This window comes from Bubalus bubalis, chromosome 11, assembly GCF_019923935.1.
Source record: "Bubalus bubalis isolate 160015118507 breed Murrah chromosome 11, NDDB_SH_1, whole genome shotgun sequence".
NCBI lineage: Eukaryota > Metazoa > Chordata > Mammalia > Artiodactyla > Bovidae > Bubalus > Bubalus bubalis.
In genome coordinates this window covers 67,207,890-67,276,679 of record NC_059167.1, presented here as the reverse complement: position 1 = coordinate 67,276,679, position 68,790 = coordinate 67,207,890, and the positions used below count along the sequence as shown (strand labels likewise).

The window sequence follows — 68,790 nt, the reverse complement described above, 5'->3', positions numbered from 1 at the left end:
AAAGTAATACTTGGAGAGGCTAGCTAGAGGGTTGAGAACCTCCCAGGTTGACGAATGTGTGGAGATTAGGGGAGAGGAGCGCACACAGGACCCTGAAGCTTCATGCCTTTCCCCCTGCCTTGCCCCGTGTGTCTCTCCCATCTGGTTGTTCCTGAGTTATATCCTTTTATAATAAACCAGATCTGAGTCTGTGAGCATTCTAGCGAGTCAAACCCAAGGAAGGAATAATTGGAACTTCCAAGGAGAAAAAACTATGAGAGATAGGAAAAAAAAAAAAAAACTTGAGGGAATATCCAGATGAGTCTTGAAGAACTGAGTAAGAACACTGATTGGGCTTGGTCAGAGGGTTGAATTTAAGAGATTAGTTCTGATGCTTAAGGGAACACTTGTAATATACTATACGTGATGTTTATGTGTACATGTTTATGGGTACATGGTGTTACTAGAAGTTTTGAAGAACCTTAAGTGCCAAGGCAGGAGGTATAGATTTTTACCACTCAGGCCAGAGGTTTCCAAACTGTCTTAGTTCAGTGTTCCTAGTATCTCAATATTTTATGACATGCCAAAATAAACATGTAAAAGTTCTATTTTTTAATATCCAAACAATAAGCACTTAATGTCTGAACAACTTAATAGATATTTGAAAAAAGAATACACAAAAATCTAAAGGTATTTTTATTTTTAAATAACTGCAGTTATTACTAACAGGATGTTGGGCACCTTAGCTTCTCAGACCTTGGAATCAAACTGGACACTACCACCTTTCTTTCCTGTTTGGAACTGAGAGGAATATTGCATGATCTAATCTTGAAATTGGCCTTCTTCAAGCTAGTAGTTCACACGTTGTCTAATATGTATCACTATGATTTCCCCTAAAGTTTATTCTGTAGCATCCCAGGGAGCTTGCTGCCCAGTGGTGTTGTGGATCACAGTCTGGGAACCATGAATCTAGGTAATAATGACTCACACATTTTGATCAGGTAATCATCATAATGAATGTTTAGAAAAATTAATCTAGCACTGTATGAAAGATGGATGGCAGGATTAAGAGAATAGGGTCAAAGACATCGGGAAAACAGGAATCAAATGTATTAGGACCATGACAGCAAAGGTATAAAGAAAGATTTGACCACTATGGGGAACAGCATGGAGGCTCCTTTAAAAACTAAAAATAGAGCTACCACATGATCCAGCAATCCCACTCCTGGGCATATATCTGGAGAAAACCATAATTCAAAAAGATATATGGACCCAAATGTTCATTGCAGCACTATTTACAATAACCAGGATGTGGATGCTAAGTGTCCATCATTGATGGAGAAATGGATAAAGAGGATGTGGTACATATCTACAATAGAATATTACTCAGCCATAAAAAAGAATGAAATAATGCCATTTGCAGTGACGTAGACGGACCTAAACATTGTTATACAGAGTGAACTAAACCAGAGAAAGACAAATATATTGCTTATATGTGGAATCTTAAAAAAAAAACAGGTATGAATGGATCTATTTACAAAACAGAAATAGAGTCACAGATGTAGAAAACAAAATGATGGATACCAAGGGGGAGAAAGTGTGGGGAGAGAGGTAAATTGGGGGATTGGGATGGATATATACACACTGCTGTATATAAAATAAATAACTAATAACCTACTATTTAGCACAGAGAACTCTGCTCAGTACTCTGTAATGACCTACATGGGAATAGAATCTAAAGGGTGAATATATGTATACACATATATAACTGATGTACTTTTCTTATAGCAGAAACTAACAACACTGTATATCAATTATACTCCAATAAAAATTAATTTAAAAAATTTGAAACACAAGAAAACTACAGGTATTAGTTGATGGCATATGGGTGTGGGGGGAAAGAATCTACATACATAAAGGTTTTGAGCGAGGGTGACAGAATGAGAATTGGTTATAAAATTAGGATGTAAAAACCAGCTTGCAGCCCATTCCCAGCCTACTCACTAAAAACTGGTCTTTTGCAAATTCTCTCAGTCTAATTTCTTACCTGTTAAGTAGAGATAATGTCTGTCCTAATGGATTGCTGTAAAAGTGAACTATGGCCAGCACCAAAGTCTGGCTGCTGCTGCTGCTGCTGCTGCTGCTAAGTCGCTTCAGTCGTGTCCAACTCTGTGCGACTCCATAGACCGCAGCCCATCAGGCTTCCCCATGCCTGGGATTGCCATTTCCTTCTCCAATGCATGAAAGTGAAAAGTCAAAGTCTCTCAGTCGTGTCTGACTCTTAGCGACCTCATGGACTGCAGCCTACCAGGCTCCTCCACCCATGGGATTTTCTAGGCAAGAGTACTGGAGTGGGGTGCCATTGCCTTCTCCGCAGAGTCTGGCAGAGGTACTTAAATCCTGATGATTATTGATAAAGCTCAAAATGTACGTTGGCAAATGATAATCTTAATTTTGCCCTTTAACTTTCACTACTGTACACTATATCCTTCTTACTCTCTTCTCTCTTCTCTGTCTCTGGCTCTCTCTCCTTAGTTCCCTGATTTTGCCTTGTATTGGCAAGCCTCCAGTACTCAATATCCCTCTCAACTGGGAACTCTCAACTTTAACTGGGGCTCAAATTACAACCACCTTAAAAAACAAAGCACCCACTGCCATTCCCTCCAAGTTACTACCTACCCTCGATTAACAGTCAAAAGTCTCAAAATAAATAAATGAATATTTTTTAATTAAATAAATTGTTTTATCATTCCAGGACTTTCTTGGCAGTCCAGTGCAAGACTTTGCCTTCCGATGCAGTGGATTTGGGTTCCATCCCACATGCTTCGAGGCCAAAAAAACCTAAATAGAAAATAGAAACAGTATTATAACAATTTCAATAAAGACTTAAAAAAAATATTCCACATTAAAAATGAATAAAGGGAATTCCCTGGCGGTCCAGTGTTTAAGACTCTGCTCTTCCACTGCAGGAGGCCCAGGTTCCATCCCTGATTAGCAAACTAGGATCCCACAAGCTGTGCCACACAGCCAAAACAAACAAACAAACAATCTCAAGAACTCACTGTTCTCTTGCCTTCCAATTTGGCTTAAAGGCAAAAACGATTTTATAAGGTACCTAGAGTTGGCCAATTCAGAGGGACAGAAAGTATACAGGTTACAGGTTACCAGGGACAGAGAGGAAAAGTGAAGGGGGAGTTGCTTTTAACATATGCAGTTTTTGTTTGGCATGATGAAAAGTTCTGGGAATGGATAGTGGCGATGGCTGCACTGTATTGTGAATGTACTTAATGCCACTGAACCGTACACTTACATACGGCAAATTTTATGTATATTTTACCCTGGCTCAGATGGTAAAGAATCTGCCTGCAGTGCAGATGACCCAGGTTTGATCCCTGGAGCAGGAAGATCCTCAGGAGAAAGGAATGGCTACCCACTCCAGTATTTTTGCCTGGAGAATCCCATCAGCTATAGATCAAAGAGTCAGACATACTAAGCACCACCACCACTAGAGTTTTAAAATAAAATGTAATGAGGCTCAACAAAGTATACCAGCTTTAAGCATACAGGTCGATAAATTACTGCCCCCTCCAGAGATGAGCACTAATCTGACAGGAAATCACCCTCTATGAATACTGTCTCTTCTCGAACTTCCCATAAACTGATGTGTCCATTTCATCATTGTTAAATAGAACAGAACGAATTGCTCAACATATTGCTTTTTGAATCTATAAAGGATCTGAAGTCTGCCCTTTTATTCTCAATATTAGTAAATTGCAATTTATCATTTTTCTTGATCTGTCTTGTTAGGGCTTATAATTTTTATGTTGATTTTCTTGGTTATCTATTTCATAATTCTATTGTTTATTATTCATTTCCATCTATATTTGGGGTTATAATTTACTATTCTTTTTCTAGATTCTTAAAATAGAAGGATAGATAAATCCATTTCAACTCTTACCTTTTACAGTATATGCATTGACAACTATAAACTTCCCTCTAAGGGCCAGGTAGTTGAATCTCGCAAGTTTTGCTAAGTCCTATTTTCATTATTTGTCTTTCCTTTAAAAGCATATTCTAATTTCCATTGTGATTTCATCTTTCACCTATGGGTAATCTGGCTTCATGTCTCATTACTCTATCAAAGCAGTTTTTGATAAGGTTGTATGAAAGAAAATTTTATGGCAAGACAAGAAAAATTGTATATTTGGCCGAATCACATAGGATGTGGGATCTTAGTTCCCTGGGGCCAGGGCAACCTGGCATTGGAAGCTCAAGCATCAACCACTGGACTGCCAGAGAAGTCCCAAGATAAGAATAAACAATATAAAAAAAAAATGTTCTCTGCCCTTTAGCTTCCTGTCTCCCCTCTATTGTGCATTGTGTATTTGCATTTTGCATCAGCAAAACCTTCCCCATTGGCAGGAATGGGGCACCACAGAGGCTGATAACTTAGCACTCCAAGCATGCAAGACAGTCTAAAGAACGTCACCGGGAGAAACTGAGACACGCAACAGAGACACACTGATGCAAGGGTAACTCCTGCTCGACCGCAAACAGCAACATTCCAGCATCAACAAGACAATGCCTTAAAATCAGATTGCTATAACAGTGCACTGATGTGGATTATGTAAACTGCATAAACTGGATTGTGTAAACACATCATCTAATGATAATGATCTCCAAAGTTTTTGGCACCAGGGTCCAGTTTTGTGGAAGACCACTTTTCACAAGAGTAGGGCAGGGCGGGTGTGGTTTTTGGATGATTCAAGTGCATTACATTTATCATGTACTTTATTTCTATTGTAATTACATCAACTCCACCTCAGATCATCAGGCATTAGATCCCGGAGGTTGGGGACCCCAGATCTAATGTATGGCCCTCTGTCTCAGAAAGTTTATGTAACTGACTTCTCACAGGTAGAACAGTTCTCAGAACCCAAATTTGAGGGTTACAGTCCTCAAATTTGGCTCAAATTTCTTTCATAGATTGACTTGATTAATTTTTCATTGATATACGCTTGGTGTAGTGGGCAGAATACCAGAGACACCCACCAGAAGATACCTGGAAGACACCTCAAATTGGTACTCAGTGCCAGCATGGGTATTTTGAGCCTCACTAGCTTCTCAGCATCTCTCACCAGGTGTTCTGGTGAGTTCTCCTCATACATCCAGAGCTCATGTATGCATCGTGATGATCCTGAAAGTTTTATTTGGACTAGTTTTTATTCATCTTAAGGGGCATCCATGCATTTCCTAGGCAGAGTCCCAAGGGGATCTGCAGAGTAAGTCCAGGGAAAACATATGTGGCTGATTTTTGTTAAGTTCAACTTAAACTAAAGAAAAAGGGTAAATTGATACATGGTCTGAACAAAATGTTTTGTTAGTGAAATGAGAGAGAGTTCTTCAGCTCTGAAGAATAAAGGGACATTTTGCTCCTATCGGCCACAGGCTACTCTCAGATGTGTCAATCCTTACCACATGCAGTGGTCCTACAAGGGAACCTGCTAGGAACCTGCTATGACCATTAAGTAAATACTGCTCCTCTGGGGGGCACCACAGAGGCTGATAACTTAGCGCTCCAAGCACGCATGACAGTCTAAAGACTGTCACCAGGAGAAACTGAGACACGTGACGGAGACGCACTGACCAAAGGGTAACTCCTGGGGAAACTCGTGCACACCCAGTCCACCACACTGTCCTCAGAAAATTGTTCAGATGGTATCTCACGCCTGAACCAGACTACCAAATCAATAATGGGAACCTGTGCCTCAAGGGCCCAGCAACTCTTGGATGAACAACTCTTGGATGAACCTATAGGAACTTCAGCTGGGTTTAAGAAACTGACACTTGCAAGTATGTAACTTAACGGCAAGGTCTGACGAAAAATCATTTGTTCCTGAGATGGCTAAAATGGGGCACTTTTGGTTTACCTAAGTTGGTTTATTTGCACACTAACTTAGAAAAAGCAGGCTTAGGATCAAACAGCTAGAATGGAGACATTTTAATTGGCACCTGGAAGTCTCAAAGTAAGGGAAAGATAAAATGGTTTCACTGCAAGAGACAAATCAGAAATTATCAGAAACAGTGACTAGATTAGAAAAGACCTCATAAATCATCACTGCTTCTCCTCCTTTCTCTTCTCCTTCTTTGGCTCTTTTGTATCTTCTTTTTTCTGAGCATCCCTATCCTGATCTCTCTGCTCTTCCACCTGTAATCCCAAAGGAAGAACTTGTGGAATCTAAGGGAAAGGACAAAGATACCCCTAAGGTAATAGTCACCCTCTTTAAGGAGAAACCTACACGTAGAGGGGAGCCTACTCTTACCTTTACACCCTTGGACTAGGACAGAATTTTAAGACCTTAACTAAGGAATTTCCAGATTGTTCACAGGATCCCTTGGGTTTTGCTAAATAATTTCATTTTATAGTAAGAATTTATAAGCCTGGATATTCAAACTTACACCAGCTTGTACTTACTAGTTCTTGACAGTGCAAGTAAAGCCAGGGAATGGCTCCAAGAGGTAAACTGGAAGGCACCCATAGAAGATTATCACAGTCATGAGTCTGCAGATCACCAGAAATGTAGAGAACTTGACCACAATCTATATCAGGTTATTCTGAAAATCTTCCCCACCTGCGGGGTAAGGGACGGGGCTTGATATGAAAGGTAGTGAGCTGAAGAAGAAAGCATTTTAGTCTAGACAAGCTTACAGAGCCTGGCTTCTGTCTTAGCTGTGTTTGAAACCTTGGACTAATGGGGTACTGTAAGAAGGATCAAAAAGCATTGCTATTAAATACGTAATTTCCTTTATTCCTCTTTGCATTAGGTGGTATTATTTTCATTTAAAAATGATGAAAGGAGACACTTGCCTGGCAGTCCAGTGGTTAACATATTGGGCTTCCACTGCAGGGGGCACAGGTTCCTTCCCCGGACGGGGAACTAAAAGTTGCATGCTGCATTGCAGCCAAAAAATAGGGGAAAAATAAAAAATAAATAAATTTTAAAAATAAAGACAATGAAAGGGAATTCCCTGGCAGTCCATTGGTTAGGATTCTGCACTCCCACTGCCAAGGGCATAGGTTCAACCTCTAAACTGTGAACTAAGATTCCACAAGCCATGTGGCATAGCCAAAAAATATATACATATGTATATAATGAAGTAAAGTCTGAAAAGATCCAAGAAACTTGTCTAAATTGCATATCTAGATAGCAGGATTGCAACACTGTTCCTGAACTCAGGGCACTAAACTATCTGAGATGAATTGTTCAAGAGCATTGACATCATCCCCTACCCCTAAACACACACACACACACACACACACACACACACATGCACACGCTCACACACGCACTCACAACAGAAGTGGAAAACTGCAAAGCAGGGAAAGGGACAGAAGCTGAATTCTATCTGCTCTCCTCTTTCCCCTCATACCTGATTCTTCCTTTCTGCCTCCCTGAAATGGAGTGGTGTTGCAGCAAAAACAGAGGTGAGTGAACAGCCTTTGGCACATAACAGCAAAACAGGCCTACGAGAGTTAAACAATCTCCATTATTCTTTATCTGTTACTACTAGCAAACACTTGTAGCTGGACTTGTACTTCACAAAGCTAATGACTCTCTGACTCTCTATAGATTGCCCTCTGGACTTGGCATTCTTTCCCCCTACACTGTCTTGTAGCATTCTGCATTTCAGAAAGAAGGTCATGGACTGATAACCTCAGGGACACAAGATCGGTTGCTAAGTTGTCTGATACCAGCTGTGGCCATCAGAAACTCTGCCAGAGAAAAAAAATAAAGCAAGACCTCCAAGAGGATATAAAACCTCTCCCTATTCCCCAGAAGGGGAGCATAGTTCTTGAGGCACTAGTTTGCTGTTTCCCTTTTGCCTGGCAAAAATAATAAAGCTACTCTCTTCTGTTTCCTCCAAACCCTGTCTCTAGATACCTATTTGGCATTGGTGGACAGGGAGCCAAGATTAGGACCCTGTGATGGGTACAAATCCTTTCTATGTCCCTGTTTCTTATTTGTAGTAAAGAGGCTTCAGCCTCCTAGACCTTCCCTGAGTGCCAAAGGGCAGGTTTAAACAGTTGCTAAACAGAAAAATCACAATAAACTGTGGAAAATTCTGAAAGAGAGGAGAATACCAGACCACCTGATGTGACTTTTGAGAAACCTATATGCAGGTCAGGAAGCAACTGTTAGAACTGGACATGGAACAACAGACTGGTTCCAAATAGGACAAGGAGTACATCAAGGCTGTATATTATCACCCTGTTTATTTAACTTCTTTGCAGAGTTCATCATGAGAAACGCTGGGCTGGAAGAAACACAAGCTGGAATCAAGATTGCTGGGAGAAATATCAATAACCTCAGATATGCAGATGACACCACCCTTATGGCAGAAAGTGAAGAGGGACTAAAAAGCCTCGTGATGAAAGTGAAAGAGGAGAGTGAAAAAGTTGGCTTAAAGCTCGACATTCAGAAAACAAAGATCATGGCATCTGGTCCCATCAACTTCATGGGAAATAGATGGGGAAACAGTGGAAACAGTGTCAGACTTTATTTTTTTGGGCTCCAAAATCACTGCAGATGGTGACTGCAGCCATGAAATTAAAAGACGCTTACTTCTTGGAAGGAAAGTTATGACCAACCTAGATAGCATATTCAAAAGCAGAGACATTACTTTGCCAACAAAGGTCAGTCTAGTCAAGGGTATGGTTTTTCCAGTGGTCATGTATGGATGTGAGAGTTGGACTGTGAAGAAAGCTGAGCGCCAAAGAATTGATGCTTTTGAACTGTGGTGTTGGAGAAGACTCTTAAGAGTCCCTTGAACTGTAAGGAGATCCAACCAGTCCATCCTAAAGGAGATCAGTCCTGGGTGTTCTTTGGAAGGAATGATATTAAAGCTGAAACTCCAGTACTTTGGCCACCTGATGCAAAGAGTTGACTCATTGGAAAAGACTCTGATGTTGTAGGGATTGGGGGCAGAAGGAGAAGGGGACAACAGAGGATGAGATGGCTGGATGGCATCACCGACTTGATGGACGTGAGTTTGAGTGAACTCCAGGAGTTGGTGATGGACAGGGAGGCCTGGTGTGCTGCAATTCATGGGGTCGCAAAGAGTCGGACACGACTGAGCGACTGAACTGAACTGAAACAGAAAAATGAGGGACGGCAGAAACAAAGGAGCAGTCAAGAAATTATAGTACAATAACAAATCAGGGGACTGGTTCCTCCTCAAGGAATATACCTAACAATATTTTTGAGTTCTTCTGCTGGAACTAAGGCCACCCCTGTGGAGAACAGTAACTTTAGGCTGAGCACCAGATTTCTGGAATAACCCTGTTACCTCACCACCAACCGTTGAGAAGAAAGTCTGCACATAGTGGAAGATCAGGAAGACTCTGACCCCCATCCCCTTACCCACTGCCCCAAATGGCTAACTGCAGTTAGCTTCCCCTCTCTCTCCCTTTAAAAACATTCAGTTAGTGCAGAATCTTCACAGAGTTGGTTCTTGGACAAGAATCTGCCTTCAACCCATGTTGCCCTCTGAATAAAGCAATCCTTTCTATCCAACCAACACAAGTCTTTCCAGTGGGGAGCAGCCCAACCTGAGTTGGGTCCACCTCTACCCCACTCCTGTTAAAAATAAGCCCTGACTTCTGTTCTTAGGTACATTAATTTGGAAAACAGCAACTCCTTAACAACTCCCTTCCCATAAAATTCTATCAAAGTCAAACTCTGCTACATAATAAAGCAAATTTCCTGAGTTATAACCAGCGTGCACCCTAGAGCAAGGGTTCTTCTCCTAGATTTACTCTGACAATGTATTGCCAAGCACGGGGCATTCCATGTTTTTCCGTTTGCAGGTTTGTTGTGGTTGTTAGGGCAGAAAGGGAAGAACTAAAGAGCCTCTTGATGAAAGTGAAAGAGGAGAGTGAAAAAGTTGGCTTAAAGCTCAACATTCAGAAAACTAAGATCATGGCATCCGATCCCATCACTTACTTCATGGCAAACAGATGGGGAAACAGTGGCTGACTTTATTTTTCTGGGCTCCAAAATCACTGCAGATGGTGATTGCAGCCATGAAATTAAAAGACACTTACTCCTTGGAAGGAAAGTTATGACCAACCTGCTGCTGCTGCTGCTGCTAAGTCGCTTCAGTTGTGTCTGACTCTGTGAGACCCCATAGATGGCAGCCCACAAGGCTCCCCCGTCCCTGGGATTCTCCAGGCAAGAACACTGGAGTGGGTTGCCATTTCCTTCTCCAATGCATGAAAGTGAAAAGTGAAAGTGAAGTCGCTGAGTCGTGTCCGACTCTTAGCGACCCCATGGACTGCAGCCTACCAGGCTCCTCCGTCCATGGGATTTTCCAGGCAAGAGTACTGGAGTAGGGTGCCATTGCCTTCTCCCTATGACCAACCTAGATAGCATATTAAAAAGCAGAGACATTACTTTGTCAACAGGGGTCCATTTAGTCAAGGCTTTGGTTTTTCCAGTAGTCATGTATGGATGTGAGAGTTGGACTATAAAGAAAGCTGAGCAGCCAAGAATTGATGCTTTTGAACTGTGGTGTTGGAGAAGACCCTTGAGAGTCCCTTGGACTGCAAGGTGATCCAACCAGTCCATCCTAAAGGAGATCAGTCCTGGGTGTTCATTAGTAGGACTGATGTTGAAGCTGAAACTCCAGTACTTTGGCCACCTGATGCTAAGAGCTAACTCATTTGAAAAGACCCTGATGCTGGGAAAGATTGAGGGCAGGAGAAGGGGACGACAAGATGGATAAGGACGTGTTTTTCCTTGGATAAGGACGACAGGAGAGGATAAGATGGTTGGATGGAATCACCGACTCAATGGACATGGGTTTGGGTGGACTTCGGGAGTTGGTGATGGACAGGGAGGCCTGGCGTGCTGCAATTCATGGGGTCGCAAAGAGTCGGACACGACTGAGGACTGAGCGACTGAACTGTGGTTGTTAACTATTTTGGCCCCGCCAGCGTCAAAAGTGAAAAAGTGAGTGTTAGTCGCTCAGTCTTCTCCGACTCTTTGCGACCCTATGAACTGTAGCCCGCCAGGCTCCTCTGTCCGTGGAATTCTCCAGGCAAGAATACTGGAGAGTGTTGCCATTCCCTTCTCCAGGGGACCTGCCCCACCCAGGGATCAAACCCGGGTCTCTGGCGGGAGAGATCCTATTTCTCCCACCAGGAATCGAACCTTCCTCGGTGAGTGGAAGCGTTGAGGGACGTTCAGCGAATTTCCTGATTATGGTTTTAACAGTTGTTTTCCCACAGATGTCTGCAGTTAGGTACTGCTATTTTTAACGCCGCGGAGATACTGCATCCTGTACTCAAAAAGACTTTCTGCTCTTCCACTTTAAAAAAAAAACGCAACCCGGACAAGTCCCTGGCAGATCCAGCTTACCCACCGAGTACACCCACCTCGCCGGGTTTGTGCCTGATTGGCTGGTGCCTGAATAGCTTGTCCTTCGGCGGTCAGCTGAGGATGATTGGCTGCCGGAGACCCACCCCCTCGCCGATTGGGTGGAGGCAGCGAAGTCGGGGATTGGTGGAACTCGCAGGGCTGGCTCTCAGCTGCCTGGGCTCCCGCTCCAGGGGCAAGGCAGAGATGGCGACTGCGGCTTGGTTACTGGGTCGGCGCGTGGCGAGCTGGAGGATGCGACCGCCGCTGCAGTCTCTTGCTGGCCTGATTACCCAGCGGCCCAACTCGCTGTTGCCTGTGGACGATGCAATCAATGGGCTGAACGAGGAGCAGAAGCAGGTAGGGAGGCTCACCCTCCTTCTGCCTCTTATCGGTGGTCGGTGGTCGGTGGTCACCCGGGCGCTTTTCTGCCTGGCGCTCACACAGTAGCAATGAATGATGTGGGAACTCTGAGCTCGCCAGCGCAGGGGCGGCCGCCGGCCCGAGCCTCCAGTCTGTGGAGGCATCAAGGCCTGGTTACGAAAGTTAGGCGAGGAGTAGAGGACAGGAAAGCTCCTGGGAGACAGGAGTTGGGGGAACATGAGGGGATGTTTTGGTGAATCGGCAGAGGATTACCCTCGTTTGTCAAGAGAGCCCTCAATCTCTCTGAAGTCCTCTTACACCTCAATACTGCCTAAGGCTGTGGTTCTCAAACCTGGTTAATCATCACCATTAAATCTTTTTCAAATACACAACTTGGGGTTGAGGGTGGAGTTGAAATGCACAAGGGAGTTTGGCTATTTCTTCAACCTATGGGGTCAAAGCACAAAGCTGAAAAAGACTGTAAAGAGGTTGTTACAAATGAAGCGGAACCAGAGTTATTCCTGGCGGAAGGAGACTGTTCACTTGGACACTGGCTTGAATTTCCGAGAAATGTGATCCTCCTGTGGGCCTAAGCTTGCTGAAAACTCCAAAAATCCAGTTGCAGTAGGCAGCAGACAGAGCTTTGAATCCTCTCAGGCAGGAAGTGCTCAGTTCCAGTTCTCAAGATTTCCTGCCAGAAGGAGTTTCTAATCTCTTTTGTTCTTGTTATCCCTGTCCTTCAATATCTCCTGGAGCTTGCTCAAACTTGTGCCCATTGAGTTGGTGATGCCATCCAACCATCTCATCCTCTGTCGTCCCCTTCTCCCGCCTTCAATCTTTCCCAGCATCAGGGTCTTTTCCAACGAGTCAGTTCCTTGCATCAGGTGGCCAGAGTATTGGAGCTTCAGCTTCAGCATCAGTCCTTCCAATGAACATATGCTATCTAGGTTTGTCATAGCTTTCCTTCCAAGGAACAAGCTCTACTCTCTTTTTGAATTATTCCTTTTAGTCAAAAGTTAATGAGCAACAAAAAGGCCTGACACGTGCCATGAACTGAAGGGAGCATGTCTGGAGCACAGTGAATGGGAGATGAGAAGGGTACTGGGGAAGGCTAGAAGAGCTGCAGGGCTTACCTCACAGGGCCTTCTGGTCCTGGACAAGGAGTTTGTCTTTTTTTTTTAACAATTAAAAATTGAAGTATAGTTAATTTACAACGTTGTGCTAGTTTCAGGTGTACGGCAAAGTGATTCAGTTATACATGTATAGGGAGTTTGTCTTTTAAAGACAATGGAAGTCCATGGAATGATATACGTAGGGGAGTGACATTTAAAAAATAATCTTTAAAAAGAGAGGTGAGGATCACCTCTAAGGAAGCATAAACTAGTGGGGCCTCTCAGTTTGATGCTGTTTGGTGAGGCTATTTGTGTCCTGTTTCCCTGAAAGTGTCCTCAGTAGTGGAGACACTGTCCTCAGCGGCAATTATGTACTGTTTCAGCAACATCCGTCCACCTCTCTCCTTCTAGCTTCGTCAGACCATGGCTAAGTTCCTTCAGGAGTATCTAGCCCCCCAGGCCCAGGAGATCGACCAAAGTAATGAGTTCAAGAACCTGAGAGTAAGTCGTGAGGCCCAGACTGAGAGGGACGGGGGTGGGGCAGTCTGGGAGCTGGACCAGGCTGGGCTGGGAATTGCAGTGTTGCCTGGCAAGACTCACACAGTCTTCTGGTGAATAAAAGCCCCCTAAGAATGTAGCCCCTTTTTGGGAAGCCCTTGCATCTCATTGTTCCAGAGGCGCCTGGCACCTGTAACTGGTTGCCTTCTCACAACCCACTGTGCGTCTCTGTTGGCAGGAGTTTTGGAAGCAGCTGGGGAACCTAGGAGTCTTGGGCATCACAGCCCCTGGTGAGTGTGGTTTCTTTCCCAAAAGAGAGCTTTTTTTTTTTTTTTTTTTGGCATGCCCTTTAACACATTCCCCAAAGAAGAAGGAAAGGAGAGAAAAGATCTTACTCAAAGTAACCCAGAGTCTCCTCCTTCTTGGACCTGAGAAAGTACCCAATAAGTCACCCAGACAAGAATGAGCTATTTCTTTAGGCAGTGATGTTAACAAGATAAAGGATTTAGGTCAGTGTGGTTCACTTGGGTCACCCAGACTCTTGAACTCTGCACACTTAAGAAGTTCCCCCAAATGATCTGGGGAGTTTGGAAAACTCCAGATTGAGCAGTGATCTTAACACCCCAGGCTTACTGCCTCCCCTGGTCCCTAAGTTCTGCCCTACCAGCAGTGTGAAGGCAGAACCACTCAGGGTGGTGTGTCCCTGTGGGGGATGCCTTGTGTGTCCTCTGCCTACAGCTTGGCCCGAGAGCTCATTTGGAAGCAGACTGGGGGTTGGTTTGGGAGAGGGGCACCCATCTGAGCCTCCATGTGATGTGGCCAGATGGTATATTTAATAGACTATCCCTCGGCCCATCCAGAGTCCCCTATAGGCCTTACTACTTGTTTCCAGGAGATGAGGGCAAGGAGCTGGTGGGCTTTGTTTGAGATCTTAGCCTCTGGTGCAAAGGCCAGCCTGGCTTTCAGTACCCAGTAAAGAGATCAGCCTGCAGCTTCACCAGCCAAAACCTGGATGGCCCACCCTGCTCTGGCCTGTGTTCACTGGGCATTAGAGTAAAAGTGGACCACAATATTCTCCTTACACCACCCCCCTCACCACTTGGAGCAGTTCTTGGGATTTTAAGCTGATTGTAGAAATTTTACATCATGAGTAATGATGTAACCACTTAAAAATTAATTTAGACTTACGCACTTCTTAAGCTCTCTGAGTAGTGGATGCTCAGGTCTTCTTGTCTTCATTAAGAGATCTGTCTGAAATACGGAATTCCCCAGTGATCCACAGGTTAGGACTCCACACTTTAACTGCCAAGGGCCTGGGTTCAATCCCTGGTTGGGGAATTAAGATCCCCAAAACTGCATGGTGTGGCCAAATAAATAAATAAAATCATTTTTAAAAAGAGCTCTGTTTGGGATAAAGCAGGAGTTGCAATGATGTTTTCTGAACCACACCTTAGTTGACCAAGTGAAAGTGAAAGTGAATTCGCTCAGTCCTGTCCGACTCTTTTCAACCCCATGGACTGTAGCCTAGCTGGCTCCTCCATCCGTCCATGGGATTTTCCAGGCAAGAGGACTGGAGTGGGTTGCCATTTCCTTCTCCAGGGGATCTTCCCAGCCCAGGAATTGAACCTGGGTCTCCCTCATTGTAGGCAGACGCTTTTACCATCTGAGCCACCAGGGAAGTCCTTAGTTGACCAGAGGCGGCAGAAAAAACTAAAACGAGTCCTGTGAGCTTGCAAGCAGGGTCCACAGCCATCAGCCTGCTGACTTTGCTAGAGGGAACTTGGAATAGGTGCTGTCACAGTGTTCCTCTACAGCACGTAAGACAGTGTCTTCATTTAACCTGGTCTGCCTTTTCCACTCCCCTGCACCCCCCACTCCCCACCCCCAGTTCAGTATGGTGGTTCTGGCCTGGGCTTCCTGGAAAACGTGCTGGTGATGGAGGAGATATCCCGAGTGTCTGGAGCAGTGGGGCTCAGTTATGGAGCCCACTCCAACCTCTGTATCAACCAAATTGTGCGGAATGGAAACGAGACCCAGAAGGAGAAGTACCTCCCCAAGGTGAGGAAATGAGGCTGGAGGAACACACCAGCATGAGGCTCCTCTCCCACTGGGGAGGGTTGGTCAGACTTGCTTTCTGTAGTGGGCTGCCCTGAATTTGCTAGGGCTAGGAAGGGGTCAGAGATTTGCTTTATGATGCTTCAGTCAAAAAAAATAATTAAACAGGGCCAGAACACCCAAGGCGTCACTGAACGTTTACTTGAGCACTTTAAGAAACAGAAGCCTCAGACTAGCTTCCCTTGCAAAGGGAATGATGGGAAAAGGAGAAAGAGCTTCAGCCTTGTGGATACAGAGCTTCTCTTCTAGGACTTTTCCTGTACCCGGATCTGAGAGGACTTGTAGGGGTGTCACATGACCAGGCAAGTAGTGGTCCCAGTGAGCCCCTACTGGGTACTTCAGGTCATAATGAGGCCCTTTGGGGTTTTTCTTGCAGCTGATAAGTGGTGAATACATCGGAGCCCTGGCCATGAGTGAGCCCAATGCTGGCTCTGATGTTGTCTCCATGAAGCTGAAAGCAGAAAAGAAAGGTGAGGCTGTTCTTGATTTGGGAGCTGGAATGGGCAGAGGGACAGACCTATGGGTTGATTGGAGGTGCCTCTGCTGGGTTTCCAGAAGCATTTGCCAGATGGACAGTTTTTTGTCAACAGAAGTGGTGGTGGACTGACTGGCTGAGACAGGCCCACACCGCTTGTACAAGTAGCCAACTTCCTCTTCTTCAGTTCAGTTCAGTTCAGTTGCTCAGTTATGTCTGACTCTTTGCAACCCTATGGACTGTAGGACGCCATGGTTCCCTGTTCATCACCAACACCTGGAGCTTGCTTAAATTCATGTTCATCAAGTCAGTGATGCCATTCAACCATCTCATCCTCTGTTGTCCCCTTCTCTTCCTGCCTTTCCCAGCATCAGGGTCTTTCCCAATGAGTCAACTCTTCGCATCAGGTGGCCAAAGTATTAGAGTTTCAGCTTCAGCATCAGTCCTTCCAATGAATATTCAGGGCTGATTTCCTTTAGGATGGACTGGCTGGATCTCCTTGCTGTCCAAGGGACTCTCAAGAGTCTTCTCCAACACCACAGTTCAAAAGCATCAATTCTTTTGTGCTCAGCTTTCTTCATGGTCCAACTCTCACATCCATACATGACTGCTGGAAAAACCATAGCTTTGACTAGATGGACCTTTGTTAGCAAAGTAATGTCTCTGCTTTTTAATATGCTAAGTTGGTCATAGCTTTTCTTCCAAGGAGCAAGCGTCCCTTAATTTCATGGTTGCAGTCACCATTTGCAGTGGATTTTGGAGCCCCCCAAAATAAAGTCTCTCACTGTTTCCGTTTGTTTCCCCATCTATTTGCCATGAAGTGATGGGACCCGATGTCATGATCTTAGTTTTTTGAATGTTGAGTTTTAAGCCAACTTTTTCACTCTCTTCTTTCACTCTCACCAAGAGGCTCTTTCGTTCTTTGCTTTCTGCCATAAGGGTGGTGTCATCTGCATACCTGAGGTTATTGATATTTCTCCCGGCAATCTCCTTAGGAGATCACTATGTCCTGAATGGCAACAAGTTCTGGATCACCAATGGTCCTGATGCAGATGTCCTTGTTGTCTATGCCAAGACTGATGTGACTGCTGTGCCGGCTTCTCGGGGCATCACAGCCTTCATTGTGGAGAAGGTGAATGTGGGGGAGCTACGGTGGGAGGCTGAGAATGGCACCAGAGATGACCTCCTTCAAGGGATCGTACGGACCATCAGTGCGGTGCGCTCTGCCAAGGCAGAGCTCTGCCTGGGGTGGGGCTGGAGCAAGAGAGGAGACTGAAGGGAGGGTAGCCGAAAAGTGGAGCCCGGGGAGGAGGGGTCAAATCCGAGGACAGTGGAACCGTCCGCAGAGCCAGGTTGTCTGGACGTCCTGAAAGATGAGGGCCATCAGGGTGTCGGGTGGACCTGGAGCGAGCCGCCTGCAGGGTGAGGGTGGGAGGATGCTGGTGGGCACCAGAGACTGCACCTTCCAAGAATTGTTAGTAGAGGCACAGGCCAGACGCAGGAGTTAGAGTGAAAAGTTGGCAGTTTCAGTTGGCTTTTAGGAATGGGAGAGAACTGAACCATTTTTTTGGTAAAGAGAAAAACAAAATAGGAGAGAGAGAAAGTGAGATGTGTGAGAGCGAGTAAGCAAAGTACAACGGTGAACTGAGGGAGAAGCAAGGCGGGGTCGGAGGAACCCCGACCTTGTTAGTTAGTGGAGGAACCAGCTGCTTAGTGATTCCTAAGGAGGAGGCCAGGGCCCCAGGGAGGGTGGGCAGGGAAGTGGACAGTTCCAAGGATGAGTGTTGTAAAGGTTTCCGGTACCCTGAGTGGGGAGAGGGTGGAGATTGTCCGACAGGGACTGGAGAACACGGACGTGGCCGAGACGAGAACTCTCCTGGCTGAGCCGAGGTGTTTGCGTCTCCTAGAGGAGAGGGAAGTGCCCTCCTGGAGGGCATTGCTCCGCTGGGCACCTGCCTGACCGACCGTTCTGCATCTGATGAGTGCAAAGCACACAAGTGGTTGAGTTGACCCCAGGGGGAGCTCCATGAGGTGCAGGTCGCAGAGGGACAAGGGGGGCAAAGGAACTGAGTGGGCCTGGGCAGTGTCTTAGAAGTGACTTCCCCAGAGGAAAGAAACCACAGCCAGGAAGAGTCAGGAGGGCCCTGGGGATCAGGTATTTAGCTAGGAAAAACACTGCTCCTGTGAGAACTGGGGGAAATGCAGCCAACGGCAGGGAGGCTGGGGTAAGATGTTAGGGCTGGCTTCTCCAGGAATGGGGCAGTCACACACAGAGTAGGGGCCTGGTGAGTGGAACGCTGGTGTATCAGGCAAGGATGGGGACTGGATGGGAGGATGGATGCTTCCCAGGGGTCTTCCCTTTCCTTGGCCCCCTGGGGGGCTGCTCTGTAATTAGGACCTCCTTTTATTCCCATAAAGGGGATGCCGGGCTTCAGCACCTCCAAGAAGCTGGACAAGCTAGGGATGAGGGGCTCCAATACCTGTGAGCTGGTCTTCGAAGACTGCGAGGTTCCTGGTGAGTCTCTGAAAATGAGGGAGGCCCTGTCCTGACCCCGTCACACGCTAAGAAAGCCTGACTCTTGGTCAGAGAGCCTCACCAGTGTTAGCTCACCTACCGCATGTGGCCAGACAGTAGGCCTGCCACTGTGCCCTGGCCCGCTAGCCCAGAGGTGTGGGTCTCAGGCTGAACAGCTGTCCTTCCTGGCCAGAGCCCCGGCAGCTGCATGCCCGAATGTGGCTGCAGGGATGGGTGATGCTTCCTGTGTGGACACACACCATGCCTGGGGCTGGCATTGCAGTCTCTGGGCTAGAAAAGTAAGCTCTGCCCTCCGCCACTCGCATCCTTTGGATTGCCTCATACGTACAGTTGCCTGTGGAGCCAGTGTGAGGTAATCATTAACAATGCTGAAAAGCTGTCTGAATAAATGGGTGGAACTGGACTCAGTGAAGAAAGGCAGTTCAGTCTATGAGTATTTCTGCCCTGAAGTGAAAATGCACCATGCTGTGGGAGAGCCAGCAGCCCCGTGATGCACTGAGGAGATGGAGGGCACAGACTTGATCAGTTAGGCTGGCTCTGTGCCTTAGCCAGAAACCATCCCTTCCCTGCTGCAATCCACCATCTGAGGTTATAAGGTGTATCTAGAGAGGGGTGATCGGTGCAGACTCTCCTCTGTCGGCAAGAAAAAACTCCACTAGCTTTAAAGACGGGTCAGGGGTGTCAACCCTTTGCACTCAGCTTCTCGCCCACAGCCCCCGAGGCCACCCAGTGTCCTCGCTTCCAGGGTGGGGATGTGCTCAGCAGTTTCCATCACCAGCTCCAAAGGGCCCATCTCCTGGACAGCTTCATCCATGGACCTCGCTAGGGAGGGAGGAGGGTTGTATTGACCAGAGCCATCTCAACATAACCTGGCTTGTGAGAGAGCCCTGTTACTAAACCCAGCAGCTTTTCTAAAAATGAAGAGGCTGTGGACTGCCCGCTCCCCTCTGACCAGCACTTTTCCCCATAGCTGCCAACATCCTGGGTCACCTAGGTAAGGGCGTCTATGTGCTGATGAGTGGGCTGGACCTGGAGCGGCTGGTGCTGGCCGGTGGGCCCCTTGGGTGAGTGCAAGGCTTGGGGGTGGGGGGCGGCTCTCACAGCTCTTTGGCAGGTGGCCCCACTGCAGCTTCCCCTTGGGGGCCCACGGGGGCCACCTCCCAGCTGCTGCGCATCCTCTCCCAGAGACAAAAAAGTTACCTTTCCTGTCACATTTGCTTTCTTCACACTGAAGACAAATATCATTAGGTGACAGGCAAAAACCCTGAGGAGCCATCCTGACTAGCTACTCAGAACTTGAAGCAGCAGGGTGCCTGGGTTACATCTCTGCAGGGTCCCAACACTCCACCTGGTCTCAGGGGAAGGGACACAAGTGCTGGGCCGTCAGTGCGGTGCCTGAGCAGGGGTGACGAGCGTCCTCAGGCTCCTTACTCCTGCCTCGGACGCCAGATCCTTGTTTCCCCTGGCTGCCCCCGCCTCAGGCTTTTCCACACTAGCATCCCCGCCCCCCACACACAGCCGGCAGTGGGATAAGAGCGAAGCCCCTCCTCAGTGTTTCTCTCCTTCTCGCAGGATCATGCAGGCCGTCCTCGACCACACTATTCCCTACCTGCACATGAGGGAGGCCTTTGGCCAGAAGATCGGCCACTTCCAGGTGAGTGGCATTGTTTTGTGAAGATGTACTCATTCTCTGGTTTCAAGTTTTAACAAATGAGCAAATGGGGCATGTGCTGCGGGCATTTACTCTTCTTTGTCCAAAAATGAGCTTGAGGGAGTTCCCTGAGCAAGCCTTGGCAAGATCCGGCAAGCCTTGAGGTATGGCCAAAAAACAAACAAAAATGCATTTGAATACTTGGGGCACTTCTTTCCTTAGCCTGCTACCTGGCTTTGGAAGCTGTCAGGCAGTCCGTCTCCTGTCACCTCCCTGCTTGTTTGAGGTGAATAACCTAGGAGGGTTGGAGGGTGAAGCCCAGTTGGTTGTGGGGAGGGAGTAACATTCCAAGGCATGCTTTCTGGTCTGTGAGTAGACGACCAGGTCTGCGATTCAGCGGCAGCTCTCTGGCCTGAACTCCAGGCCCGCTGCCATGTCTGCCCTCCTAGGCAAGTCCCATCGCCTCTCTGTGCCTGAGGGCCCCCAGTCCTGGCTGTCAGGTTGCTACTGCGGACAAGGGAGCGATTCTGAGAGGAGCGTGTCTCCAGCACACTGACCTGTGGCCTACTTTTGGGCACAGTTGATGCAGGGGAAGATGGCAGATATGTACACCCGTCTCATGGCCTGTCGTCAATACGTCTACAACGTTGCCAAGGCCTGTGATGAGGGCCACTGCACTACCAAGGTGAGGGCCGGCCCCAGGGGATGGCACACACCAGGGAAGGGGCGGGGTTGGGCCCCCTCCGCGCAGTCCTGGCTGACCCTGCTGACCCGGAGCCTCCGCCCGCAGGACTGTGCAGGGGTGATTCTTTACTCGGCCGAGTGTGCCACACAGGTAGCCCTGGACGGCATCCAGTGTTTGGGTGAGTGCCCCTCCCGCTCCCTATTCCCAAAGCCTGTGGCTGCCCCTGGGAAGAGGCTCCCCTCCACTCCTCACCCTGTGCTGTAGCTGACCTGTACTTTTAGTACAGTTATCGGGAGGACATGGAAAAGCAAATGGGAAACCACCAGAGGCCGCAAGTTGCTACTGTCTTCGGCGGTGCCCTCCTCTCATCTCCCCAGCCTGGTCCCGTCACCGGGAAATGGGGGAAAGGAGACGCTTCAGAGGTGGAACAGCCTCAGTTCACTGCTGCACAGTGGTTAAGAGCGCAGGCTTGGGCCAGATGGCTGGGTTCAAATCCTGGCTCTACCACTGACTGGCTTTGTGACTTGTGCAGATTACTTCCCCTCTCTGGGCCTGGCACCCAATAACTACTGTGCAGTTTCTTCCCGCCGCCTTCTCCATGTCTGCCAGTGGTTCCCCTGCCTCTGCCTGGCGTCCTCAGCACTCTGAGTGGCCTTCTGGCCAACCCCCCACCCCCGTCCACCCTCCCTCTCACCACCTTTTGTTGTTTCTCTTCAATCAGTCTCTCCTCCTGGCCCATTTCTAGATCTTGTTTGCTTCCCTTGCTTTGCTCACTGCCTATCACTTATCCCATTGTCTTTCTTCTCTGCCCCATGCATGGCTGCAGGTGGCAATGGCTACATCAACGACTTTCCCATGGGCCGCTTTCTGAGAGATGCCAAGCTGTATGAGATCGGGGCTGGGACCAGCGAAGTGAGGCGGCTCGTCATCGGCAGAGCTTTCAATGCAGACTTCCACTAACCCCTAGACCCTTCACCCTGCTTCCTAGCACCTTGAGGCCTTTCTCTGGAAGGACAGCTGCCGCAGCTCTGCTCCCAGCAGGCCCCACCCACCGGCCCAGAAGTGTGCAGTGACTTAACACGGACTCCTCAGGAAACAGGCTAGCTTCTCTGGGGCTTTGGTGACTGTGCCCTTGCTCTCTAACTTCAGAGCCTGCTGCTCCCCCTCCCAGGAGGGGCACCTTTTCCTCGGATGAGCCTGTGCCAGGGAACCCTCTGCTCAAGTACACCAGAAGTATTACCAAGTTCATTAATTTGAACTTGGTAGTCTCTTTTCTTTATGGGGAAAAATACCCACAAAACCCAGCCTTTGTTTCTGCCAGTTTCTATGGGGCATTAGCTTTCATCAGGGTGTGAGTGGGCACTCCTACTGCAGCCTCCTCCGTCCCTCATTTTTTAGAGCTGGAATTCCATCACTCGGGCAGAGGTCTAGGAACAGGCATTTCAGAACACCTGTGCCACCCAGAGTCCACAGTGGGCAGAGGTCTGCATGCTCGTGAAGGCCGGGCTCGATGCCTCCAGCACTACCCTGCCAGTGTCACTGTCCATTCCTGGCCATGTGACAGCCCCCAGCTGACTGGGCAGCAGGCCTGGGTTGGCTGGCTCGACTCCAGCCAAGGCTGCCTGCGCACATTTCTATGGACACCCTATGGCTATTTGTTACCACTCCACAGTGGCTGCTGCCATTTTGTATTAAACATATCATGAAGCAAACCCATCTGCTTCTAAACTGGTGTTTTGGGAGAGAAGCAGTCTACTTGTTCCTGCCTTCTGTCTGGCTCCAGCCCTGTGTCCTTGGAGCGCAGCTGCTTCCAGCCTGCTCACTGGTGATGGGAGACGCAGGGGTGGAATCAACCCACAGGAGAGAGGTATCAGTCCTCCTTTTCCAGATCTTGCAGTGATTTTTAAAGAAAGGAGGGAGCCCAGAGTGGAAAAAGTCTTGGAGCCAGAAGGAAACATAAATTGCCGGAAACCATCCCTATGTTTTTTTAAAAAGATCAAAACAATTTGGTTTTCCCCAAATCAGAACTGGAGCTAGAATCCAGATCAGCAGAAATAGGGGTTCTGAGAACGCCAGCATGGAGCCCCACTGCATGGCCGCTTGGATGGAGCACAGTCAGGGTGTGACTGTTTTGGGTTGTCCCACCCCATCTGAGTTCCCTAAAAGAGACCTGGTTTTCTTGGTCCGCAGCCCAGCGGCGCCTGTTCTGACGTTTGGTCCTGGCCTGTAGCCAGGAGCTGTTCCCAGCCTGATGCTTGTGACAGGTGCTATCCGTTCCTTGCCAACCCCAGCCCAGTCCTGTGCTGAGGGGCTTGTGGCCCTGTCCCTTCAGTTTCCCACCCTGCTCCCTACTGTGTTGGAGATGAATGTGGCTAAAATGGTGGTCTTACTGGGCTTAAAATGTAACTGGGGACTTCCATGGCAATCCAATGGTTAAGACTCTGTGCTTGCAATGCAGTGGGTGCAGGTTTGATCCCTGGTTGGAGAATTAAGATCCCACATGCCGCATGGTGCAGACAAAAAATAAATAATAATAAAGTTTTCAAATAAATAATAAAGTGTAGCTGGAAGTCCAAAGACATCAGAATGGGGTATTTCAGCCAATCAGTGAGGATAATGTAGCTCTGCCTCCAGCGTGGGGAGAACAATGATTTTCCAGATGCTATATGTGAAATAAAAATATTTTAAAGTAAAGCCAAAAAAGTGAAGCCTGACTCGTGAACAATGGGAAAGTAGGGTCCACGGGGTTCTTGGATTGTAGGGTTGATTACATGCATTGTGCAACTCTGCAGCACGAGGTGCCAGCACCGCTCCTTCCGGGGGCTGCCTCCTTCCACTCCAGTTTTAGGCAGGTCACTATCAGCCCAGTTCCCCTGCTGACGACCATCCCGTTCTTTGTTTTCCTACTCGCCTGCCTGTCCTGATGGCAACAGAAGCTAAGGGAATGGTTTTCCAAGTGTGGTCTGGGCACACCCTTTATCAAAACTTGGCAACCCTGTGGGAAAAAAAAAAAAAAAACACGGATTCCTATATGGGCCCCAGACCTAATCACACCTCCAGGGATAATGAGGAGGTACAGGCAATCTTTTAGAACAGCTGAGCTGGGGCCTAGAGGACACGCCTCCAGCGGCCTGAGTCCCAGACTCATATAACCTGGTAATGACACTTCTTCACCTATATAAATATTTCAAGTCTCATTTTGACATACTAACTCCTTGATCATGACAATCCGGTCCAAGACACAAAGTTGGCGCCCGGCCCGCTTCCGGAAGATGGGTGAGTTGCCCACCGTAGGCGAAAAAACCGTAGGTGAACCGGCCACGCCCAGACGTGGAGCCAAGGCTGGTGTCAGCCAAGCGTGGGGGACTGAGAAGGAGCGCCTCTTTTTGATTTGGGGACGGACGCCCAGTCCACGTCCGCCTGACGGAACCGAGACCCGGGACCCTCAGTCGAGAACCCCAGCCTAGGGCAGGTCCAGGGTCCAGAGGGTCCAGGGCCCTCCCTCTGCCAGACCGTCTCACCCGAGGCGTCGCGCGCACCGCGGAGCTCGGCTCTGGCTCGCGAGCTCGGGCTCGGGCGCGGCTCCGCCAGCCCTGCGTGGAGCTCTCCTGACCCCTGTCGGCCGCTCGCCACAACTGCAGGGTGCTTGCGACTGGCGGCTCCCAGCCTCGTATCTCTAGATGCATAGGGCTCAACAACAGCCGGCTATTCTCTTATATCGCTTCATAAAAGAAAGGCCACTTTTTATCAATTTAAAAAAAAACACATAAATTCAGAACAAAGGCCGGTTTGGGCGGGGGTGGGGGTTATTTGTTTTATGTGAATGGTTTTTGACCTATGATAATTTAAAGAAACAAAAACTGCAAACCCTCCCCTCCACCCAGTTCCACGGTGAAACTCCTTTTGAATCTTTAAGAGCTTTCTGTTGGTAATTCACTTCATGCTTTTAAGCGATATGGCTACTTTACTGGTTTAATTGCAGATAGATCTTTAAAGTGCATACGTTTGATTTATAAGAAGTTCACTACATGCCTCATGTCCACAGGCCAGCATGTGGGGCCCTGGGATCAGATGATTCAAAGCCCCATCCACATTTCTGGCTGTCCCTGCCTCTGCCCACACTAGTCCCAGAGGGGAGCCCTGTGTGACACACCTAGTCATTCTGGCAAGGAACTGTTCCTGAAAATGGCCTCTCCTGCACCCACCACCCACTCTCAGACACAGCTAGCCTGTCAGAATAGTTCTTTGATCCACAACAACCTGACAACTTGCCTGTCTTCTTCCAATCCGTATATGTCAACCCTTCCTCGGCGTTGAGCTAGGGTAGCTATCAAGCCCCTCTAAAGCCTCCAGTGGCTCCCAGCACTTATAAGATCTAAAGTTTGCAAGGCAAATGCGATCCTGATCTGCCTTGGCCATCCCTTCCAGCTGCTCCTCTCCCATCCCTGCTGAGTACTTGTATTCTGGTTGGAAACAGTCCTCCTGAAACTGTGTTTTACCCCTGTACCTTTGCTCCAGCTTATCCCTCTGCAGAGGATGTCCTAGCCCTTCATCTTGGTCTTGTTTCCTCATCCCTGAAAGCTTCAGTTCAGAAACTGCCTCCTTCAGGAAGGCCTCCCTTCTCCAATCTTTCCCAGTCCTCTGTCCCCATCTCTCTCACCCATCCTGAGTGGGGCCTCTTCCTGCTTCTCCTGGGCATCTGTACATCAGGGGCTTTCCCCACTGTCGTATTTATCTCGTCTGTGTCTGTTCCCATGCATTAGACTAAGAACTTAAGGGTCAGGGTTGTGATTGAACTGCCTTTTTATGTTCACTATCCAGAACAGTTTCTGGCACATAATAGGTGTTCAACAAACATTTACTGAAAGTGCAAATGAGAGGTCATGTGATACTTAGCTCACATTTTGCCTGTATTGATACCATAGTTATTTGTATATGTGATTACCTCTGTATATGGTACAGATCTTTGAGGTCAAAGACCATTTCTCACTTATCTGAACCCTCCTGACAGCACCCAGTACTCACAGTAAGTGCTCAGTGGCTATGTTCATGCTGAATGAGTGAAACAACAGGTGGGCCAGAGCCCTGGCCTAATCCCCAGAGTTGGCAGAGGCAGCAGAGCCAGCCGGCCTCGCCTGGCCCTGCTTCCCCCAGGCCTTCCCACTCTGGAGTAGCAGGGCCCAGCTGCAGAGGGAAGGCCCTCACCTCCCATAGTCCTCTGACCCCCTCAGAAACAGAAAGGAACTGTGATGAGGGACCCTGGCCCCCTCTCTGCCAGCTGAAGACAAGCGTAGAGATTGGATATGAAAAGAGGGCAGTGTCAGGGCACACACCATCCTTTTTTTTTTCTTAAATAAAACATATAGTATTGAACATATACAGAAAAGTATATAACATGTATGTATGCAGTGTGAAAAACGACAATAAACTCCTTTGTACCCAGCACCCAGGCCAATGAAGAGAACATTCTAAGTATTTTAGGAGCCTGTGTGCCTCATGATCCTGAATTTAGTGACAGTCCTCTCCTCACTTTTATGATTTCCTGCCTCTGTGTGTTTCCCTTAATGGTATTATTTTGATTATCTGTTTAAGCTTTGTGCAATGGGACTCATACTAAATATATACTTCTGTCTTGCTTCTCTGGCTCATCATTGTGTAGTTTTTAAAGATTCATTCCCATTAATGAGTGGAGCTTTAATTTGGTCACTTTTGCCCTGTATCATATTCCATTGTGTGAAAATACCACAATTTAATTATCCATTCTTGTGTTGATGGACACTTGGGTGGGTTCCAGTTTGGGGCTATTCTAAAATATTCTGTATATGTCTCCCAGTTTATGTGTATAAGTCTCCAGGTACATTCCCAGGAATGGGATCTCTATGTTGTAGGTATACATGATCACCTTTATTAGGTAATTCCAAATTGTTTTCCAAAGCTGTTGTATGCCTATATTTTTTACAGTGATGCCACCAGAAGTGACCCAAGGTAGAGGTGGCATACCAGCCCTGTGGCCAATACCATGAGCTTCTTTTCAGCAAAAGGAATAGTCAGATAACAAAAGAGTGTGCATCACTGCTTTCCTGCCCAGGCCTATAAGCCATAGTCAACAAACCTTTATGGACAAGCTGAGAACCATGCCCTGGACCAGCATTGAATTAGCACAGACCAGCCTCAGAGAGGGACAGTTTTATTTCCACTTACTCTGCCAGGCAGCCTGATGCAGCTTTACCCTGGAAGACATGGAAGAGTACAGGCTAAACAGGTAAGTGGGAGTGGTCTTGGAAAGAGGAACGATATTCCCAGCCTAGGGATATCTCAGCACAGGCAATATCTTCCCTCTGCAGAGGACAGGGGCTCAATGGAGGAAGTACAGAGGGCTTCCCTCACCAGCAATAGACCGAGGGACGAAAGGAGAGAAAAGTAGGGCCATGCAGGGAGCCCCAGAGATAGGCCCATCTCCATCCAAACACACCTGCGCCCTGTGCCCACTGGGCAAACACACATGCACACATACAGACGCTCACATGGCTGCACTCACCAAGAGACAGGCTGTTAGACATGCCACAGGAATGGAGGCAAGGAGCGTGAGCTGGCAGCTGCCCGAGGGAGATAAGCCCTGCAATGGGGGCCACCTGCCTGGCCTGCCTTGAGAGTCCCTGGGGTGCATCTGCCTGGGTTTCAGGAGGCAGCCTCTGCAAAGCTGAATATTTTCAGGGCAACCCAGGACCCACCCCAAATGCTGGTTCTATTTATGGGAACAGAAGAGCAAAGTTTCTGTCCATACCTGTGCACCTTGCCTGATGCTGCCACGTTGGGCAAGGTTGGGTATACGGTAGGTCCTTTTACTTGCTAAAGTAAAATGATTCACTTAAATGTATTGTAAGATGAATTAAGATCTAAAATCAGGGGAGGAGGACTCGGAAATGAGAAGAGGCTAGGGATGTGAGAGCTTACATCCTTCCTAACTGGCCTGCAGCCTACCCAGCCCTTTCTTTCTTTCCAGACTCCTGCTGTTGGCCCAGAGTGGAAGGCTGGGGTTGGGGCCATTGCAAGGTTGTTCATGAAGACTGCAGGGATGTGAATTTTGTATGACTGCACTGGCTGGGGAGAGCGGGGATCTGCTCTCCAATGCTGAGACTACTTCCAAGGTCCAGAGCTAGCAGTTAACAGTTTCCGTTAAAGAATCACCACCTAGATGTGTAGATCCAGCAAGAGCTGGCCCCTCTCACTACCTCTTCCTGCCCCCATCTCCTGGGTGCCTCTGGGCACAGTACACTTTGTGGTAGGTCCTGCAAGGCTGAGAAGAGGGCCGTTGGGATCTCCACCTGCCCGTACACCGTCCTTTCCTGGGAGGCTGCCTGGCTCCAGAGAGAAGGAAGATGAAGTCCTCACTGGAAAGCAACTGGGACCGCTCTTGTCTTCTCCTATGCAGGATGCCCTGGTGCTTGAAACCCTGCCACACATACCCCTAAGCCCCATTCACTGATTCCTAGGGTCCTTTCAGAGTTTCATGCTACAATTTTTTGGCCCTCCCCACCTGATCATCCAAACTTCCAAGTGGACTAGAGACTCATATCCTGGACTCCCGTGCCCTGAAGATGCCCTGGAGGTGCCTCAGAGTATCCCATATTTGGGACTTCCCTGCTAGTTCAGTGGCTAAGACTGTGCTTGCAAGGCAGAGGGCCTGAGTTCAATCCCTGGTCAGGGAACTAGATCCCACATGCCACAACCAAGAGTTTGCACGCTACAACTCTAAAGATCCCATGTGCTGGAACTACGACTAGGCACAGCCAAATAAATAAATATTAAAAAAAAAAGTATTCCATATTCTGCATTCCTTAAACTTCCATGTTCCCCTCTGCTCTGAGGATGGGAGCCCCAAGTGGCTCAGCCATTTTTCTTCCCCACTAGACTCTCTGACCTGCCCCTTCCCACCACTCCTTGCCACCCCAGCCTGCCCAATCATCAGGAAAAACCAGTCAACTCATTTCCCTGCAGCCTCATGGAAACTCCATCACTCTGCACCTCAGAGTCTTGCAAGGGTTTTCTGGGGTCCACCACCCAGTCCCAGCATCTGTTGGTAGATGGACCAGCTTATCCAGTCTCGTCCTGCCCCTCAGCCTGGCACTCCAGGCTCAGAACACTTGAGTGACCCACCTCTCCATCTCCCGAATCTCCAGGTCAATGAAAAACAACCTTCATTTAGGGGTGCCAGGATTTAAAGGCAAGGAACAGTTATGGGGCCAAAGGAGTTTGCAGTCTACTTGGGGAGATAGATGTGAAAACACTGATAAGCACTTAATCACCCCAATTAGTTCTTTTTCAAAGTATATTTTATTTTATTTTTTATCATTATTATTTTTGGCAGCACTCTTTGTTGCTGCTTGTGGGCTTTCTCCAGTTGTGGCGAGCAGGTGCTATTCCCTAGCTGCACTGCTCAGGTTTCTCATTTCAGTGGCATCTCTTGTTGCAAAGCACAGGCTCTAGGCACGTTGGCCTCAGTAGTTACAGCACACTGGTTTAGTTGCTTCACAGCACGTGGGGTAGTCCCAGTCCAGAGATCAAACCTGTGTCTCCCGGACTGGCAAGCAGACTCAACCGCTGGACCACCAGGGAAGTCCCCCCAATGGGTTCTACTGTTATCCATTCCTTAAGACCCAGCATGAGCACTGCTCACCCAAATATTAGTATCTGGTTTGCTGCTGAATCCCCAGCACTGAGCCTGGCTTAACAGAGGTACCCACCATTAAATACTTGCATAATGAATGCCTTCCTTGGGGGGCTGCAGGAGGGGACCACCTCTCTTCCTGTCAACCTCCACCAAGCTCATTTAAATGAAGTCACATTTAACTAAAACATCCAGAGTGGACTTGCAAGAGGAGGGGCAGAAGAGGGCAGAGGAATCCCAAGGCTTTGCCTTGAACTGAGTTCTCCAATCTTTTCAGTAGCAGCTAAAAGAGCAGGATTCTGGGGCCACAGATTCTAACTTCTCTGCGAAGCCATCTGGACTGCCAAAGCCAGCACCATAACGTTTTTGTCTCCAGATTTCAAAGAGGCTTCCCTGTGGAACCCACAGGTATTGTAATCCAAGCACTGAATTAATCATCAGAAAATTTTATAGGAAGAATATACACAAATCATAAAACCCACATACGTTGGAAACTTAGAGGCCAAGGTAACATCACAATTACTCCCGCATACAGGAAACCAGGCTGGGAGGAGAGAGTGTAAGGCCAGGAGCAGGGCCTGGCACACAGTGTGGCTACAGGAGAGAGTTTTCTAAGCTGATATGAAAGTCCAGCACTGTGACCACCTGGCAAAGCAGGCAGACCGCAGAGCTGCTGCTGCAGCACAGGCAAAGGCTTGCTTTTTCTGCCAGTCATTCATTTATTCATTCATCATTCAGTAACTGCTACTGAGAACTAGTGTGTGCAGGTACCCTGCCAAGCTGTGGGGAAACAGTAAGACCCAGTGCAGGCATGGTCTTCACCTCAGGCCTTACCCTCAGTGGCCCAGCAAGGTTTGGTGTGAGGGGAGCATTGCCAGTTCAGGGGTACAGCTGGAAGAGGTATGGGGGTAGGGATCAGAGAGCTTCCCAGCTGGAGCAGCCTCACTTTTCTGTTCTAGATTCGGATTTTATCCTGACAGCTAGCAGGAACCATAGAAGGGTTTAAGCAGGAGAAGGAAGCGATGTGATCCGTTTGGAAAGATCTCTCCAGCTGCTGCGTGGAGAATAGGCTGCGGGATTGGGTGGGGGGATGGGGTTGGTCTGAGCAGATGCCATGGCTGCTGTCGCTGGGGTGGGGAGGAGGTGCAAGGAGTGGAGGTAAATGACAATCAGGTTGTGGTGACGGATTAGATATGGATGGTGGCTGAGAAGGGAGAGGGAAGTGCCAAGGATGACTCGCGGGTTCCTGAAACACTGAGAGAGTGCTGGGTTTGCCTGTAGTTGGAAGCTGGTTAAGGTGTATCTGATGTCCTTGAAAGACTACATTATTTCAGTGTCAAAATGAGTGCAGAGGGCAAGGAAAGGGTATTTTTGCTAAGGCTTTGCAAAAGGAATATTCTTTTTATAAAGAAATATGATAATACACTCACAACATTTTGCCTCCCAGTCTAATAGTGAGATGAATGCTGCTCACAGCAACTTCATGTGTAAAATTCAAACTAGTTGCTAACAGACATTTGGAAAACACAAGAATAGGGAATTGTTTGGAAAACCTCTTTTAGGAACAAGAGATGAAGGAAAAATTAAAAGTGACAAGGCTGGGATTTGACTCCTGACTCTGCTACTTATTAACTGTGTGATTCTGGGCAAGCTATCAAACCTCTCTGCCTCAGTTTCTTCATCAGTAAAATGGGAATAATATCTTCCTGTTTCATAAGACTGGCTGAAGATTGGAAGAGAGTATATAAAGAACTTAGTTCATGGAATCTCTCCGAAAATGTTATCTGTCACTACAGAACACCCTCCAACAGAGAGAAACAAATGAAAATGAAAGTTGTTGACTTCCCTATATGCATTTCAGTAAAGAAGATTTGCCCATATAACCAATCATGATTTTTGCAAATGCCCTCATAAGATGTTTAAAATTTAGGATAATATTCCCAAATCAGGGGAAGTGCTTGTCAGACCTCATGCCTGAGTCTGTCACCAGCCTCGCTACTTACTCTCTGGCTCACTCTTGCTTGGGTCATGTACTCAGCTGGATTCTTCAGTTTCAGAGGGACTCTTCTTTGCTGCCTGGAGGGGAGGCTGTCCAAGTCAGACGCGATATAATTGCCATCACGTTCCAGGTCCACTGGTGCCAAGTATCTGTGGTGCTGTGGTTGGTCAGCACTGCCCTTGTGGCCCAGACTTTAGTTTGGGGACCTCTCCAGGAGGTGTCTCTGCTGGGAGGAGCTGATTCTGGGCTCCCGTGCGTTCACTGAGGTTAAAGGAAGATGGCAATTAACCACTAGTGATTCTGCCTCTGCTCTAGGTTTCAGAAGACTCGGGGGGAGGGGTCCGTGGCTATGGCTAAGAGCCTATAGGAGAAGGAGGCTTGGGGGATGTGATCAGCAATGCCATGGAAAATCTTTCCAAATGCAGAAGATGGCTGTAATCATGGAGACTGCTCTGGTGTTGGGAAGGTAAAGTGGGAAAGCCACGGGGAAATCAGCTGGCTCCTCCCCCAGATGCAGCAGAGAGGCACCCAGCCACCTGAGACCAGAGTGGGGCGCGCTGCAGTAGGGCAGACAGAATACAGCCATGGGAACCATGTAGTGGGGGCTCCCCATGTGAGACCAGTGAGGGGGCGAGGCTGGGGGTGGGCGGGGGGCAAACAGAGGTTGCAGGGCTGCATTCCAATACCAATACAGAAACAGGGCAGATGGCAGGATGGATGGGGGAATGATTCATAACTGCTAGTGCTTTGAGGGGATTCACTGAGGGTCAGGCACTGTTCTAAGCACTTCGCATGTTTTAAAAAGCTACAGAGCCAGGACTCCAACTCAAGGAGTCTGGCTAAAAAAGTCTGCCTACTTTAATCGCTACACTATGTGAAATGTGGAAAGAGCAAAGGTTTTAGACCCACAAAGGGTGAGACCTCTGTTAACCCTTTATGCTAAGTGCCATCCTTAAAAAAGCAAAGGTTTGGAACCACTCCAAGCCTGTGTGCTCTTGAGCTGTTATTTAAGACTCTACAGGTCTCAGTGTCCTTATTTATTTGTAAATTTGAGAATAATATTAACCAAAAAGGTTAAAGAAAGAAATGCATGCTGAGTGTCTACCCACACCTTCAGTAAGTCTCCTGGCTTTGGAGGACATGGTCCATTCCAGATCTCTGTTTTCTCATGGTCCCAGGAGTCTGCAGGTCTGAGTTCATGGAATCACAGTGGGTACATCCCTGGATTTCCAGTTCACAGTCTTCTGGTTCCTCATAAATGGGGTCCCCTTAACATACTCACATTTGACATCTGAGTGGATGAGGGTCCTGATCTGATAGCAGTGACCCTGAGGAAGCTGAGGTCCCAGGTGACCCAGATCGTCACAGACATTTCATGTTTCTTGGAACCATTCCATTAATTTATTCAGTTCCCATTTACTAACTCATCAAACATTATGAGGCACCTACTATTTGCCAAGCATTACACCATGTTCTTCAAAGTAGTCACCAGAAGAGTCCACACACTCTGGACCACATTGAAATTATCTTTTCATCTGCAACCTGGGTCCATGGGTCTTAAGAGTGTGCTCAGTAAACAACAATAAAGGTATTATGAGAAACAGGCTGTCGGGATGTAATGAGGCTCTCCCAGCAGGGCCCAGGGAGGCAGACACTCCAAAGGCCTGGACCATGACACCCGCCTGTGTCTCTGTAGTCACAATGCAAGGATCACAACCTGAAGACTTTCAAGGATCAGCCACACAGAAATGCTGGAAGAGGGCAAGGTGGGACCATGGCACACTGAAGCACACCTGCCCTGTAAAGATGGCATTTGCTACTTGGGACCAGCCTATTGTTGCAAGTGGAAATAGGGGCCAAAGGTAGCCAGATCTTCTGATTTTCCAAGAGGAACTGTAAATCTGAATTTTTATTTGAAATCTCCAAACATTTCAGCATTCATTCCTAATTTTAATCTTTTTTAAAATGCTTGTGAGGAAGAAAAAGCTTGTCAAAAGGAACTTTCCTGCCTGCTAAAATCTGCTCAAAGGTTGCCAAATTGGGACCCCTGAGTGGATCTGTTCAAGGGGAGAGGTCAAGGGCTGTACTGGAGCTAGGTTCTGAGGGACCTAGAACGCCATCCTTCCTTGAGTCCAAGGGTGTGCAAGACACACAGGATACCATAAGAGGAAGTCAAAGCCACAGTCCTGCCTTCCAGGGGCGTACAGTGTCAACACTGAGACCCAGGCAAAGAGGCAGATGGTCAGGAAGGCACAGCAGGAGGCAATGTAGGGCCTCTAGGAGTCCAGGACATTAGGGAGCAAGGCGTTCTTAAGCTTTGGGAGAACTTCACCTGAGCTTCAGAAGACACTCCCAGGAAGTCAGGCTTGAGACTCTGAGGATAAGGATTCGGGAGATAGAGAGCCCGGGGAGATCTGGGAACAGACTTTTCTGGAGACTCCAAAGAAAAGCCCTGTAAAGTTTGATTCCAGATGTCATGGGGAAAGGCTGGCTACAAAGTGCAGGGCTATAGTATAAAGCTTCACTGATACCTCCCACCCTGTCATACTCTGTCTGGCAATACCAGCAATGGTCTTGGTCCAAAGGGGCACACAGCCCAGCATGGCTGTCCAGACTCATAGAAAGCAGTGCTGTGGTCTGCTGCCAGGGGATCCAACCCTGACCTGAAAGTCGGGCAAACTGGGGTATAAGTCTCACCTGTGCCTCGTGAGACAGACATTAACTGCTTTAAGCCTCAGTTTTCTAATCTGTGAAATGGTGCCAGTAATCATGCCTGTCTCCTGGGATTGGGATGAGGATGCAACCAGCTCAACAGGGTTTTTATCATCAATGTCCACTGCCTGAGAGTTCCAGTCCCTAGTGGCAAGCAGGAGGGTAAAGGCGGTCTCCCTGCTTGCCGACGCCTCTCCTGTCGCTGCTCCAGGAAATGGCAGGACTGCTTTGAAGGGGTGAGGGAGGAGATGGAGGCATTGGACACTCCCCATCCCTTTGGGGGAACAAAGGTAGATCCCGTGCTGGGCGGTGGGAGCCGCGTTGAGAGAGGATTCTTCCCCAAGGGCAGACCTTTTCCTCCCAGTGCTTCTGGAAGGGAGCGGGGAGATCCGAGGTAAAACATCCCTCTAAGAAGCCAGCGCTGGGGCGGGGAACAGAGGGACAACATCACACCACTCCCACCCCCACCCCGGTTTGCTACTCCAGATCTCTGGCATACTCAGATCTGACCAGGACCTTCCTTCCCTTTAAGAGCCTCCGGTGCGCGATGCTTTGGGAGGAAGCCCACTGGCAGGGCTTACAAACCCGCGTGGCTCTTGCCGCTTCTCTGGCCTCAACTTCCGACTCACCCCCTACTTCACAGCTCTGCGCCTTTGCTCAAGCCAGAACCCCTGCCCAGGGCGTCCTTAACTTTGCCCCTACAGAAGGCAGGTCTGCGTGGAGAATGCCTGCTCCTTCATAAAGACGTTGCTCACGGCTTAGCCCCTTCTCGAACGTTCTCGCACCTCACCCCAGCGCCACACCAGGGGAGACCTTGGCACCCCTCCTTTGGCTTCCTCAGCAGCCACTGCGTGTTCCAGTCAAGCCACTGCGTGTTCCAGACAAACAAATTGTTTGTCAAGCTGTTTTCTGTGTAGTCGTCCTTCTACCCCGAACACATCTCAGCCCCCGACTGGAAGCTTCTCGAGAGCAGAAAAATTAAAAAAAAAAAAAAAAAATCGGTCTAGTTACTCGTGGTAACCCAAGGGCTAGCCCTTTGGGTGGGGGCATTCTGGCCCCTCAAGAATCCCTCAAGGGGTGGACGGTAGGGCGGAGGCGAGGGCGAGTGGGTGGCTAGATGGAAGAACTAGAACGACGGATGGGGCCGCTTTTGCAGAACCGGCGGGGTGGGGGTGGGTGAGGTGAGTCTTTGACCCTCTGCAGTCTGCGCCCGTAGAACCCAGCCCACCCAACCCCGCTCCCTCTCCCGCTCCCGGGGCCGGTGCCCACTGGGCCAGGTGATCTCGAACCTTCTCCCTCTCACACCCCAACAACAAACAACCCTCGCGCTCTCCCTCCGGAGAAAGGAGGTGGAGCCTGACCTCAGCCGGAGGCTGCAGCAGCTGCGGGAGGTGCGGGGGGGAGGGGGGAGAGGGCTCGCAGCTCCGGTCCTTGGGGGAGCCTCTCCTCTAGGGAGTGGCACGGGTGGGGGCCTAGGCGGGTCCTAGGAGCCCGGGAAGCCCTCAGGCGGCAGCCTCGACCCTCCGCGGGCGAAGGGAGGAGGGGCAGAGGGGTGGCTTCATTGGAAGCCTGCTTCCGACTCTCCCTCTCGGTCTGAAGTGCCCTCGGAACCCCCTCCCCCCTTCATATCCACCCTTCTCGAACCCCAAGGGCCCGGTGGGACTAGGTGCCGAGTAAGCGGGGTGGGAAGAGGATGCCGCTCGGCTAGGCTCCGAAGAGCCGAGATCTGCCCATCCCCCACCCCCTTGGCTGGGAGGGGGGGGTTGGAGGGCGCACGGGGGTGACACGAACCCCCGGGACTCGGCGACAAGAACAGGAAAGAACCTGAAATGGGGTTTGATCTGCAATTGTTGGGGCTTTGGTGGAGGCAATTTGGATGAGGGGCACAGAGGGCACCCCAAGGGGAAGGCCTGGGGCCCTAAAGAGGGTGGGAGTCGGGAGTTGTGAGAAGGAAGGAGAATGAATAAACAGCTTTTTCAGGGGCGGGAGGGCAGCCTGCAAAGACTTCCCCTGGCCAGCAATCTGGAGACTAGCACTGGACAGATGGGGGTTTTGGACACCGCGCCATGGACGTGTTCCCCAAGGTCTGGTGCAGGAAGCCCCCCCTCCGGCCCCCCTTGTTCATTGTGCAGACACTGGGCCCACACGGGCCGCTGCCTCACCTTGACCTTCCCCTCATCCTGTGGCAGTGGGTGCCATTAGAGGAAACAGAGGTCCTCTTCCTAGCTAGGCACTCAACACCTGGCTCTTTGGCGGCGCGGGGGAGGCTTTGCCCCTCCAGCTCAGAGTCACAGGGAGAACACTACAGTGTCCCCTATCCCTAGGGGAAAGGGCCCCAGCAGGTAAAGACCAAACAGACGGCAGCACGTGGGTTTGCCTGGGGGCAAATAATTTCTGGAGATCCCTTTAAGGAGGGGGTTTCGATCCCTTTAAGAGGGAGTGGGTCAGATAAAAAGGACTATAAAAGTCCAGCTTCCTTTATTTCCCAACACCCCCCTCCATGATGGGGGAGGGGGGCAAGTGCTGCGGCCGCTTTTAAATGGTGTGCTGGTATCCCTGCCCCAAGGCACCTTGACCTCCAGTTTGTCCAGTGAGGCTGAGGGACTAGGTAGCTCAGTTAGTGATTCTGACTCCTAGAGTTCAGGCATTCTTGGGCGGGGGGAGGGAGAAGGGGGAATGCAAGGGAGCTGCTGCCCCACTCTCAGGAAAGATGGGACCGGGGCGTGGAATGGAGGGGAAAGTGGTTACCGCCACCACTGCAAAGACTGCGCTGCCTCGGTGGGGTGCCTTGCCCGGTGCCAGGTGGTTGGAACCGAGGGCAGGCGGTCTGCAGGGACTGCGGCGGGCAGTGGGGGAGGTGCCTGGCGGCTGGACTGGAGATGACGGAGCAGCCAGTCTGTCCCGGCTGTCAGTCTGGTCGTACGTGGTGGGGGAGGGGTGTGCAGCGTGTTTTCTCTCAGCCCTGGATGTTTTCCCTCTCCGCATCTCCCTCTCACTGCTCTCCCGTTCTGAGGCAGTTAACCCTTCGTGATGGGTCTGAAGGGGCAGGGAGAGTCCCTGCCTCCAGGCTCCAGGCTCTGGAGACCAGATGAATCCAGTCCTCTCTCCAGATGAAGCAACAAATCCTTTTCAGTGGGGGACCCCCTGGGCTGCTGGGTGTGCCAGGGTGAGGAAAGGTTTGGGTTCCCCCTGGCTTTGGCACAGCCTTGGTGGAATGGGGTGGGGGCAGCGTTCATTCAGGAAAGGTTTAGAGGAAGAGGTGGAGCCCTTCCACACCTGGGACTGGAAAGGAAGGAAGCCCAGGTGAAGAGGTCCCTGGAAGTGGGGTGAAGAAGGAAGACCAAAATGTCCCTTAGGGAACAGGCATGGTGTGCAGCCCCTGGCTTCTTGGCTGGCTTGTTGACCAGCACTGACAAAGGGGATGCAGAACAGAGGTACATTGGGGGCTGACATAGGAGGAACATCAAGTGCCTTTCGCCAGCCTGTCTCCAAACCATAGCTCACTCAGAGCCTCCTGGGGCAAAGGAGACAGCCACCCACATGGGGGAGGCTCTGAGAGTAGAATTCCTCCAGCTGCTGGGCAGGCTGGGCAGGCTAGGTAGTCTGGAATGGGCTCTCATGACCACTCTGCCTCCTCTCCAATCATTGGTCCCTTTTATTCCTCCCACCAGGGCCCCAAATAAAGACAACTCTTTACCCACTATCCCAGCCCAGGGCCATTAGATCTTCACTCCTAGATGCTGGGGAAAAGTCCAGTCCTCCATCTTCACCCTGCAACTACTTCTTAGGCCGAGCTCAGGCTTCCTGCCACTTGGGTCTCCTTCCCTGTGACTAGGTACATTTTTCTGAACCTCTTGGCCTCGATCTCTGCCCATTAGTGGGCATGAAGCCAAGGTCATCATAGGCTGAGCTGCTGACGGGGGTCCCTTCCCCTCTTCTGTCTTGGTTCTAGGCTGCCAGAATGGTGTGGCTTAGCTCCAGCGGTCACTTCTGCTGTTACCCTCTACCACTGGGCTCTGATGAGGGGTGGGGGGTGTCATCCTAAGGGACAGACTGTGACAGGGGGAAGGGGTATTTTGTGATGTGGGGGTAGGACTGGCCTGATGGTAATGGGGAGACCGCTAGGAATCTTTGTCCTGGGAGGCTCAGAGAGGGGGGAAATCCCTTAGTGTTGTTCTACTTTTACAGGTTTAGAGACATTGCTTTCCATAAGGGTGTGAGGTAGGAGAAGTAGGGGACGGTTGTCTGAGAAGGACCTGGCCCTTTGAGAAGAGGTTGTGCCACTGTCTTAGCTTTCAGCTTCCATTCACACCCTGTTCAGTGGCCTCCTCCTTTAAACATGTCCCCCAACACAGCAAAGACAGTCTGGGCCCCATTGACAGCTCTACAGGCAGACAACAGAACCGTCTTTAGAGTTCTATTTCCCAGCCATAGGTGTTGGCCGCCCTGATCTTCATAGAGAGCTGAATCTCAAGATCTAGGAAAAGCTAGGCATAATGTGTGGTGCAGGAGGAGAAACACGCCAAGGCTGGGTTTCTCCTCTAGGAGCCCCAGCAATGGGGTCCTTCTCTCTGTCAGAGGTGTTCCTCCACCCAGTCTCTCCCTGGGGTACTCCCAGGCTCTAGTGACTCGATACTACCCTTTTTGCTGCGCCTCCTTTTACCTCCCAAAGCTCCCCTCCCCCACCTGAATTGGGAATGAGGCTTTGTTCTAGGATGGACTCAGCATTTCTCGAGAACCTACTATGTGCGCATCCAGTGCTTGCTGAAGTGAGGCCCTTTGCCGGCTCTGGCACTACAAGGTGCCCAAGACACAACCCCTTCCCGCACCTCCCAGGGACTCCCACACCTCCGTGTGACCTCAGCCTGCTGTGCCCACCCACTCCGCTGACCCCGCGGAGCGTGCTCGGGCTTGGAAAGGCACGTCTGTGGGTGTGAGACGGAGCCACAGCATTCGGTGACTAGGGGGAAGCCAGGTAAGTGTCCACACTTGGTCCCATCCTCGCTTGGGGACGCGAGGGAGGGAGTCCAGCCTGGGCTGTCAGGCTGCCCGCCCCCACCTCCCTCCCCCGGAGAGCTCGGATGTTCCCCGCGGTGGTGGAAGAGGGTGTGTGGGTGTCAAGGACTCACAGACCAGGCTCTGCTGTCGGCTGCAAATGGATGAGGGTTCCACACTCTGCTTCTAAGAAGGGTGAATTAGGAGCTGGAGTGGGGGGTGGTAGGTGAAGGGGAGAAAGAGGAAAAAGAGATGCGGGTGAGGGGTTACCAAGCCAGGACCGACCTTGCTTGAAAGGAAAGGAGACGTGGCAGGCAGGGAAGTCGGAAAGATGAGGCAAGGGCGGGAGGGGCTTCTCAGCAGTCGGGGCCCTTTCGTTGGAGTCTGGGGCCCTTTCTGCGGGAAAGGGGGGTTGTCCTCGCTTGATTTTCAGCTGGTCTTCCCGAAGCTTTGCCCTGGGGGCAGCAGCCGCTGGCGAGCGTGGGGGTGGTCCTCGGCCCGCAGTTTTCTCCCGAGGGTGTTGGAGAGGAGAAGGGGGACGAGGGATGGAGAGAGGTGACCGCCAGGGGGGGTGAGATTAGATTTCGGGGTGGGGGGTATCAGCTAGGGGATTGGGGCTCCAGGGTCGGGTCACCATGGGATACTGGCTCATGTTCCGGAGATGAGAAAATCCAAGAAGCCGGCAAAGAAAACCACCTTCCTCCACCACCCTTGGCACCGTACCCCTCCCCCCAGGCCCCACCACTCCCCGCACCGCCTCCCCCGGCCGCCTCGTGCTGCCCCCTGCGTTGGGACGACCGACCCACGGTTCTGATTGGCTGGAGACCGGGAGGGGGAGCCGAGGGCCGGATTGGCTGGCGGGGCCAGCGCAGGGCGGGGCGGCTGATTGGCGGAGCTGGCAGAGGGGCGCGCTGCTGATTGGCTGGGGACGAGGAAGCAGGAAGGAGGGCGGCGGAGGCTCAGCTCTCGGGGAGTTTGTGGGGGAACCGCGAGCGGCGTAGCGGATCCCGGAGCCCGGCCCCCGCCGCCCGCCCGTCCGGCTGCCTGCCCCGCCCGTCCGGCCCCCGCCGTCCGCCCGCCCCGGCCAGGCGCGCCCGCCCCCCCGACGGCCCCGCCCGGCTGCGGCCCCCGCTCCGCCCGCCCGGCCCCGGCCCCCAGGAGGAGGCGCTGACGCAGCAGCGTGGAGCCCGGGAATTGAGCGCCCCCGGGGGGTTCCAGCCGCCGGATTCCAGCCCGGCCGGGGCCTGCGGGCGCCCAGAGCCGCGCCGTCCGCGCCGCCGTCCCGGTGAGATAGGGGCCTCGGTCGAGGAGGGGGGAAGGGGCGAGCGGGCGGGCGGGAGCAAACGAGGGAGGCAGACGAGTGAAGGGGAGAGGACCGGTCGCCCGTCAGCGCGCCCCACCGAGCGCGCAGCGCCGCCGCCCCCGCCAGCCCGGGAAGGGACGGACGGACGGACGACGCGAAGCAGGTGCGGCCGCCCGCTCGCTCGCGCCGCCTCTCTCCCCCGGGTCCGGCGCCACGGTCCCGCCATCGGGGAGCGCGGAGCGCCTCGAGGTGACAGCCCCCGGGGGCCGCCCGCTTCGCAGGCCGGGGGCGGGGTGGGTGGCGGCCGCCGGGTGGCAGCTTGGCCGGGTGGCGGCGGCGCGGGCGTCCCGGGCCGCGGAGGGCGGGAGGACGCCGGTCGTTTCTTGGCCTCGGCGGAGCCGGCTCGCCTCCGAGTGCGCGGGCGGCGAGGCCCCCGCCCCCCCTGTGCCCCCTCCCCCATCGCGGTCCCTGAGGCAAGGGGCCGCGGCCGGGGGCGGCGCCGCGGGATCTCCCGCACAGGGTGGGGGGCGCCCTCCCGCGCTGGGAGCTGACCGGTTATTGCTGGATGGGGGGGCAGGGGATGGGGGCCACGCCAGGGCGGGGGGTAGTATACACTCGACCTGATCGGACTGGGAGGAAGGGAGGCGCCGAAGAAGGAAAGGAACCGGTTCGAGAAGCGAGTGTGGGCCGCGGGAGGCCCGGCGAGGACCGTGCGGAGCGGCGGCCGAGTCCGAGGTGGGGCGGGGGGATCGAAGTTGTCAGACCGCCTCCAAGTGACAGCGGGACCCAGTGGTCGCGGCCGGGCCTGGCCCTGCCCTGCCCGCCTCGCCGCCTCTTCTCCGGGGCCGGGGGCCGGGTCAGGTCGGGCCCGAGGGGCCCGCTTGGCGGCGAAGCGCCGGACAAAGGCGGCGCCGGAGCGGGCGCAGGTGGTGGCGTCGGGGAGGGGAGCGGGTCCGAGCCACCCACCCCGAGGGGCGGGCGACCGGGCCGGACTCTGCCCCGGGGATTGCGGGGGCCGGGGCGACCGCCGGGAGGAGCTGCGGCACTGGCTCACGACTCCAGTCTCGGATCGACTTGCTGTTCTGGAAAGAGTGGGGTCGAGCCAGTGGGGCAGAGGTGGGGGTGTGCACGCGGTGGGCTTGGCCAGTGGCGACCCGGTTGCTGGACTTGCCCAAGAGACAGTTCGGTGAGGAGCTCTCGAGCCTGCCAGGAATGAGGTGTTTCAGCGAGAGGAGTCTGCCCAAAAGGTTAATCCCACCTGGGACATCTCCCAGTCTCCTGTTGTCACTAGTCTTAAGAGGGCAGAAGACGAGTTGGACTGGGGACTAGGAGATACCTCCCAAAAGTGCTCCTGGACAACCGTCTTCAGTACTTTTCTTCAGCGAAAGAAGGTACTCACAGAGAGAAAGGAGAAGCTGAGTTGAGGCAGGAATTTAATGATTAAGTTTAAAAGGTTTCCTATCCCCTGAGAGACTTTGCTCCCACCCTTTCCATGCCCGTGCCTTCTGAAAAAGAGCGAAAGGGGCCCTAGAGAGACCGTGTGTTCTGGAGGAACACCACTGTCCTTGACCAACTAGAGGACATTTGGGAACCAGTGGCTTAAGCCATGAGCCCCTTTTACCCCACCAGTGACCAAGCTGGGTGCTGTTTTTCCAGTTGTAAAAACCCACTTAGAGTTCCTGTGCTCTATTCTGTGATCCCATACTTAATGGAAGAGTTGGGACCACAAAAACAGACTCAGGGTGTTTAGAGTGTAGACTTTTGTTAAAAATCCGGGTCCCACCGGGGGAAGGTTTTGATGATGAGCTGCTCCCAGCTGTGGTTGAGTGTAATCTCTGGGAAAGCAGCCTGTCACCCCTGCTTAGTCTGAGCATGGAGTTAATTCATGGCCACCCTCAGTCCCTCTCCCCAGGAGGGTCTAGACCCCAGCCTGGGTGGAGTTGAGGCTTGTGGGAAAGAAAGGGAGGTATTACCTCATGCAGGAGACTCAAAGTTTTTTCTGAGGGAATTTAATTGTATGTCTAAGATCCAGAGGATGATGAAGCATCTCAAGGTCTTTGTGTCTTCTGCGGGGCTACCCAGTGTGCATGTGATTCTTCTGGGGGCATCAGAAGGGGGTGACCTGCTCTGGCCACCAGAACAGAAAGGAGAATGGCCAAAACAATGGTTCCCTCTTTGGCTCTCTGGCAGGAGACTTATGCAAGTCAGATCAAGTAGTTAAGAGTTTGCTCTGTAGAATTTAGCCAGTGAATAGTTTCTCTCCTTTCTATCTCCTTCTCTTTCTTCCTTTCTGTTGCCCTGCTGTTCCCACGTCAGGCCTATGTTGTTGTCATGGCCTTCCTTTCCCTCCTGTTTGCACTGGCATTTCTGATCCATTTCTGTACACAGCTGCTAGATCATTCTTCATAAAGCACTCCTTCCCCCATGTCACTCCCCTACCCACAAACTTACAGTGACTCCCCGTTTCCTGCAGTCTCATCCTGGACAGTGTCCCTTAAGGCTTTCCCCTAGCCCTGATGTGCTGAGCAGGTTTATCACCCTGCATCTTTGCTCCTCTTGACTTCCCCAGTTGTCCCCAGTTAAGAGTCCCTTGCTGCCTCCTTCTCCTGCCTGAACCCTACTCATTCTTCATTTTAGACCACTCCAGGCTAGCGTTGCTTGCCTCTGAGATTGTGACCCTGGGTTTTATAACATGGCATCCTCTTGAGTGCTTTTGTCCATTGGAAGTTTCTTAAGGATAAGGACAGTATGAGTATTAAACCTGTGTGTGTGTGAGTATTCCTGGATTTGTGATACAGTGCTGTGCATGTCATTTTTATTGAATGAATTAAAGCAGTTGACTGCTTAGTTGAGTGGGAGCAGAGGGGAAACCTTCCCTTCTGTTTCCCTAGAACTCCAGATAGTATGGAGTCCTTGGTGGTTTCCGACCTTTTCTGCCTAAGGCACATACATAGGGTGTGTTTGGGGTGCTTTAGCATGGGGAGCAAATGATTGCTTCTGATTTTCCAGCTGGTGAAGAGTCTGTCCTGTGGATTGCTCACATGACACCATATAGACATGAATTGGAAAAGGGCTGTAATCCTGTTTTCCTCCTACCTCACCAGGCCATTCTCTCCACCCGGCTTTGCTGCTCTTATGCAATTTTCCTTGTTGTCCATGCTAAATGAATCCATATGTTTTATCTCTTCTCAATCCTGGGTGTAAATAGGGGAGAAAACGCGGTGCTGAGAGCAGAAGAGAAAGATTCCTGGTCTGGCCTGTGAATGGGTCTTTGGGGACTGATGTTGGAGATGTTTATAGGGGCATCGCTGACATGGGAGGCATGATCGGCCCCACACTGGACCCATCAGAAAGGACAGCTATGATCCCAGCTCTCTCGGAACTTCCATGTTTTGTTTACTACCAACCCTGGACCATGGGGAGATGGGAGAGGGGACTGGTGACTGGTTTGAGTCTAAACAGTGGAAAAAATAAATTCTGCATCCACCCCCTTTCCCCCAAACCTCCCTTTTGTGCCCCAGTTTGATGATTAATGGACCAGCATTTCCCTTCTAAGCGGGAAAGCCACCCCTCACAGTTGCCATGGCAATGCAGACCGCTCCCCCGTCAATTAAAAAAAAAAAATCCGTACTAGTTCTCTCCTCCTTGCTTCTACAGTAGCAGGAGACAGGCTACCTCTGAATGAATCTCCTGGCCTCTCTTCTCAGCTGCTCAGGCTGTTTTCTCTGTGTGTCCTAAAACACAGCCCTTCCTCTTTTCTGAGGTTCGTCTGAGTTTCTTCACTCTGAGCAAATCTTGCCCCTCTTAGATCCAACAGCCCATGGAACACTTTTACAAAGAAGCAGAGAAATTTTCTGCCTTTTTATTCATCCACAATGTAAATTAAAAACCAGAAAGAACCTTCTATCTTTTCCTTTGGGGTTAAAAAAAAAACAATCCCTCCACACCATCTCTGGTTTGTAGAGGCTTAAGTTCGGGAGCATTTTGACATCCTTAAAGGAAGTTTCAGTAAACCTGGAAGGGATTCAACCTTCAACATGAGTAGTTCACATTGGAGTTCTGTGGGGATTTTCGATTTATTTATTTTCATTTCTCTCCACCTCTCCGTCCCAGCACTCAGGAGGACTTGTGTGTTTTCATTTTTATCTGTTCTTACTCCTTTTGGCCTTGCTCCGGCAACATCTGGCCTGAGCGCCCTGTCGCAAGGTGAGTCATTAAAGAGGGGAAAAAAAAAATCTTAAGGGGAAAAAGTTGAGAGGCAGCCTGTGTCAAACTAAGGCTGCCAGTTGAAGCTGCCGGGTTTATGGAGCATTATACGAACAGCCCCAACATTAAAGGGCCTCCGTTTTATGAATGGGTTGTGAGGAATGTAAATAAGGCAGCATCTCTCAATGGGGAAGCATTTTACATAAGCAGTACTACCCTGGCCCAAGCATTTATGGGAATTTGCTAGCATAGTCTGGCAGGACTCACTTCCTTTGTGAACTTGCCATTGTGCTGGGGACTTTGTAGGGACAAGAAGAGTGCGCTTGGACACGGAGGGCAGCCCTAGCACTCTGCTCTGCGGGTCCCCAGCCTTGATGGGCCAGCTCACCCTGAGAAGATGGAGTCAAGAGCCTGTAGTGATTAGAAGCGTAGGCTCCCGGGGCCTGGGGTCCTGAGATTCTGCAGGTTCCCGCTTCATCTTCAGGCTGCTTCGACCTCCAAGGAACAAGGGACAGGGAGGTCCTGGGTGATGAAATCCTGCTCGGTTTTATGGGAGGCACCTAACTGGAGTAAAATAGACTGGTTTGAATTTCAGCTCCTTTATGTTTCCCCTGCCCACCTCCTGGTTCTGCCACTAATGAGCAGTAAACCAGCTAATAGGGAGAAGGGAGGAAGAGCAGCAGCAGTTGGGGGTGCTGCAGGCTGCCTGCTCAGGGCCAGGCAAGTGCCCTTCGCTCCACTGAGCTGGCTTTGCAGAGTGGCTGAGCACTAGCCTGGCCCTGGGGTTCCAATGGAGGGATTGCTGTCCTGCCCTAGGCAACTTGGTCTACAGGCTGAGGGTCTGAGGATTGTGGGTTTGGTGAGCAGGCCTCAGGGCAAAGTCATGTCCAGGACTTTGTGTCATGTCCTGGGAAGGATTTTCATCCAGATTCCCTTTTTCCCAGTGAGAAACACCTGCAAAGTTGGGTGGTTATTAACCTGATTCAGCCTCCCACCAAATAATAATAATAAAAATAACACTACCCTTGAGATAGATCCTCTGCAAGCATCAGGAGTAAAAGAATGGCTTTTTCTCTCAGCTTCCCTGAGGTTTGAAACAGGAACTTATTTCTGAGGCACCATAATAACCAAGTTACCTGGACAAAAAAATGACAAGTAACTCGTCTTAGTTAACAGGATCAAGCCAGGCAGAAACTCAGGGTCTACATTTTTTGGTGTGTTGCTGCCTCTGTGATGCCCAGGTCTCATCTGGAGCAGTGCTGACCACCCTTAGTTCTTCCCATCTTCAAAGCCTGTGTAGGCCTTACCCTCCTTAGATGCAGCTCTCAGTTTCCTGCATGAAGAGGAGAGGGGTGGCCCACACTTAAGCCCTTCTCCAACTGCAGCTGAGTGTCTAAAAGTGTCTGGAGAAAATTCAGTTTGTTAATCACGTTTTCATCTGGTCAGATGGTTTAGAGGTGTATTATTATTGGCCATGCCATGTGATTTTAGTCCTCCAACCAGGATTTGAACCCCAGCCCAGCAGTGGAAGCATCACGTCCTAACTGCTGGACCTCCAGGGAATGCCCTAGAGTTGAATTCTTAGTTTTTAGAGGATCTTTGTAGATAACACAGGAAACGTATTAGGGTGCTGCTTGATGCCAGGATATTGTGATGTGTATATCAGAATGGAAGATGGAGTCAGGTTTTGCAAGCCTATCTCAGTATTGGGGGCGGAGCTGTTCTCTGCCTGGAGGGTTTCACACAGTTTGGACAGAGTGTAGAAAAAATTGTAAAATAGATGAAATGACTGTAAGAGATGATTATCAGGGAGAATTGGAAGGACTTGAATTTATTCAGCCCAAAGAGGTAGCCAAGAGGTCAGGTAATATGTCTTTGAATATTAAGATGGCTGATTGGAGTGTGATGACCAAATTTCAGTCTTCATTGCAGTTCATGCTGGAGATTTCATCTGATTCAAGAGACGTGGTTAGATGTGGGGGGGGGGGGGCGTGCGGACTCTAGATTCTTTTCCTAGATTTACTGTAAAATCAAGAAAACCTGTCTTTGCAGCCCCTACCCCTTTCAAGGATATAAAATGGGTTTGTTTTAGAAGTGCATCTAAGAACATACTGGGAACCTTGAGTAGACTTTTCTGTAATAACAGTCTGTAAAATTATGTATATGTTCCCTGGCCAGTACATAGATGCCATTTAATCGTAGTACATCTTCAATTCCTTTGTGGTGAAAAATCAGGAAAAACTAATAATGTGTTAATGCCAATACTTAAAACAGCTCAGAAAAGCAAAATTGCACATGCAGGATTATTGGCCTGTGACTCAGCAGCGATCCTGTGTTGCGGTTCGGGGCGTGGACTTGGGGACTGACACCAGCCGCCCTGCCTCCGCCCTTGATGGTGCGGGAATGTGGGCAAGTTCTCTTACCTCTCTGTTCTTCTGTTTTCTCCTTGCTAGGATGAGATGATAACAGCCCCCAGGGGGTGGGGAGTGGCAAGGATGAATGAGAGTGATGGTGACTGTAAGATGTGCAATGAGAGAAATAGTCTCCCGAGATAGCTGGGCAGGTTGGAAGAGAGAAGGATGGTAGTGGAAGAAGGTTGTGCTGTGTAACATGAGAGAATTCCTAAAGTAGCCCATTGAACTGTGGATTACACTGAAGAGGCATGGTGGACTCCTGGGGATGAGGGAGAGCTTTGAGGTCAGAGTTTCTTGTCCTGGGCTCCAAGTGGTGCCATCAGTCTAGGGTAGAAATGTTATATGAAGGGGAGCAGGTGGGCAGCTAGATCTTCATTTGTTCAGCAAGCTCTTAAGCCCTGTGGATGAGATTTACTGGTAAGGAAGGCAGACCCTGCCTGTCCTGGTAGAGCTTGCATAATGGGAGTGGCACTAAACACTTAGTTAATTAGTGAGATATTCAGGTTAGGTGCCTGTAACTCTAGTAGGGGCTGCCTGTGGTTCAGTTCGTGCTGGCGGAATGTTGGGAAGGCCTGGTCTTGGGTCTTGTTCCCCACGGCTGTTTCATTCAGGAGGTCAGCACTTCGCTGGGAAGCCCGAGGGCAGAGCTCCCATGTTGGCCTGGTTGGCCAGTTTCTTCGTTCAAGACACTAGATAGCACCTCTGGTCTTGGCGAGCCATCTTAGACATCTAAGTTATTGGTTCCTGGAGTGTCCTGGTGGTTGAACCAGCCACATATCCTTTGCCATTCCTGGGCAAGTGCCTGGAGCAGGCTGGTGAGCTGTTGTGTTTTGTGGGGAACAGGGCATCAGTTCTTGAGGCTTCCTCCTGGTGGGCCTGTTGCTGAGCCTTGAGGCTCCGTGGCCCTGTTCCTGCTGTATCTCTTCCGCACTTTCACTGCCAGGAACAAATAGGTCCTGCCCCAGAGGGAGATTTGCTTCTGGCCTGCGGACTGTGGAGTCTGAGAGGCGGAGGGTCTGCGGGAGACTTAGCTCAGAGCTCCACTGTCCCTCAGCCTGGAATAATCCTGTATGGAGCCAGTGGTGGGCAGTCTGGGGAAAGTTGCCGTTGTCTCCTGCCCTTTGCAAATGTTTGTGAAGCAAATTTTCTAGAGTGCTGTCCATTTCCCACTGGGCTTGGTACACCTGGCATGAAGTAGCCCCTCAGGAAGAAGCTGGAAGTCGAGGCTCGGGTGTGCCCTCTGGGAAGCTGCCTTGGAGCTGAGCTCTCTCCACTAAGCTCTGAGCACTCTGCCACAGCCCTCACACACATTCTTGTTCTCTGTCTTCCTACCAGCTCAAGCTCCAGTTTCTCAGTTTTGCATTTTTTCATTTCATTTTTGCATTTCCAGTCTGTTTTGCATTTTTCTTCAGCTCTTTGCCTGATAACTTGACGTGTAGGGGGCAAGAATGAGCTTGTGTTGATCACCATTGTTGTATACCATTCTTATTTAACCGGGTGCTCGCAACTCTGCTGTGTCGATAAGGAAACCAGGGTTCAAGAAGTTCAAGCTGTTCGTTGATCAAGCCCACTTGGGATTAGTGGCGGCATAAAGTGGCTTCCAGCCCTGTGTGGGTCTCACCTCGCTGAGTTGTGGTGAGGGGCCAGCAAAATGTTGGCCGAATGAGCAAAGGTCACAAGAGGTGCCATGTGCCTGGGCGTGAGTGGGGGGCGCTCTGGCTTAGCTAGACCGACACCTGCCCTGAGAGGTCTGCCTGGTGCACACTGGAGCAGGGCACCTGAAAGAAACTAGGGGAAGGCAAGTCGCCTTTGGCAAGGACCTGTGCCTTTAAAAGAAAGCCTCTAAAGACTAGTTTTGTATTGCATGTGATTACCTTCTAATTTGTCAGATTTGAGTTTCTTAGAGCAGAGCACTGCGATATGACTAAATACAATGCTCTCTGCCCACTGTCCCAGCTCAGGGGGCTGTGTGTATAGATTGACTTCTAGATCCAAGGGGTAAGTCTTGTCTGCCTTACTCTCAGCCCCCTCCCTGCAGGAGGGGCCTTGCCCTAAGACTAGGAACTGACTGTTGCCAGTGAGAAAGAGGAGATTCCACCTATTCTACTGTTCCTGTATTCCTGTGTGTGCATGCTAAGTCGCTCAGTCATGTCTGACTCTTTTGCAACCCTATGGACTGTAGCCTGCCAGGCTTCTCTGCCCATGGGATTCTCCAGACAAGAACACTGGAATGGGTTGCCATGGTCTAGGGAAATCTTCCCAACCCATGGATTGAACCATCGTCTGTTACATATCCTGCATTGACAGGCGGGTTCTTTACCAGTCGGATATGGATCAACTTAGCACACACGTGCATGACATCTGACTTTGTGTCCAGAGCCAGAAGTTCTTGGAGGTTCTGGACACCTGTGTGTCTGGGCGCTCCTGCAGGGAGGGTCAGAGCAAACAGGAGTAGCCAACGCTGGGGCTGTGGGACTGGGCTGGTTGCCACACTGGACCCTGTGTCTGGTAAGGGTGGACCTTTCCTGTACCACTGCTCCCACCTCTCTGGGCTTTTGGGAGCCCCCAATGTGAATTTTGAGGAGCAGGTGGTCTGACAGACCGGAGATGGGCTTGGTGCCTCCAGGCCAGGTGAACCCAGCTCCTCAGATGGCCGCCAGACCCCGGGGACAGCCGCATCCAGACGGGTTGGCCAGTTCCCTTTGGTCGGCCGCGGCACTTCCTGCCCAGGTGTTTGTAGGAGCCCAGCCTGACTGCAGAGTGAATCGAGTACCCACAGCGAGTGAGGCTGAATGGGCACCAGGGAGGCCTTCTCTCCTCAGGGGCAGAACCCTGGGACTTGAGCTCTGAGCTGCCAGAGCCAAGACTTCTGCTCTCTCTGGGTGCCTGTGCTGAAGCCACAGTCAGATGGTGGCAGCAGGCAGTGCATGCTCTCTGATCCCATCCCCTGGATCTTTAGCATCTGAAGATCTCGCCTTTCTTGTTTCTTGGAGGCCTGGAGCAGTTGTTCAGGGTCTGTGGGATACAGTTTCTGCCCCTGCCGTCTTGCTGCATTGTAAACTGAGCCCCTCACAGTTCACCTCACACTGGGTCTTTCTCAGGAAAGCAGTGGCACTGCCGTGTTCCCTGGGGTGGACTCTCGGGGGTTTTCAGTGGAACAGTTGCAGGGTTCAGATGCAGGCTGCATTTTCAGATTTCTCGCCACCTCCGCTGGCTCTGGACTCCTGGTGTGGGGATTTGAGGGCCACGGCTGGGCTGCCCTCCCCTGTCTGTGGGATCCCCAGGATGTTGGCCTGCCGGGTTCCTACTCTGCTTGGCTCCTGCGTGGTGACTAGTATCATTCTCACCACCACTGTTAAGTAAGGTTCCTTCTGATGTGTCTCTTTGGGATGAGGAATCTGAAGTTCAGCAAATGTAAGTAAGTTATTTATGATGGGCAGACTTGGCATTTAAATCCAGGTCTGCCTGACTCAAAGCTTTGGTTTTTTCCATTTTACCAGCTCTGGGGGATTCAAGAGATACCAGCCGCATCTTTATCTGGCTTTATCACAAGAATTTCAGCAGCTTCACCTCTCTGTTTTTCCATGAAGTAACATCAGCTGAGTTTAAAAGAACAGTAGCTTGCCTTTGTGCTTTTGCTGCTTTTCTTCTCTGATAGAAGCTTTAAGAAACTCAATGTCCATGAAAAAGTATTATTCCTTTGAGAGGTGGGGATTATTCCAAAAGAGATTGCAGAGGTGGGCAGTGCTTAGCTCGGTGCCAGCTGCGTGGCTTTAGTTGTAATTGTAGGGAGGTGGCTTGGGACAGGGCCTTTCTTGACCCTCACCCAAGGGGCCACCTGGTCAGCTCTTGCCTAAGACACCCCCCTCAAGTACTCCCACCCATTAAGAATAAACCAAAAAGACCGAAAGCCAAAATTTAAAGTGCAGTGGTAAGAGAAGTTTCAGGAAGAGCACTGGGGGGAACATGGGTCCTGAACCCCTAAGGGTGAGGTGGGGGTGTGGTCTAGAGCCGGGTAATTTAGGGAGACCTACTGGCAGGGCTGAGGGCCACTTTCCAACCCAGTGCCGCCTCTGCAGGAGTGAAGCAGACTTGATCTGCTCATTCAGGCCCCTACCCGCCTCCTCCTTTCCCCTCTGGTGCCTGTGGCCCATCTCCTCCAGGCCTTTGACCTGCTCTCACACACAGTACCTTGGGGTGTGCACCACCGGGCCTAGTGGGTGGTGGGGGCTGGGTATAAGGTGCTGCTACTGTTTGAGGGCAAACTCCCCTTTTTCTGTTTCTGTGGAGATAACTTCACCCAGCCAGGCAGACTTGTGATTTTGGATTCAACCTGTGATTCGATGTGTCTTGGGCTCTGAGGACCACCAGCCGGCCACTGTGCTTCATGGCAGTTGTCAGACTGGTTTTCTTCAGTGACAGCTTGCTTGACATGGTCTCGGCAAGCTGTAATATGCCCTAGGGAGTCTCTCCTAGGAACCTTCTCCCAAGGGGGCCCAGACTACCTGTCCCTGGGAGGACAGGGCTTCCCAAAGAAGAGGAAGGTAGTCCGAGAACCTAGGCACCCTGGTGGTGTGTTGGCAGTGGTAGGAAGTTCCTGGTCTGTAAGTGGGAGAGACAGATGGCAGGGGGCTTGGCAGGGCTGGAAGGGAAACCAAGCTTTCCTGGTTCAATGGGATCTTCCCCCATTGAGGTAGGCCCCCTTGCAGGTTAGAGGGGCCCTGGCAGGCTGGGTGCCCCCTCCACCCAGCCCCACCCCAGGGAAAAGCTGCTGCCGAAGTTCTCACACATCCATCTGGCTTCAAAGCATGACTCACTCTCTTTAGCCTGGAGTGAGTGTGGTAGGCAGCAGAGACCCCAGCCTCTCCTGGGGGGTTGTGAGGGAGTGCCGTGGCTGCCTTAGGCACCACATGAGAGCTGGGAGTTGTTCTGCGGGTGACAAGATTTGGCAGATTCAGGGGAGGCTTGCAGGAGGCCTTTATGCTTGATTTGGAAATGTGACTTGCACCCTGTGATTTAGAGGCTTCCCTGGAGCATTAGCCTCAGGGACAGTGAGTGTCCCTGAGGGACTGGAGGGCTGAGAGGGAGATATAAGAGTGAATCCTCTGCAGGAAACAAGTTCTCAGGTTCTGGGGACAGCTCCAGAAAGTGGAAGGCTCCTCTCCTAATCTTTCATGTTGAGAGGGAAAGACTGAGTGGGACCAAGTATCCCAGAATCCCTGGGCCATCCATGCATGTGGCTGGTCTACCAGCCAACTAGGGGTGGAGAACAGACCAAGTCCTTCCTCGGTCTGCTAAGAATTCTTCATTGACCAGACTTGAAAACACCTCCCTCTGTTCGCTTTCCGTTTCTCATCTACCCCTCCTTAATTCTGCACTTAGTGTCCATGTCCTTAAAGGCCAGGTGACCTCAGCCTTGGCCACCAGCCATTCCCAGGCTGATTGCTGTAGTAACTTGGGGCCTGTTGAGGGGCTTTGGCCCCTGCTCAGCTTTGTGATCTGTTCCCTGTTCTCCAGGCCTTTTGGGAGTGGAGGAGGCCTGGGTGCGGACTTCCCCAGGAAGTACAGATGTCTTTCTCCTTGTTCTTGCTCCTTCACCTCTGGCACAGGGGTGCCCTGCCAGTGAGGGAAGGGCCTGGGGTTGTAAGCACCTGGGATGCTTTTGAAGGTGAAATGAGGCATTGCTAATAAGCGTGCTGAGCAATCAGGGATGGGTGGTCTCCCTGATGAGAAGCAAGAAAGTCTTAGGGAGCCTAGCAGATGCCTGGAATTTTTCAGGAGCACTGCAGTCTGTGCTTCAGGAATGAATGGATTTGCCTTCTGTGACTCTCTATCCTGCCTGGGGCCTGGTCTCTGGATATGCAGGTCCCCGCACGTGGCCAGAGCAATGCCTGGCATGCTGCCTCCCTTTTCCAGTTTTCCAAGTTCGTTCTCAGGGGTGAGGGAAACCCATGCTGCCCTCAGCCTGGTTTTCGAAGCGCTGTTTCTCGGCTAGTCTGGCTTATCTCTGGAGAGAAGAGACCCAGTGAACCCAGACACTGGCCCAAGGCCACAGGAGTTACTAGAAGGGCTCAGGACTTGGGATTTTGAGGGTTAAATCCTGGCCCTGCAGCGACTGCTCCCAGCTCCTCTTGCGGAGTGAGAGTGAATAACAATAGCAGTGGGGAAATTAAGCTGAAAAGCCGGAGGGGGGTCGCAGAATGCTGGCGAGGGCAGAGCCCAGTCTGACACCTTACTTGGCATCACCTTGCTTTGTTGGAGTATAGGTAGAGAGTGAACAGACCACCACCCGGGGAAGGGCCGGGGAGGCACCCGCCCACCCCGCCCCTCAGTTCTTCAATGCCTATGCCATGCCAGCTTCCTGCACACAGCCTACTTTTTCATTTAGGAGGAGACTCAGGGGGCCCTAGGTATGTGGGAGGTGGGGGTGTCTGCCATGCACATTTAGGGGGTGATGCCTGGTCATGGGCATTGTCCTGGGGCTCTAGGTTTCCAGTGATTCTCTCCTCCATCCTTCCCCTTTCTGGCATCTTGCCTACCTGGAGGGAGTCCTGATAAAAAGGGCTGGACTAACATGGCTGAGCGGCTTTGTCCCCTGAGTCAGTTCTTCCCTTTGGTACTTTCTTTTCCCAGCTCTTGGTGGCTGGTGGACTTTTAAGGATGTACCACAGGTCTAGAGTGTGGTCCGTGGGTCTCCTACCTGGGAACCCTGGCCCCAACCTTACTGCCATCCCTCCCCCAGGTACTGGGCTGTTTGGAATCTGAACTAAGGTGGGGCTGGCTCCAGGGGCTGGGTGATACCTCCCCTCACAGGCTCCTCACAGCCAGGCCTTCACCCTTCAGGGGGCTTTGCAGCAATACCCAGGTTATGGCCGTCCACTGTACTTGCCAGGCAGGTGTCCTCACAGACTAGACTTGGCCTTCTCCACAGCCCAGCAGGCAGGTTCCTCATCTCAGCTTCTCACTGTCCATCTCCTTATCCTCCTTGGACAATCTCCGAGGCCCCAGGAAGGGGGAGGGATTGATCGTGTCTTTGAGGGACTAGATGGACTCCCACCACCCAAGCCACTATCCTGCTTCAGTGTCCTCAAGAGTCTCTTCCTGTCCTGTGATGAATATCCAGTGGGAGAAAAACAGGTGGAAACAGCTGCATATTTTGTCCCCAGCCTTTTCTGTCTTCTGACTCTGGGTTTGCATCGCGCCATAGGCTCCCCAGGTGCTTGGTTCAGAGGAGAGTGGGGTAGCCAGTCCATGCACAGCTGCTGGTAGCCTGACCCCACTAGACTTTTGCACTCTGGAAGAGGGGTCCTAAGAAAATCCAGGCTGGAAATGCAGTGAGGGTAGGCCAGAGTTATTGTAGCGGATGCTGGAAGGGCTTCAGTGGGGGAGAAGGCAGACCAGGACAGGCTTCTCTCATTGCCTGTTTCTGTCCTGCAGGTTGGAGATACTCCATGACACACACTCGGAGGAAGTCTCTTCCCATGCTGAGTTCAGGCCCCACAGGCCGCCAGGAGCCCCTGCAAATGGAAGGCAGCAGTGTGGAGCAGCGGGCAGAGGGCGTGGAGCCAGGTCCTCCTGAGAGCCCGGAGCATCTTACAGGGCGCCGCAAGAACTACCCACTGCGGAAGCGCCCGTTAGTTCCCGAGAAGCCCAAGACCTGCAAAGTGCTGCTGACCCGCCTGGAGAATGTGGCCGGTCCACGGAGCGCAGATGAGGCTGATGAGCTGCCCCCCGACCTGCCCAAGCCCCCTAGCCCAACCCCATCCAGCGAGGACACTGCCCTCTCACAGCCCCGCAAGCGGCGCCTGGCCTCCCTCAACGCCGAGGCCCTCAATAACCTGCTGCTGGAGCGGGAGGAGACCAGTAGCGTGGCGGGCACTCGCCGCAGCCGAGGAGGAGACCCCCACCGCAGCCGGGACCGTGACCGGGCTACTGGAGGCTGGGCCTCCTCTAAGAAGCGGCCCCGGCTTGGGAACCTTGGAGAAGGAAGTCGGGACCTATCTCCAGAGCTGGCACCGGATGAAGGGGCCCGCAGAGATGGTGATCCAACTCCCAAGAGACTGGCCAGCCTGAATGCAGCTGCCTTCCTGAAGCTGAGCCAGGAGCGGGAGCTCCCCCTGCGGCCGCCTCGTGCCCACCCTGAAGCAGATGGGCACTCTGCAGAGCCACCAGCACCCAAGGGCCTGAGGCCTAAGTGGGCCAAGGTCAACGGCAAGAACTATCCCAAGGCCCGACAGGGGGCTGGCAGCTCTGGGGAGGCTGCAGGCCCACCCGGCTGGCAAGGGTGCCCCGAGGAGCCTTGGCCATCTTCCCCTCCTCGTGGGCCAGCCAGCCAGCCAGCTTACCAGCCTTTGAGCAAGGCTCTGGAGAGCCCCTTAGGGCTGCGCCCACAGCTGCCCCTGCTGATGGGGGGCCAGGCAGCCCTGAAGCCGGAGCCTGGGCGCCCAGGCGAGGAGTCACCTGCCCCCAAGCAGGAACTGCACCAGCCCTCGTTCCCCACACCGCAACTCTCCCCGCTCCCGATGCCTGGCAACCCTGCTGACTACAATGGCCTGTATGGTCGGCCTGAGCTCACCGCATTGGGCAACTTCTATCTGTACTGCAGCCAAGACAGGCTGCAGTGTGGGGGCTACTCTTCCTGCCCCATGCTCCCTGAGGGCAAGCTGTCCCCAGTGGCTGCACCTAACGAGGGGCTTCTCTTGGCTCCAAGCTCAGTGCCTGCAGGCACCCCTTTCCAGCACCCTCCATGGGGTTCTCGCTATTGCTCCGATGAGGATACTGGAGCAAATGGCTACAGCATCTGTGAAATGTTGTCCACGTCTCTTACCCACATCGGCACTACCTGTGGCGGCTGCCCCTACAAAATGCCTTTTGCAGCAGGTATGCCTTCCTAGAGGTGGGGTATCCCAGGGCATCTCTGAGACGCGGTGTCCCAGGAAAGTGGGCCGTGGACTGGGGTGGGGTGCCTTCGCATCTACAACTGCATGGGAAGGCAAGGGGTTTTGAGAAGGGCGGATTCCCCGATTTTGTGCGATCAGCCTAGGAAATTCCCAGGAAAGAGGCCCATGTTTAGTTCTCAGCAGCCCTGCTGTGTCCCTGCTGTCTGTAGAGGTTTCTCAACTTGGCAGTTGGCAGCATTGTGGTGGTAGAAAGGGCAAGGACAGTCTCTCCTGCCTCCCCACTGGGATACCCATTCTTAGACTTTGAGTAGCAAGTTAGATGTTGAAATTAGCACTTGTGCCATATTGTTCCCATGTCCCTTTTGCCTTCCTTGAGGAAAACTAGAATTCGTTACTTCCCAGGAACCCAGACCATCTGCTTGCCAACCAAGTGCAGTATCCATGGGAGGGATGGTGGATACTAGGCCTGGTAGGCGGTGCCAGCTATATTAGGGTAGTTTCATCCTGGCCGTGCAGGCCTTGAAAGAGAAGTAATGCTCAGACTTAGTATCGCCTTGCTAGGTGTGGACCAGGTGGGCACACCCGGAGAACAGACAGGCTGCTGTTGGGGCCTGTGGCTTTGGTGTGTACCCTCTCAGCAAGATCAGACAACTGAGAGCTCATGCTGTAGCTGATGAGACAGCTCTAAGTGATCTCTCTGCCCCTAAACTGGCAGGAGTGTCTTCACATGCCTCTCCAGGCTCCCTTCCAGGCAGAAATGACATGACCAGAGCCATGCTGGCCAGCACGTCTGCCATGCTGCTGGTGAAGTGAGGGGCCATGCCTTCTCAGGGCTTTCTGCCTTCTCCTCCACAGCCCTTCTCGAAGGGGTCTATAAAACAACTTAATAGACTGCTTGACTCTCGCCAGACTGGTTGTTTCAGGTTCTGGCGTGAGTAGGAGCTCTGGAGAAATGAGAACAGGCTTCTTCTTAGGCTTTTATTTCTCTTCTGTACCACTCCCTAAGTTTAGTCACCTAACCCGTGGGACCCAAGACCCTTAGCCCTTTGCCCTGGGACACCAGTAAGTACCATGTGCCAGGTGCTTTTTCTTGATGCTTTATATGTTGGAGGCCATATGGCATGTTAATTGAGCACAGACTCTGTGGCCAGACTGAAATGTTCTCCCCAGCCATGTGATCGATCGTGTGACAAACCAGTAACTGCTCTGTGTCTCAGTTTCCTTAATTGTAAAATGAGAGTAGTGGCACCCACCTCCTGGGCTTGTTGTGAGGATGAGATGAGTTGATAGAAAAATGCCTAGGACATACTACATGATACTCGAAACTACTGCTTTTGTGGCAAGGCACTGAGAGGTAAAGTGACTTGCCTGAGGTCACACAGCTGGGGAGTGGCAGATCAGGGACTCACATCCTCATCTAGCTTCAGATCCCCTGTTCCCAATCACTGTGGAGGCCTTTAGAAAAGGAATATTAAGTCAGAGCTAGAGATGCTGTTCCCATTCTACTTCTTTCAGGCTAGAAGAGGAGATGGAGATGTCTATGGGCCAGTCTCCCAAGGTCAAGGAAAACCATTGGCAGTCACTGATCATCTACCTTAAGGGCCTCTGACCCCACCTGCCACTGCATTGGCCTTTGGGTTCACACTTAGAATTAAGATGGAAGCAGGCTTCCCTGATAGCTCAGTTGGTAAAGAATCCGCCTGCAATGCAGGAGACCTGGGTTTAATCCCTGGGTTGGGAAGATCCCCTGGAGAAGGGAAAGGCTATCCACTCCAGTATTCTGGCCTGGAGAATTCCATGGACTGTATAGTCCATGGGGTCGCAGAGTCAGACACAACTGAACAACTTTCACTTTCAGGCTCTGAAAGCAGAGGTGCTGGGGATTCACTGCTTGTCCTTACCTGCCTTGATTCCCTCTCTCATTTTCCCAGAAGGCTGCAGATCCCTGGGCCAGCTGGAATTTCCTCTCCCGGCAGCCGGCCACCCTGCCTCACCTGCCCACCCCCTCCTGGGGTGCCCTGTGCCCAGCGTGCCACCTGCAGCAGAGCCCGTCCCCCATCTTCAGACACCCACCTCGGAGCCCCAGACAGTAGCCCGCGCGTGCCCTCAGAGCGCCAAGCCTCCTAGTGGCTCCAAGTCAGGTCTGCGCACGGGCTCCAGCTGTAGGCACACTGCGCGGAGCAAGGCCGCCCGCAGGCCCAGCCACCCCAAGCAGCCTCGCGTCCAGCGCCCACGCCCCCGCCGCCGTCGCCGCCGCCGCACTAATGGCTGGGTGCCCGTCGGGGCTGCCTGCGAGAAGGCCGTCTATGTCTTGGTGAGCGCCAGCTCCCAGCCGATGGGGAGAAGGGAGGGTGGTGGCAGGGACACAGGACCTGCAGCGAGGTGGATCCCAGCCACCCCTGTCTCTGGCCACTCTGAGAGGTGACAAGAGGTTCCAGCTCAGTTTCACCCTGGGGAAGTGATCACGCTGGCCCAGCCTGCTCCCCCAGCCCCTCCTGACCTGGTGCCCTGTGCCTTGGGGAGTCAGGGGATACACAGTCAGTCACAGCTGGTGGCTTCCATCTCCATCACTGACTCTCAGAGAGGCCTCCTGATGAGTCTTCACCTCTCTTCCTGGATTGTAAAGTAGAGGACTTCCCTGGAGACTTTTTGGATAAGTATGTACAGGGGAAATGGGATAAGCATAGGAAATTAGTGACACAGGAATGTCTGGGATGATGAAAAGAATGTCAGCTAAAATGTATTGAGCACTTCTGAGGGGCCAGGACTGAGTGAAGTTTTTGCATGCGTTATCCACTTTCATCCCCGCCACTGCCCTGTGAGGTACGCCGCACCCTGTGGTCCTGTAACTACCCTCATTTGAAGACAGGCTTAGCAGTAGATTAATTTGCCCAAGGCTTCACCACTTACTGTGGTGGTTTAAGAGTCAAAGTCAGACTGTCCATTAGGAAACTTGACCGCCCGGTGCTGGGGGCTTGGAGCGCAAAAGCCGGCTGTCAGGGGTCAGGTGTTCAGACACAGCCCCAGAAGTTTCGAGTCACTCTCTTACCTCTGCTCTCGTTTATCGCCCTTTCTCCCACTCTGCCCCGAAAGCCAGGCTCAGGGAGGAGGGGACAGAGCGCTCGCCGCTTTTGTAGTCTGCTGTCCTCAGTGGTTTGAGTGCTCTGAGGAGATCACAGAGGGAAACGACATCACTCCCTCCCCATGCTGAGTGTGGCCCCACAAGCCTTGTTTGTGTCCCTGGTTTGTTGCTCAGGATGAACCGGAACCAGCCATCCGAAAGAGCTACCAGGCAGTGGAGCGGCATGGAGAGACGATCCGAGTCCGGGACACTGTCCTGCTCAAGTCAGGCCCTCGGAAGACGTCCACACCTTATGTGGCCAAGATCTCTGCCCTCTGGGAGAACCCCGAATCAGGTACCCCCTGCCTAGAGTTCAGCCGGGCACTAGTGTCCTACATTCTTAGCAGAGTCTGCCTCCTTCTAAGCCAGCGTCTGTCTGTTGCTCAGGGCTGCAGACAGCCTTGGGCTGGGCTTGGATCAGCTCATTAACCTTTCCAGCTATCAGGGACTGGGCACCCATCACCCTGCCTCACCTGTCAGTGCCTTTTTCTCCTTCCTCCACGCCTAACAGCATTCTCAGCCACTGAGTTACCAGACTTGGCCCAAGGCAGGGGATGGGGTGGCCAGAGCTCACAGGATTGGCCCAGGCTTTGAAGTTGGATGAGCCTCCAGGGCAGGTGGCCAGCCCGCCTGCCCATCTCAGTCATTCTGGAGTTGCCAGCTCAAGCCCTGATTGCTTCTGTTTCCCTCAGGAGAGCTGATGATGAGCCTCTTGTGGTATTACAGACCAGAGCACTTACAGGGTGGCCGTAGTCCCAGCATGCACGAGGTGAGCTGCCTGGTGGCGGGGAGGCAGGGGCATGGAGAGCATGGTATGGGGCAGCAGCCTGGCTGGTCTGGTCCCTGGACTTGTCACCTTGGACACAGAGAACCTGGGGAAGGGCCTGAGTTGTAGCCTCTTTTGCTAACACTGCCCAGTTCATGTTTCAGTGGGTCTTTTGTCCTGAAAGGCGGGGCAGAAAGGGGCCCCCTAAGGCAGGGGGTGCCAGAATGGGAACAAGTATATACGTCCTCCTGGTGACAGGAAGGGGGAGTGCACACCTTTAGTGTCTGCAGCGTGAGAGGGAGGGGAGGGAACACTCTCCCGACACACATGGGTATCTCCCAAGCCCTGCACTCGGAGAGGTGACGCCATCTGGGTGTGATTGCTCCACCCCCAGACTGGACTCCCTTTTGCTCTTTTTCCCCTTTCTGGGACCTTTTTCCTCTAACCGGGAGGATGTGCACAGTTGTTGGGGGTCAGGAGGCTGATGTCAGTCAGGGGCTGGAGCAGGCACCTGGCTCCTCCTGAGAAGGACAGGACCTAGGAGGAATGCCCTGGGCTGTTTGATGAGAACAGTTAGGCTGAAATTCCAGGGAAGCTCCTTGGCTTCCTGGGCGCTAGCTGGAGTTAATCTATTTCTGGTCAGGAGTCCCAGCAGAGTTCATGTCCATCTTGCTCTTGAAGTTAGGTGCGTCCCACCCTGGTAGCCAACCTCCTTCTGTCTCCCCTTGAGCCTTTGCAGAATGAAGTCTTTGCTTCGCGACATCAAGACCAGAACAGTGTAGCCTGCATCGAAGAGAAGTGCTACGTGCTGACCTTTGCCGAGTACTGCAGGTGGGTGGTGCCCTGTACCTCTGGCTTGCCTCTCCCCTCAGACTCCCCAGACTATTTGTGGGTTGCCTGTGATCCCCAAGGGGATTTGACTCATTGGACCTGACCTCCTAGAACTTTTTTCCAGTCTGCTTCCATCATCTGATTTTTATAGGAGAAAAAATAAAATTGTTCCCCTTTTGAGGCAGAGTGAATTGGGACAGAGTTTCAGGGGTGGGGATGGTCACAGTACTGCTGTCAGAAGGAAATCAAGGAGAATTGGCAGGTGTTTGGTAGGGAGGTTCGGTAGGTGTGGGTCCCCAGTGACCAAGAAGATGGAGTGGTGGTTGGCAGAGAGGGCATAAACCCCAGGACAGGAATGGAGGCAGCAGCTGCCCTTGTGGAGGCGGGAGGGGATGTCCAGCTCTCTGGGCAGGGTGGAGAAGGAACTGGTCTTTCTGCTAAGACAGCTGTGAATGGTGTGTCACTGCAGATTCTGTGCCATGGCCAAGCGCCGGGGCGAGGGGCTCCCCAGCCGAAAGACAGCACTGGTGCCCCCATCTGTGGACTACTCCACCCCGCCACACCGCACGGTGCCCGAGGACACGGACCCTGAGCTGGTGTTTCTTTGCCGCCATGTTTATGACTTCCGCCATGGCCGCATCCTCAAGAACCCCCAGTAGCCTCCTCACACCCATGCTGGGGCTGCCCACGGGCAAATGGGGCTCAGGGCAGGGGGCACTGCTTGAAGCACAGCACTTGGTTAAGGGGCCACAGGAGCTCAAGGTGGCTGGCCTGTGGTTCTCTTGTGGGGGAGGGCAGGGGCCTCTGTGGGATTGGGCCCCATGGGAGGGAAGGGGAGGCCAGGGTATAAGAAAAGCATCAGAACCTTCAGCTTGGCCCAGGGTGCCTCTCTGGGGTCCATGGGCAGAGGCTCCTAAAGAAGCAGTCTTCCCTGAGGCTGGGCCAAGCCTGAGGGGCATGGGCCCTGGAGGGACTGGGGGAAGGTCCTTCAGGAACCATGCCCTTCTTTATCCTCCCCTGGGCCCTTCAAGGGGGCATGGGAGCCAGCTTTACCTCACCCACTGTGACCCGCTGCCTCCCCATTAGCCTGGGACCAGGCTCTCCCAGATTCTAGCACAGCTCCGAGCCCATTCCTTTGAGACCTGGAGAGCCAGTGTCTGGCTCCCAGAGCGTTGACTTTCTCTTGCTGGACTTGGGGCCTTTCTCTGGCATTCCTCCTTTGCCCTTGCAGTAGCCCTTGGTGCTGGGACAAGTTACCAGCCCTCACAGTCATGGGTGTGGCCCCCTCGTGGGAGTCAGCTTCCTGTCCACCTCCTGGTGAAGGCCACCCAGCAGGTCTGGCTTCCCAGAAGTTAACTGATTAACGCGGGCTTTGTCATGTCTGGGAGAGCAGAAGGGAGCTGGGAGGGGGTGGGGGCAGGGGGCAAGGAAAATTGCTACCTGATTTATTGAAGACTTCTCCTCTTGCCTTACACTTGGAGGTTCTAGGAAACCTCTTGCAGAACTTCACACATGACTCTTCAAGCCACACCCACCTGAAATCAAACCAAAGGAGTGCTGTGGCTCCCTTTGCCCCCGACACCCCTTTCCCTAGTCTTTTGTAGATTGCACTAATTTACATCCCAGCAAGAATCAACACTGTATCAGTCCACAGACCTGCTGAGCTGCAGCCACTCACTCTAGGAGCTAAGGACCTGCATTTTTAGTTTGTTCCTGTTGCCAAGGGGCCCTGTTCTCACCTCATGCCGCTCCCCAGAGTAGATTAGGAGGCTCAGCCCCCTGCTGTCCATGCCAGGACTAGGCCCTGGCCCTGGGGCACTCTGTGGGGGCTGGAGCAGCCTGGTTCTTTCCTATTTGTACCAAAGAGGAGCCTGACGAGGAGAGGGAGCATGGCTTGGGCCTGGCGCTGGGCGCATGCTCAGCAGTTCTGCAGGGTACCACCTTGGGGACAGGAGCCAAGGAGGGCAGCACTGGGTCCCCCTCCCCTAGAGAGGGGCAGACACGGACCCCACAGGCTGAGTAGGTGGCACTGGGTGAGGACGGTTGGGCAGGAGCTGGAGAGGGAGGTGGAAGCAAACCCTGAGGGCACACCCAGCAGTCCCCAGCCCTGCCTTGTCCCTGAGCAGACAGCTCCTCCTGATTCGTCACCAGGCTCAGGTGAGGCCTGGACCATTCAGAGGTGAATTCATACATGGGAAACCCAATCTCAAACCCCAAAGGAAGAAACTTGGGTCCCTTCTTATTGAATAAGCTGTTTGGAGGAAAACATCAGTCAAGGAGGGTGGGGGAGTAAGAGAGGGTGGCAGAGTGGGAGCTGCTAAGGAGCCCAGCCTCACCCAGCAGGAGGTCAGGCCTCCTCCAGGGAGGCGGGGTCCACTGCCCAGAACTTAAATGCTTTTGAAATCTCTTAGATGTGGAAATATTTTTCGAACCTGAAAATGCAGCTGGTAGAATTTCAGTGGAAGCATAATTCATGTAAAATATATTTTAGTTGATATTTTGTAAAATGCACTTTTTGTGTGTGTCGACCCTGGTTTCTCAGATCTGTATTTCAGTGTTTACAAGGGAGGGAGGACCTTTCCTCACCTCCCTTTTGACAGAGATTAGAAGTACTTCTCTAAGAAAAAAATAAATTTGAGAAATTGTATTAATTTAGAAAAGGACCATTTTCTGCGTGTCCTGTCATCTTTTTGTGTATGGGCTCACACAGAGGGGTTCACGCCTCTTTATTTTGGTGGGGCTCCTTCCATCGTAGTGCAGGGACTCACTGAGGCCAATAAGCCAAGAGCACAGGAAAGGGGAGGGCGGGTGGAGAGCAGCAGGAGGAGAGGACACAGGGACTGGCAACTTGGAGTTGACTTCTTCGCATCACGGTAGCTGAAGCCACCTGCCAGGGTGAGGGAAATCCTTGGGTCGCCAGTTCTCACCTGGCTGGTGACCTGGGAACTCGCCTCCAAGTGGTTGCATGGTGAAGATTCTACTGCATCACCTTCGGTCATGCCCCTGGAGAACTGGTCAGCAGAAGCTGTTTGAGGGCCTTGGCATCTTGCAGCTGTCACTCATGAGGAATTGAAGGCCACATCATGAGGCAAGGACTCAAACCTGGACCATTGGTTCAGTCAATCCAGCCCTCGCCCCAAAGCTTCAGTGTTGACTGTGTCCAAGGTGGGCCGTTGTCTAAGGCTGGGGCTGTTCCCTGGAGGCAGTTAATGCTGCTCAGCCGTCTCCTGCATTTTGTAAGCACGTCTGGGTAGGTGCATTTCCATAGGGGTTATTGGTGACACAGACACCACCATGGACCTACTGTAGCACTGACATCAGTGTGCTGCCCACAAGAGTCCCGTGAGATGGGCGGTATCCTATCATTTTACAGACAGGAAACTGGTCTGGAGACAAGTATTTTGTCTAGGGACTCCTTTAGAGTAAGTGGCTCTTCTTGTATTCAGACTGCCTTACCGTGACTCTTAACAGAAAACTGCTCAGAGAAGTGAATACATGTGACCCGTTCAGCAAACACTTTCTCAAAGTTGTTTTTTCCTCTCCTGGTATAAAAGATGTTGTTCAGTCATAGACTGTAGCCCACCAGGCTCCTCTGTCCATGGGATTTCCTAGACAAGACTGTCGGAGTGGGTTGCCATTTCCTTCTCCAGTGGATCTTCCCAACCCAGGGATTGAACCTGCGTCTCCTGCATTGGCAGGCGGATTCTTTATCACTGAGCCACCTGGAAAAGCCCGTAAAAGATGTACTTTTCTTCTTTTTTTAAAAAGACTTCAGTAGAAGTAATCCCACTACCATAAATCTACCTTCGGTGCTCTTGGAAACAAGGAGCAGTTTAGTGAGGAGTGAACCCTGATGCAAACTTCTAAATCTGAATGGTGCGGCCTGAGGCGCACTCTAGCATTCAGACTGGGAGTATGGAGTCTGCTCTGAGGAGCTGAAGGCCTCCAGGCTTCCCATTCCTGAGGACTCCTCATCCTCTGAATTCCTCTCATCACTCACTAAACTCAGAGCCTCTGGCATCTTCTTTGCCATTTCCCCCTCAGTACAGTGTGTTCTGGGGTCAGCTGCTTTCTCTCTTCACATTTGTGCTCCATTAATCTCAGAAGGATTGTGATTGGGAATGTAGGTTTTAGAATCAGACCAATCCATGTAGAGTCTCAGCTTCCCTGAGCCTCTCTTGTTTCTTGAGCTGCTCAGTGGGAATGCGCAGCGTGGCCGTGACAACTAGAGATAATGAACACAAAACACTGATGACACCTGCCTCCACAACTGTGGACACTACTCTGTTTCAGAGCCTCGCTGGCTGCCCACTTGTAACAGAGTGAAGTGTGGATACAGTTTAGATCAATAAAAACTGTCCCCTGACATCCAAGTCTTTCCCTGTCTCTGCCTCTAGTCTACATGGCTAGCCTGGTGGGGTTGAGCACACAGTTTGGCTCCAGGCAAGGAAGTTGCTACTCAGTGGCCCCAGCTCCTCATCCTTCAAAGGTGTGCTGATCACACCAGTAGTCATGAGGTACCAACTTGTCACTGGCCCTCACCAGAGAGTGTCCCAGCTCTTCAGGCCTGGAGGAGGGAAGACAGGATAGGAGATTCCATTTCAAGACATCCATGGGTAAATGGATAAACACTGTAACCACCAGGTGCTGTTTTAAATCCTAAGGGTCACCATAGAGCTGACCCATTGTCTCTGCCTGACAGTCTAGTTGCTTTTTATTGGAGTAGCCCGACACAGCACATAGGGGAGCACACTGGGACCTCCAGAAATTTGGGAGAAGGGTGCAGCGGCGCCTTGCCTCTAGACCTGTTTGAGTAAGGGCTCTGCCGGGTCAGAGAGTGCGGCGGCTGGGCATTGCGTGCAGGTTCTGTCCGTCCAGCTTCCGGAGCACGCGCTGCGCGGGAGAGGGAATCGCGGCCTCGGTCTTTAATGCCTTTGGGGCCTCGGCAGCTTTTGTGCCCGAAGGCCAGAGGACCAGAGCGACTCTGGCTCAGGCGCCCTTTCCAGGGTAGGGGTCGGCACACGCCCTCCCAGCCCGCTCACTGCAGGGGGCCCGCCCCTCTCCCCGCCCCTGGCCTGGGCCCGCCCCCGCGCCTGTGTCACCGCGGGGCCGGGGGAGGAGAGCGGCCGGGCGGGACATCCGGCCCAGGTCCCTCGCCGCGCTCGCGCGCTGCCCGCTGCCCGCCGACCGCTTCGGCGCCGCATCCCGGGAGTGGGCCACCCCGCGCGCGCCGAGGGCCTCCAGCCAGCGCTGCTCTCCCGGATCCCTTCCGGGCTCCGCGGGTCCAAGCCCTCGGGCCCGCCCCCAGCCCGAGCCCGCCTCCCGGACAGCCCTCGGATCAGCCTGGCCCACGCAGGCCCCCGCCCCGAGAGCACGATGTTCCCCCGCCCGCTGACCCCGCTGGCGGCCCCAAATGGCGCCGAGCCCCTGGGCCGGGCGCTGAGGCGGGCGCCCCTGGGCAGGGCCCGGGCTGGGCTGGGCGGGCCGCCCCTCCTGCTGCCGTCCATGCTGATGTTCGCGGTGATCGTGGCTTCCAGCGGGCTGCTGCTCATGATCGAGCGGGGCATCCTGGCCGAGATGAAGCCCCTTCCCCTGCACCCTCCCAATCGCGAGGACGCGGTCTGGCGCGGGACAGTCCCCAGGCCTGGGAGGCTGTCCCTGGATGCGGGGGACTCGGACCTGCAGGTGAGGCAGGACGTCCGGAACCGGACCTTGCGGGCAGTGTGCGGACAACCGGGCATGCCCCGGGACCCCTGGGACTTGCCGGTGGGGCAGCGGCGCACCCTGCTGCGCCACATCCTCGTGAGTGACCGCTACCGCTTCCTCTACTGCTATGTGCCCAAGGTGGCCTGCTCCAACTGGAAGCGGGTTCTGAAGGTGCTGGCGGGAGTCCTGGACAACGTGGACGTCCGCCTCAAGATGGACCACCGCAGCGACCTGGTGTTCCTGGCCGACCTGCGGCCTGACGAGATTCGCTACCGCCTCCAGCACTACTTCAAGTTCCTGTTTGTGCGGGACCCCTTGGAGCGTCTTCTCTCTGCTTACCGCAACAAGTTTGGCGAGATCCGAGAGTACCAGCAGCGCTACGGAGTTGAGATCGTGAAGCGGTACAGGGCTGGAGCGGGGCCCAGCCCTGCGGGGGACGATGTCACCTTCCCTGAGTTCCTGAGATACCTGGCGGATGAGGACCCCGAGCGCATGAACGAGCATTGGATGCCCGTGTACCACCTGTGCCAGCCTTGTGCGGTGCGCTATGACTTTGTGGGCTCCTATGAGCGGCTGGAGGCAGATGCCAACCAGGTGCTGGAGTGGGTGCGGGCACCGCCCCATGTCCGATTCCCAGCTCGCCAGGCCTGGTACAGGCCAGCCAGCCCCGAAAGCCTGCACTACCACCTGTGCAGTGCCCCACGGGCCCTGCTGCAGGACGTCCTGCCCAAGTATATCCTGGACTTCTCCCTCTTCGCCTACCCACTGCCTAATGTCACCAGGGAGGCCTGTCACCAGTGACCATGGGTGTGGGCCAGCAGTTTTGGGGGACTGGTTTTGACAATGCCAGCTTCTGTGTTGCCATACAGTGAAACCCTGGCTCCAGCGTTTCTCTTTGTCTAAATGCCTAGCTGGAAAGGACTGCCCTTGGAAATTCCTTGTCCAGGGCGGGTACCCACAGCGGCTCAGACGACAAGGTTGGACAGGTAGACTGATGCTCTCCATAGGGGCGTTTCTTGGGAGCCAGTGTGATCCTTCTTGCCCTGGCAGGGCAAGATACCAGTTTTTCTAGTGAAGCAATACATCTCTTCTCAAGACCGGCTCCACGGCCCTGCCTCCAGGGATTTTACTGTCCACTTGATCAACCTTAATTTAACCCGTAGCCAAAACCCAGAGGTGGTGCCAACCAGGAGCATGACCGGAGCTGGGGGCCATGTGGCTGTGATCTCCCGTTCATCCACTTCATGTGCCTTAGGGCTGGAGTCAGTTGTGCCTTATAAATGACTTCTGTATCGTTCTGCTTCAGACCTAGAATTTCCTATGCTTGCCAGATTCTTTCCATTTTTTCCAAGGAAAGGAAAATTGAAAGGGCCCCTGCCTGGTAGCTCCAGTACCTGGCCCTACAGCATCCAAAGACCCCTGTGCCCAGCCTCTTCTTGGGACTCTGGGCACTTTCTCCCATCCCCCAGGGTTGTGACTGTGGCTGGTGTATGTGGCTGCCACTTTTCTGATGCATTTATTTAAAATTTGTACTTTTTTTTATAGAACTTTGAGAAGGCTTTGTTTTCCTAATAGCTGAATTTTTTAATAAAGCCATTTTGTATACAAGGTCAGTATCTCTGATTCTCCCTCTGAGCTCCTGTGTGTCCACCAAGTCCCCCTGATGTCCCTCTCCCCAGAACAGGGGAGAGAGCTTGCAGGTAGAGAAAGTTGTCACTTGCTAGGGCTAGTGCAGAGGGCCATCATCATACCACGGAGCCTTTGAGAGCTTCCCATAAGCCATACCAATCACTGACTCAGCTTCTGGGGCACCACCATTAAGAAAGGCCCCAGGCCGAGAGCACATCTACACAATTATTCCCTGAAGGTAAGTAAAGATATTTCTCCTCTTAGGCAGGAATACTTCTTGACTGAGGAGGCCCTCAGTTGAAAAGGGGGATCATTGCATGAGCTGGGGAAGGTTATTCCTGGCATTGAGAATTATAAGGAAGGCAAGGAGGTTGAGTGGAGGGGCCAGCTTTTGCTGACTTAGATTCAAAGGAAGTTGTGAGCAATGTGGGAGGAGTACGATCAGGGTAGTAGAGGAGAGCAGTTTGGGGGGACTGGTTTTGACAATGTCAAAATTGTGACTCAGTGTGACTCATTCAGCTTCTTCTCTCCAGAGACCCCCAGACCCACCAGGGGACGAAGAACAGGAGGCAGGGCCTGCCAAGCCCCTGGGAGAGAGTCACGGCCAGAGCTGGCTCTAGTCCTAGTTCATACGTCCCCCATGGGAACCGCTGTAGTTCAGGGACCTGGGGCTGTGCTGAGAGGTGATGCCTGAGGGAGGGAGGGAGGG

The 68,790-nt window shown here is 52.0% G+C and overlaps 3 protein-coding genes across 7 annotated transcripts; all 3 read left to right on the top strand.

The window, feature by feature from the left end:
* The first annotated feature begins 11,529 nt into the window (after positions 1-11,529).
* Positions 11,530-23,534, top strand: IVD (isovaleryl-CoA dehydrogenase). Its single transcript, XM_006073044.3, has 12 exons — positions 11,530-11,756; positions 13,283-13,372; positions 13,608-13,659; positions 15,258-15,427; positions 15,861-15,954; positions 16,955-17,091; positions 18,378-18,474; positions 19,466-19,559; positions 20,068-20,149; positions 20,727-20,831; positions 20,937-21,009; positions 21,658-23,534. Exons 1-12 carry the CDS (start codon positions 11,604-11,606, stop codon positions 21,789-21,791), a joined length of 1,281 nt encoding a protein of 426 aa, XP_006073106.3. The 5' UTR covers positions 11,530-11,603; the 3' UTR covers positions 21,792-23,534.
* A 15,628-nt stretch (positions 23,535-39,162) lies between these two features.
* BAHD1 (bromo adjacent homology domain containing 1) lies at positions 39,163-63,409 on the top strand. Of its 5 annotated transcripts, none has more exons than XM_044925208.1 (7): positions 39,163-39,185; positions 54,566-56,008; positions 57,960-58,342; positions 59,285-59,444; positions 59,842-59,918; positions 60,646-60,746; positions 61,216-63,409. In XM_044925208.1, the coding sequence occupies exons 2-7, from the start codon at positions 54,580-54,582 to the stop codon at positions 61,403-61,405; spliced, it is 2,340 nt and encodes a 779-aa protein (XP_044781143.1). In that variant the 5' UTR covers positions 39,163-39,185; positions 54,566-54,579; the 3' UTR covers positions 61,406-63,409. The 5 variants fall into 5 exon arrangements, with proteins under 5 accessions (XP_044781143.1, XP_025151693.1, XP_025151694.1 ...); XM_025295908.2 differs by lacking the exon at positions 39,163-39,185 and adding an exon at positions 40,364-40,490 and having other exon boundaries at positions 57,963-58,342; XM_025295909.2 differs by lacking the exon at positions 39,163-39,185 and adding an exon at positions 40,364-40,490 and having other exon boundaries at positions 60,655-60,746.
* A 2,453-nt stretch (positions 63,410-65,862) lies between these two features.
* CHST14 (carbohydrate sulfotransferase 14) lies at positions 65,863-68,060 on the top strand. The gene has a single exon (XM_006073047.3). It carries the CDS (start codon positions 66,123-66,125, stop codon positions 67,251-67,253), a length of 1,131 nt encoding a protein of 376 aa, XP_006073109.2. The 5' UTR covers positions 65,863-66,122; the 3' UTR covers positions 67,254-68,060.
* The last annotated feature ends 730 nt before the right edge of the window (positions 68,061-68,790 follow it).

What these genes read in the sequence shown, in the direction of transcription:
- BAHD1 (XM_044925208.1), top strand. Translation starts at nt 54,580, where the DNA reads ATGACACACACTCGGAGGAAGTCTCTTCCCATGCTGAGTTCAGGCCCC. An exon ending in AGAAGGCCGTCTATGTCTTG is followed by an intron (nt 58,343 to 59,284) that starts GTGAGCGCCAGC and finishes TTTGTTGCTCAG; the next exon opens with GATGAACCGGAACCAGCCAT. An exon ending in GTAGTCCCAGCATGCACGAG is followed by an intron (nt 59,919 to 60,645) that starts GTGAGCTGCCTG and finishes TCTCCCCTTGAG; the next exon opens with CCTTTGCAGAATGAAGTCTT.
- IVD (XM_006073044.3), top strand. Translation starts at nt 11,604, where the DNA reads ATGGCGACTGCGGCTTGGTTACTGGGTCGGCGCGTGGCGAGCTGGAGG. An exon ending in GCTGAAAGCAGAAAAGAAAG is followed by an intron (nt 15,955 to 16,954) that starts GTGAGGCTGTTC and finishes CAATCTCCTTAG; the next exon opens with GAGATCACTATGTCCTGAAT. An exon ending in CAGCCTTCATTGTGGAGAAG is followed by an intron (nt 17,092 to 18,377) that starts GTGAATGTGGGG and finishes ATTCCCATAAAG; the next exon opens with GGGATGCCGGGCTTCAGCAC.
- CHST14 (XM_006073047.3), top strand. Translation starts at nt 66,123, where the DNA reads ATGTTCCCCCGCCCGCTGACCCCGCTGGCGGCCCCAAATGGCGCCGAG.